At 41.0% G+C, this 70,266-nt stretch overlaps 2 protein-coding genes across 2 annotated transcripts; one reads left to right on the forward strand and one right to left on the reverse strand.

The window, feature by feature from the left end:
• Positions 1-38,868: 38,868 nt before the first annotated feature.
• On the forward strand, positions 38,869-41,941 carry LOC145802193 (uncharacterized). Its single transcript, XM_082894863.1, has 7 exons — positions 38,869-38,877; positions 40,467-40,607; positions 40,722-40,778; positions 41,037-41,108; positions 41,196-41,342; positions 41,470-41,541; positions 41,648-41,941. The coding sequence occupies exons 1-7, from the start codon at positions 38,869-38,871 to the stop codon at positions 41,939-41,941; spliced, it is 792 nt and encodes a 263-aa protein (XP_082750989.1).
• Positions 41,942-42,224: 283 nt separating this feature from the next.
• On the reverse strand, positions 42,225-42,984 carry LOC114273918 (vignain-like). Its single transcript, XM_082894864.1, has 4 exons — positions 42,943-42,984; positions 42,800-42,860; positions 42,468-42,715; positions 42,225-42,368 (listed from the first exon to the last, which is right to left on the reverse strand). Exons 1-4 carry the CDS (start codon positions 42,982-42,984, stop codon positions 42,225-42,227), a joined length of 495 nt encoding a protein of 164 aa, XP_082750990.1.
• Positions 42,985-70,266: the final 27,282 nt, after the last annotated feature.

Raw genomic sequence — 70,266 nt, forward strand, 5'->3', positions numbered from 1 at the left:
AGGATACCTTATATGAGGAGAGACCAATGAGGATCTGTAGACACCCCATTTTTGACCGACCTTAAGACTCAGACGTCATCGATTGAGCGCTTGGTGATGGTGCATGTTGTGCTCATTCTGAAGTTTCGGAATTTGGCTAAGAGCCTTACCCCCGGACCATGGGACCCTTTTGTGTTTTGTCTCGGTTTGCAAACCAGGTCTTGTTTTCTCTTCCCGAAGGGAGGGAGAGGTCTCGTAGACCATCTCTCAGTGGCCGTAGGCTACTTTTCGTGGTCGTAGGCAACTTTTCCCGTTTGGAGACCAGTTTCCGATTTTCGAAACCGTCGGCCGCACGCCTCGGTTCAAGACCGCTTAACTTTCTCCGTTTGCTCCGATTTTTGGCACACACCTTGCTTCCTCTCTCTAGAGGGACACTGTGGCCCGGGAGACCACCTTTGTGGTCGCACGCCACTTTCGATGCTTAACGGCCTGTTTTCGGGGTACCCGGCTGCGCGTTTTGACCCCCGAACCCTCGTTTTGCATCCGTCTTGATTCATTTTTGGCATGGACCTTGTTTTCATTGTTTGGAAGGTGGTACAAGGGTGGAAGACCGCCTTTTCTCCTTGGAGACCACTTTTTTACCGCCGGCCGATTTTCTTGACAGGTAACTGGTCTCCCTCATTTTTGGGCCACAATTGCTGGTCTCCCACCACACCACTAGCTTGCATTCAGTTGGGAGACCACCAAATGGGGCTGCCGACCACCTTTCATAGAGTTCGACTTTTTGAACTGGCTGGCCGACCACCTGAACTGGTCGGCCCCTTTCCGCCTGTTTTGTCTCAGTGAGTTGATTCCAGCTGTGCCAGCTGGGAGGCACAGACTGCATCCTCCATACACGTGTATGGAGGATCTTTGCCCTTGTTTTTTAGCTTCTTGGAGAAGCTTTGGTCTCTTTTGGCTATAAGAGAGGCCCTCCTCTCCCTTGGTTAGGGTTCAGAAAATTGGTCTAAGGCAAAACATATATCCCTCTCTATATCTCACCATTTTGGCTCCAAAAGTGCATAGTTCTTGACCCTTTTACACTACACCTCATAGCCCTACACTTCCACCATTGCTTTGAGGTCTTTGAAGGTCATTTTCAGAGGCTAAAGGTCTAGTTTTTGGGTCCAGAAGTTGCTGTCCTTTTGTGCTACAAGGGTAACACACCATTTCCCTCTTTTTAGCATTATTTTGATCCATCTCTTAGCCTTATTTTCAAGCATATTTTAGCTTTGGTGTAAACTAAAAAAAGTCTTATTTTGAGGCCCTTCACATGTTTGTTTAATATCATTTTTCTGTTGGGGGTCATCTACTCCCTTGCATGCTTCATTTTGCCTTGTTTTGAGCCATGCATTGAGCTTTGCTTGGCCCTTTAGCCACTGAAATCTAGAGGATTTTTAGTGGTTGGGATGTAGTTTTGAGGGCCAAAATCAGAGAGGGGTAACCATCTCTCTTATTGTTTTGTTTACTAGCATTTTTGGCCTTACATAGGAGCCTATATTTGCACACCTCCAAGCCTTGTTTCAGGCCCTTTTATGTGACTTTTAGGGCCTGCCTAGGCTCTGTTCAGAGTTGGTTTTTTCACCTTGGGTGTGTCCCTTGCATGTGTAGAATAACCCCTCTTATAGCATATCAAAGGAGCATATCATTCTTGCATGCATTGATCATGTTTCAGTGGGTTTTTGGGCTTTATTTGGCATGTCATACCTCTGACTTTTGCTGGTTTAGTGACCTCTTGAATGCTTCATATACTTGTAGTGTAAACCCTCTTCACTAGCTTGTATTGCATGTTATTTTGGTCTTTGATTCTATCACTTTTTGGCCATGCCTTAAACTTATTTTGTGCATGTTTTGGACTGTCTTAGCTCTGTTTTTATGCCTCATGGTCGAATGATGCTTGCTATGCATGGTTGTAGTGTAATACCCTTGCCTAGCCTTGAGTTTTGAAGCCTATTGCATGCTTATACTGAGGTGTTTTCATGTTTTGGGGTCATTGAGCATGTCATTTCAGAGCCTATACTTGTGCCATATTCCCTTGGTTTCCACTCTTTAAATGTGTTTGAGGGTCGTGCTTAAATACCTCATTTATGGGCTATTGCATGAGCTTCATTTCTATGCATTTCGAGCTATCATTTTAGACCATTTTCCCACTGTCTTGGACCTGTATAGGGACTGTTTGGGGCTGGTTTGGCCATTTGTGCATTGCTTTGTGTACCTCTAGTATAATGCACTTCACTAGTTTCGGTATCCGGGCCATCTAGCATGCATTGTGTGAGGTGTTTACATGATTCGAGACCATCTTGCATGTCATTTCAGAGCTGGAAAATATATGATTGTATGCCATATTTCATCACTTGCCATGCTTTGATAGAGTTGCATTTGGTGCCTTAGGTTTGGTCCCTTGCATTTGTGCATATTTGCATGTGTTTTCGTTGCCTAATTTCATCATGTTTGGCCACTGATTTGAGTGTGGCTGAGGCCCATCCATTTTAGTTTAAGTCCATCTTGCATTGTGTATGCCATATAGTCCATGTTGTTGCATGATTGACCAGTGCATTGTGTATGCCTTGATCATTTCATTGTTTGTCTCCATGTGTGCATTGCATATGCCATATAGTTTTCATGTGCATTGAGTATGCCATTGATTATTTCATAGCATTGTGTATGCTAGTAGCATGTTTGCATATCATCATTTGCATGCTTGCATCATTTTGTGGCATTATGTTTAGGTTGCACAATAGAGTTGCATTCATGCATGCCATGTGTATTACATTGTGTTTGGAGTAGGGTTTAGTCCAGACACGGGAAACGAGGGACGTTTTGTACTCCAAGTGACGAAACGTGCCTTGATTCTCGATCGCTGACACTCCGGATTACCCATGATGGAGTTTAGGCCTTGTTATGTTTATATGTGCCATCATTTTACATTGAGTCGTGCAGTCCGACTCCTCGGCCATCATGCATCGAGATACGTGATTGGTGGCACGAGGATCAAGGACTACACTCCCTAGAGCTTATGCAATGACGGGGAGAGTGGTCGTGCACACATATGTTGAAAACACTTTGCCATGCCCCTTTTTTGCTCTCTGTTGCAGCAAATCGGAAGCCAATAGCAAAAACTGGTCGGTAGTATCCCTACAGCATGGTGGAGTTTCAGCCTTCTGGAGTTTTGTTCAGTGTTCTGGGACCAGTTGCAAACAGAGGCAAATCGGGACATCGCGATGAATTTTCCGGCAAGGCGACTCCAGCATGCATGCATTCCTTGTCATTCAAGACCGAGCTGAGGCAGTCCATTTCATATGTTTTGCATGCTAGCTTATTTATTTTAGTTCATTTGTTAATTAATTAGGGTTGTGTAATAATTAACTGTAATTCGTTATTCATTCTGTGTATTATTTATTCGGACCCTCCGAGGAGGGAAATGTTGTAATAAGTGTGCGTATGTGTGATGTACGTCTTCCAACCCCACGTCTTTCTCCCTTTTAGTTACCAGTTTATGATGGTTAGTTTTAGGGCACGTTTAAATTAGCATCCTTATGCTCGTATGTTTGCATCCATTCATCTATTTTGCATGCACCAGGCTCAGCGCATCATGCTAACTGCATTGTATTTCAATTCCAAGTTGAATACATGTATCGATTGTTGCATCTCATATGCCATCTTAGAATAGCCGAGCCTATTGTAGTTGCATTTTTGCATGTGTTGCATTAGGCATTCTTAGCATAGTTAGGATTCATGCATGATTTCTAATTAGCTTATTTCTTTGGCTCGGAGTACTCGGTAAGTGTTTATGCTTTAGCATCCTTGCATGCGTGTGAGTGACTGCCATGATAGCATGCTTACCATGAGGCTATTTGCTTATATGATATAACTGCCTGAATGCCTGTGGGTGAAGGTTGGGTTGCTTGAATTGGAATAATTCGTCGAAACTCGTGTTTTAGCCTACTTGCGAGCAGCAAACTTCAATCCATTTTCAAAACAAACGGATATGCGATGCTTTGTTCCAACTTAGGCAATCTAGTCTATACTTGTATGCTGTGCGCATCACATAGTAATTCTAGGTTAATAACCGGAATAAGAACACATGTGTTTTCAAAAACAAGATATCATGTTTAGTAGTGGCCGATCTTTGATCGGGCCAGCGAGGGTGCTCATTACATGACCTTCCCTAATCGTACCCAAGTTCCCAAGCTGAGGCAACTTTGGTGATGACGGACACGTGGCCTTAGACACGAGTCAGGGTTTCCTAAATTCCCCCAAAATAAAATATTTAGGTGGCGACTCTGTATCTGGCAAAGTAGTCCATGTTTGGCACTTCTTTCTAAAATCAATTTTTCAAAAACGATTTGTCAGATTTGGACTCTTTGGTGATTCATCGATCCTACATTGCACTTTGCGAGATTAGATTCCGAACCGTGACATCGAGTCCGAACTGTAGTGAGCCCAATGAACAAAACGGGATTCCCTCCCGGGACGTTCGGGGACGTCTACTGGATCTTAGATACTCGAGACCAAGTCTTGCGAGGCAAGACAATTCCTTTGGTAAAAGTGTTATAGAAACATCACGGAGTTGAGGAAGCAACTTGGGAACGTGAGTTGGAGGTCCGTGAGAAGTATCTGGACTTATTTGTTGATGTTTGAGCATGTATTGAGATTATGTTATGTTAATGAAATATGAAGACATTGTATATGTTTGAAAATACGGAAACATTGTATATGTTTCCGAACATGTCAATTGTACTTTCAATGTTAGAACTTGTGTATCGAGTTGATGAGAATGGATGACCAGGAATGGGTTATGGTAATGGAATAAATTGATTATCATTGTTGTAAGTGGTTTAAACATGGTTTTAAAGTTTGATTTAAAATTTCGGGGATGGAATTCATTAAGGGGGGAGGTTATAGCGATCCGGGCTTAAACCCAACCCATTTATTGCTTTTGAATCTGCGAAACTATATTCGTGATGGTTGTTCTTTTCTCTTCATATTTGGTTTTGGCTTCAAGGGTCAACACTGCCCTTGTTTGGGTCGACACTACCATTTTATCTTTGTTTTGCTAAGCTCCAAGGGTCGACACCAATGTTGGAAGGGTTGACACCATCTTGCTGCTATGTTTTTGGAATAGCTACTGAAATTTAGGGTCGACTCCAGCCCTGGTGGTGTCGACCATTGTCTTTTGTTGTTGGCCTCAATAGTCGACACCAGTCTAGGAAGGGTCGACTCTTGTACACAGCAGAATCTATGTTTGGTTGCTGAAATTTAGTGTCGACTCCTCTGGTCCAAGGGTCGACACCTTGCCTGCTGCCAACATTGTCATTTCTTCCTGAAGGGTCGACACCACCTGCACAAGGGTCGACCCCTGCGAGTTGTTTTTCAAATTTTAGTTTAGTTTTGGGCCCTACTTCTTGGGGATTTTGACTTGTTCTTTTGGGTTAACTTTGGGACCTTATGCTACTTTAACCTAGCACTATAAATAAGGCTCTCACTCATTTTTTTTTCTTCTCTTTTCCCTCTCTAAATCGTGAGTCCCACTTTTCTCTCCCTGAACTCACTTTTTCGCTCAAAGATCTTCAGAGCAACTCACTTGGAAGCATCTCCCCACCTTGATCCTTTACTTGGAAGCATCTCCCCACCTTGATCCTTTTAGATTAAGTGTTGAGCTTGTCGATGGCTTCATTTTGATCGGAGCAAATCGTCATTTTGTCTCCGTTGACTTTTTGGGCTTTCTTCCTTTTTCCTCCTCTAAGTCTGAGGTAAGGATTCTCTGCACCCTCTTATGAATTTTAACTTAGCTATTTGTTATTTCTAAAACAATCTTGTGATTTTTGAAGATTTTGGACAAATCTAGGATTTTGGTTAGAAATCAAAAGTTGGGGTTTCAAATGGTTTGTTGGAAATGCTTGTAGAAAGGTGGTTATTGCTGATCTATGATGAAGTGATGGGCTTTCACCTTTGGAAATGATTTGTAAAGAAAAATGGGATTGTGCCCTAGAAATATCAAATGTTGATCTTGTAAAGATAATATAATGTATATTGTTGGGTTTTATGTAATTGAAATGATATCTTTCTCTACTCAAAAATGATTTTGAATGAAAACGTGGTTTTGCTCTAAAACCATGGGTTTGACATGTGTTGGAAAAATATTGAAGAATGATGTTGGTTTTGTAATATCACTCACGTCTTGATGATGGTGATGGAGGATATTGATGATGATGGTGGAGTTAGATATATTATATTGCTCACATCTTGGAAATGATAATAATGTATATTGTTATTGAAATTTTTTATCTATTAGAGATACCTGTTTTGAGCTATCGGTGGAGGATAGCTATGATGGTAGAGTCGGATATATTATATCACTTCACAAATTTTGCTCCTCCTCTCAAGCGACCATTCTTGCGCTCGAGCGGGATTCATCAACTCTTAGTATTTCTTTTGTAGGTCTGAAAATACTGAAGGTGTGCATTGGATGCTCGAGCGCCCACTCTCACGCTCGAGTGGCGACCTTCGTCTATAGAACTTCTGGAAGTGTGAATTCAACGCTCGAGCCTAACTTTCCATGCTCGAACGGAACTTTGTGTCTGACGCTCGAGCGTCACTTTCTATGCTCGAGCGGACTGCGTGTATAACAGTCCGAGAAGATGGTATTTTGGATCACTTTTTCATATCTCTCTCTCTCTCTCTCTCTCTCTAAAACTTTCCAAAAAGCTTGTTCAGGAGCCTCTCTCTCTACAATTCACTTCTCTCTTAGATCTCATCTAGAATCATTGGGATTTCCACCCTAGTGTCTTTGAGAAAAAAGTAGAGCTCGTCAAGATCTATATTTTGATCCAAATATAAGTGGGTTTCGGTGTTCTTGAAGTTTCTCTCTTGCGTGGCTCATCTTCTTCCTTAAGGTAGGGATATTCTACACCTTGTTATGGTTTTTAACATAGTTATTTGTTGTTATGTATACATGGTGAGGTTTGGGGGTGTTTGAAGAAAACCATAGTTATTTGTTGTTATGTATACATAGTTATTTGTTGTTATGGTTTGGGTTTATGCTTTAGAAAGAGGGGTTTCCATGTGATGTTATATAATTGACAATAGGATTTGGTTATGAGGGTATCTTGTGTTGAAATAGTTGATTTGGCCTTTGGGTCAATATTGAAAAAATGGAAAATTTTCCCTAATATATGTTGAATAATTATTTTGTGTAAATAATGGAATTGGGATAATAAATGTGAAATTGGGAGGATGTAATAAATGAATGGTATAGTTGGATTTGTTTAATCACTCACCTATGGGAATTTGATAAATTATCTGTTATAAAGATTGTATATCTGTTTAGAAATATTTGTAATGGGCTATCAGTGGAGTATAGCTATGATTGTTGTAGAAATTATATGAGGATTAGGAGAATTGAAACTAATCATTTAACTATGTCATTGAATATGACGGTGTCTTTAAATACATTGTATATGTATAGTATTTTGGGAGAAGCAATGGGATGTACTCCATGTTTTGGGAGGAGATAGGGAATTGACTCCATTGAAAATTAAGTTGGCCAAAGTGTCCGGGGTGAAAGTCCCGAAACTTTATGTGTACATGGGTGTCGATCCCGCGGATGAAATTTTCGTAAAATGGCAAGGTTGAAGTGTCCATATATTTTTTCTGTTGATTGAACTCAGTTGGGTTATTCAGAGAATTTTAAACATGGCGTATAAATCGAAATGAGATGAACTAGTTTGGAATGAATAAATGGGGATGGATCTAGATATAAATGTTGATATCATGTAACCATGTGAGGAAGATGTGTTTTGGTCATAAGTATTGAATACATATACTTGACACTTATATCTTAGTTAAACCTCATATATTGTGTTAGTCTATCTTTACTGGGCTTTGGCTCACCCTACTTGGGAAACCATTTTCAGGTACAGGTGATATGCTTCCTCCAAAGACGTAGCTTGGGAGGACTTAGGAGCTGGAGGCTCAATTTTGTTATTTTTGTATTTAAATGTTTATTCAACCCGTGGGGTTTAAATGTGTAGAGCTTGTGACTCTGTTTTGTTGTAACCAAGTCATGTCTTGGAAAGATGTAAGTCCGTAGGGCATTTATTTTGTTGTTATTAACTAGTGTTACATGATGTAGTTTCAGAATGGATATTTATGAAAGTATAATGCATGTAGTATCTTTTGTAATATAAACTCTTATATATGAAAGTGTACTAATTCTGTTATAGTCACATCTCTTATGAGTTGGATTATTTGTATTTTTTTTTTTTTTTTGGCGTGACAACTTGGTATTAGAGCGTACCGGGTTTGAATACTTTGGGTACGTGGGAAGTGGTTAGTACCACAATGTGTTTGTCTCGCTTGTTAAAGACTTAAATATGGATGATATGTGCTTATATGATAGCATGCTTATGTGATTATATGGGTATGGGATTTGGTTCCTAAGATGTTGATTGGGTCTACGAGTTTTTGGAAGTCCTATTAGAAGAGCACTTGATCACTGATGTTTCTAATTGGAACTCTAGCAACGCCGCGGGACAATCACTATCTAGGAAGGAAATTCGTATGTGTTTATGTGATTATGTGTTTATATGGAGTGAATTATTGTCGTCCACCGTATTAGAACGTGAGTGAACTAGCTTCGGCACATTTTTAAATGTGCTAATGTCTATCGTTACCTTTATTAGGATGTCAAGACGTGGACGTGGTGATGGTAGGCATGGTAGGCGTGAAATGCCTATACCGAATGAAATTTCGGCAGAAGAGGAGGGAGTTAATCAGGCCAATGTGACCGAACTGATAGGTCAACAGGCCGAGGGCACCTTAGCCCGCGAGATAGTCGGAGCTTGTGAGTATCCATGGACATTCTCAGGTCTGAGAATCAAGTCTAGGCCTAATTAACTGAAGCAAGGCCGTCTTTTCTAAGGAGAGAGTTTTTCCTGTCGAATCCAGATGAGTTTTTGGGAGATCCTAAGGAGCCACTAAAGGCAGATGAGTGGCTGGAAAAAATGGTGAAGACGTTTGAGATGCTTGGCATCGAAGACGGGGGTTTGAGAGTGACCTTGGCGTCCTTCCAACTGAAGGGAGACGCTGGTCAGTGGTGGAAGTATGCGCGAGGGCGCATTGGAGGGACTTGGGAGGCTTTTGTCGACGCTTTCTAGGACAAGTATTTACCTGCTACAGTAAAGGAGAAGTTGAGGGATCAATTCTCCAAGTTGGTGCAACTCAATACACCAGTGGCTGAGTTCGAAGCCACATTTACTAGCTTGTCTAAGTTTGCACCTGAGTTAGTGGTGACCGAGGAATGCCATTGCTTGGAGTTCGAGGAGCAATTGAGGACCGGGCTAAAGTTTAAGGTGGCCGGTTCGATGATTAGGGATTATGGACACCTTGTAGAGGCAGCGGCTCATTTGGAGACTGTAACACAGTTGGAGGAGGACAGAATGAGGGGCTCGAGGAGGAGTCAAGATAGTCAGGGGGACAGTAAGAGGCAAAGGGGTTCTAATCCCCAGCAATCCTAGGGAGCTCAATCAAGGTCCACTTTTCCAGCACCGGGTTCGAGTTCTGGAAAAGGTGGCCAGGGAGATTTTACTTGTTTTAAGTGTGGTCAGTTAGGCCACAAGTCTCCAGCCTGCCCACAGAGGGGAGGAGGGCAGCGAACAGCATCTTCTTCAACTCGTTCTCAAGGCCAGAGTCAAGGGAGAGGCCAGCCACTCACTTATTATCAATGTGGGCAAGCGTGGCATTTGAAGAGATTTTACCCACAGTTGGGTGGCACACCTGGTGCATTTGGCTCGACGCAGACACAGAGTCACCAGCTAGCATAGTCAGCACAGGCCTTGAGGGCCAATCAATGAGCCTCTTCGGTTCTGTCAGTGCAGCAATCTTACGCTCTAAGAGGTGAGCAGGTAGATCAGAGGCCAACAGGGTGCGTGTATACTCTTACCGCGCTCGATCTTGTACCTGCTCCTTCTATAGTGAGAAATACCTTCTTGTTTTGCAATTCAGTTGCTAGTGTATTGATAGATACGAGTGCATCACATTCCTTTATTTCATCTACATTTGCATCAATTTTGGGATTGGAGTTGGCACAATTAGCATCTCCTATTCGTGTAGAGTCTCCTATTGGTGGTGAGGTTATTCTGAAATAGAGGTGTCGGGGTTGTGACATAGAGATCGCCGGTCGTTGACTTCTATTTGCATTTGTTTTGCTTGATATGACTAGTTTTGATGTTATTTTGGGTATGGACTGGTTATCGTCATACCGGGCTATTATAGATTGCTACTGTCAGAGGTTTACTATATGTACCTTGAGCGGTGATTGCTTTTATTTCTTGGGGGACTGGGTGGATAGGGTCTTATCACCGTTATGTGATCCATGTGTCCACGTGGGCAGAGTGAACTTAGTTGTTTCCTTGCTAGCTTCTTGAGTAGTGAGTGTGATGAAGTTCGGGTTGAGTTGCCAAGAGTGGTTTGTGAGTACTCAGATGCCTTTCCTGAAGATCTTTCTAGTTTACCACCTCACCGAGAGATTGAGTTCTCTATTGATTTAGTGCCTGGCACAGCTCCGATTTCTATGGCGCCGTATCGGTTTGCGCCTGTTGAGTTGAGTGAATTGAAGATTCAACTCCAGAAATTATTAGATAAGGGTTTTATTCGCCCTAATACTTCACCTTGGGGTGCACCGGCTCTTTTTGCTAAAAAGAAAGATGGAGCCTTGAGACTTTGTATCGATTATCGGAAGTTAAACAAGGTAACTGTTAGGAATAAGTACCTAATACCTCGTATAGATGATCTATTTGATCAGTGGAAAGGGTCTTGTTGCTTCTCTAAGATAGACCTAAAGTCGGGTTATCACCAGTTGAGAGTGAGGGAGGATAATATCCCAAAGACGACATTCTATACATGGTATGGCCATTATAAGTTTCTAGTGATGCCTTTTAGGCTGACTAATGCCTCGGCTGTGTTTATGGATTTGATGAACCGAATCTTCCGAGAGTTCTTAGACTGTTTTGTGGTCGTCTTTGTGGGCGACATCTTGATTTACTCATCCTCTGAGGAGGAGCACAAGGAATACTTACGAGTGGTGCTTGAGTTGCTGAGAACCCATAAGTTGTATGCTAAGTTTGGGAAGTGTGAATTCTGGCTGAAAGAAGTTAAGTTCTTAGGCCATGTGGTATCTGGGGAAGGATTGACTGTAGATTCATCCAAAATAGAGGCAGTGCAAGAGTGGGCACAGCCTAAGAATGCTTTCGAGATCCGTGGTTTCTTGGGGTTGGCCGGGTATTACCGTCGGTTTGTGAAGGGTTTCTCCAAATTAGCTTCGCCTTTGACTAGATTAACAAGAAAAGGGGTCAAATTTGTATGAAGTGAGACCTGTGAAAAGTCATTCCAAGAACTTAAAGTTAGACTTACCACTGCTCCAGTTTTGATTATTCCGGAGAGGGGTTTGGGATATTCAATATGTTGTGATGCCTCACGGGAAGGCTTGGGATGTGTTTTGATGCAAGATGGAAAGGTAGTAGCCTATGGCTCGCGGCAGTTGAAAATCCACGAGAGGAACTACCCTACTCACGACTTAGAGCTAGCAGCAGTGATTTTTTCCTTAAAGATTTGGAGGAACTATTTGTATGGTGAGAGATTTGAAGTGTTTTCGGATCATAAGAGTCTGAAGTGTCTGTTTACACAGAAAGACTTCAATTTCAGACAGAGGAGGTGGATGGAGTTCATGGAGGATTACGATTTTGAGTTACATTACCATCCCGGGAAGGCCAATGTTGTGGCCGATGCCTTGAGTAGGAAATCAATTAGTTGTGTAGCTAGTATTGCCATCCGAGAATGGGGAATGTTGGGTACTCTAGGGGAGTTTGATCTACACCTGAGTGAGTCCAGTGAATCTGCAGCTTTTTTTTCAATGGTTGCACAACTTGCACTTGTAAACCGAGTGTTGGAAACGCAAAGGGGTGATCTAGAGGTAGAATCCCTCCGAGAGAAGATCTCCAGTGGGCAAGTAAAAAGAGGCTTGACTGTGTACGCCGACCAGAGTGTGAGATACCATGACCGTTTGTTTGTGCCGGAGTCTTGCCGAGAGGAAGTACTCCGAAAGTTTCATCATTCACGCCTTGCGGTGCACCCGGGAGGCACAAAGATGTATCATGACCTGAGTCACCAGTTTTGGTGGAGGGGTATGAAGAAGGATGTAGTCGTGTTTGTATCAAAATGCCTTACTTGTCAACAAGTGAAGGCCGAACATCAGAGGCCAGCGAGTTTGTTACAACCCTTACCTATAGCCGAGTGGAAATGGGAGCATGTCACGATGGACTTTGTTGTGGGCCTTCTGAGGACTCAACGGGGCTGTGATGCCATTTGGGTGGTAGTTGACCGGCTAACCAAATCTGCGCACTTCATACCTATGCACGTGAGTAATTCGGTAGACTATCTTGCCGACCTGTATATCAGGGACATAATGAGGTTGCACGGGGTCCTTGTGATGATTGTTTCAGGTAGAGATTTGCGTTTCACAGCTCGGTTGTATCAGAGCTTACAGAGTGCCTTGGGCACTCGATTGACCATCAGCACTGCGTATCATCTTCAGACTGACGGGCAGTCCGAGCGTACTATCCAGATTCTTGAGGATATTCTTCGGGGTTGTGTCCTTGATTTTAAGGGGTCGTGGGAGAGGCACTTACGCTTAGTGGAGTTTGCTTATAATAACAACTTCCAATTGAGTATTGGTATGGCACCATTTGAGGCCTTGTAGGTCTCCAGTATATTGGGCCGAGGTGGGTGCTGCACCTTTGTTGGGTTCAGAGTTGGTTCGGGAAACAACGAAGAAGGTTGCACTTATCTGTAAGAGGTTGGTTACAATCCAAAGTCGCCAAAAGAGTTATGCTGACCGTAAGAGAAGGCCTTTGTGTTTTGAAGGGGGTGATCATGTCTTCTTGAAAATATCACCTAGGCGAGTGTAGACACCCCATTTTTGACCGCCCTTAAGACTTGGGCGCTACTGATGGTTTGCTCGATGATGAAAGGTGTGCAGGGCAAAGGTTCAATTTCTTCGGCAATGAGAGGGTCAAATCCCAACTTCACACCCCATTTTGGGCCAAAGCTATTTTGAATGGTTTTTAGACCTTAAAACCCTCTCTTTCAAAAACATTTTTGAAATAAAGTTTCTACGATGTTCCGAGGCTCACATTTTGTCAAAAAGTGTGTTTTTCGATAAACCGAGCAAGGACAAAGTGGAAATGAATGAAAGAGAGATGAAATCTTTGAAAAATCTTTCAAGACACCTTGCTTAGGGGTTTAAAGTTGAAGAAAAGAGGAGAAGAGGGGAGAAGCCAAGTTGGAGAAGAAGATAGGCAAGAATTGCTAAGAGAGGGACGAGCAGTCCTCGCTAAATCAAGATTATTTGTCTATACACTTTGATTTAAGCTATGAGGCTACCACCGTTGGAAAGAAGACTTCCGGGGCTTCATTTTTCATTCAAGAATCTCTTAAATCCGAGACCGGAGGGAGGAGATATGATTGGTTGAAGTTGGGCGTCATCCCGGTTGGACCGAAACTGAGCAGCCTTCACTAAAACAAGCATAAATTTTTGCATAGTTGGAATTTTGATGCAAGGCTGGTTCCATTGGAAATCTTACTTCCGGGGCTTCAATTTTGACACAAGAATGACCTGAAAAGGAGTTCATATGAAGAAGTTATGCCTGTTTGAAGTTGGACCTGCAGAGCAGATTTTTCCTGCCGACCGACCAAATAGATGGCCGACCGGCCAGAAAAGATGGCTGACCGACCAAGTTTGCTAGCCGATGACCTTCCGGAGTATTCTACAGATTGAATGGATGCCAGCTGTGCCAGCTAGAATGCACAGACTCTGCTCCCCATGCACGTGTGTGGCTGTTTTGTACCCTTTGCACCCCTTTTGATCCTCTTTTTTTTGCACCCTTTGCTCAAAGCTTCTTGAGGAAGCTTTGACCCCTTGTCTTGGCTTCCTCAAGAAGCTTGCACCTTTGCATTAGCTTCTCTTAGAAGCTTGGTCCCTTTGACCCTTTTGTATAGCTTCTTTGAGAAGCTTTATGCCATTTCCTTGCTCTATAAAAGAAAGCCATCCTCCTCCATTGTTTTGGTTCAGCAAAATCAGACCTAATACATACATATAACATATATATCACCCTCTCTCTACAGCTAGGAGGCATCACTTCTCAAGCCAAGAAGCAACCAAGGGTTGGTCTTCAAGGGTAAACATCAATTCCCCCTTTTTTAGCTTAATTTTGCAACATTTTTCTAGCTATTTTTCTTACTGTTTTGAGCTCCGACCAAAACTGAAAGTACCCTTTATTTGCGCTCTATTTCATGATTCATTAAGGTAATTTTGTCATTTGAGGTCCCCATCTTGCACTTCCTTCTTTATCTCTCCTTTAGGCCCTAATCTTGCATGTTATTTTTGGCCTATGTGTGATCTGTTTTGGAGCATGATGTAAACTGTAGATAGGCTTATTTTGAGCCCTTATTCAACATTGAAGAAGGGCTCATCACTGTTTGGGACCTCCATGTGCCACTTGTCATTATACCCCTCTTTGGTCCCCATTTTTGCATGATTAATTAGCCTATTGTGTCTCTGTTTTTGGACCTTGGTCCGAACTGAAAGTGGCCATATTTTGACTCCCTCTTCATGATTCATTAAGGGTCCATGGCTGTTTGAGACACCCTTTGTATACTTTATGTTGTAGCTCTTTTTTGGCCTTAATCTTGCATAGCATTTTGAGCATACTTGTATACTGTTTTGGGCTTGGACATCAACTGTAAAAGGTCATATTTTGGGCCCCTCTTCAACATTGTTGAAGGGCCCTAATCTGTTTGGGGTCAGCAGCTGTGAGTTGCTTCTTTATCTCACGTTTAGGGCCATTTTTTGCATGCTAGTTTTTCCCTATGTGTGTTTGCTGTTTGGCCTTGTTTAAAACTGAAAAAATGCTTTTTTTTGGGGCTGCCTAGAATCTGTCTTCACATGTCATAATCGAATAATGCATGTTTTATATAGCTATAGGCCAATGCATGGGCCTAGTTTTGCATTTCGGTTTCATTTCATGCATCGGGTGCTATTTTGCCGTGATTAGGAGCTGTTTTATACCACATTTCAGTGCTGAAATTACATGCTTGTATGCCATATTTCATGCCTCGCCATGCCTTGTTAGAGTTTCATACTATGCCTTAGGTTTGGTCCTCGGTTTGCGTGCATGCGTGCACGCGTTTCGAGAGTCTCATTTTCATCTAATGGCCACTGATTTTGGCATGCTTGTGAGCTATCCATATTAGTTTAAGTCCATCATCGCATGTTGTTGCATGCCATGTTTGCTTACATTGCTCATTTGCATGTTCATGTTGCATACTTAGCCTCTATACCTAGGTTGCATTTCATTGAGCATGCATCCCTTGCCTCTTGATCAATCATGATAGGGGTTGGGGCCCTTTGATGTGTTTTGTGCTTGCATTTCATTTGATATCAAAGTTGCAAAACTTGGCCTCTTAGGCCATCATGCATAATTGATGGCCCGAGGGTCGAGGGTCATGCTCCCTTGAGTCCCTTACATGATAGGGAGTGTGCCCGCGCATACATGTGCTTGAAATTCTATGCCATGCACTGTCTGTCCTTGTTGCTGTCAAAAACCAGCTTCTGCAGGAAGTTTCTGCCGACCGGCACTGAAGAATGCCGACCGGCAAAGGATATGAGGCCGATGGACTTGAAAGCAGCCGATGGAAATTTCCCGTGGCCGGTGGTCATTTCACTTAGCCGGTGGTGTTATGCAGTTCTCATTGAAGATACCCTGAGACTTTGGCAATTTTCAGAGGAGCAGGGCAGCATTAACAGAGGCAGCAGTGGCATGGTATGGGTTTCCGGGCAAAATGGACCGAGCATGCATCATTCGCGCATTCCGAGGCACGGCTACGGCCACCTTCTGTCTGCATTTATTTTGTTAATTAATTAAGGGTCTGTAATAATTAATTAGCTAGGATAGTTGATTTGTTATTCGGACTGTATTATTCTTTCGGTCCCTCCGAGTGAGGGCAAATTTGTAATAAGTGTGGGTGCGTGTGTGCATGTCTTCCAACCCCACGTCTTTCTTCCCTTTTATTTACCTGCTTATGATGGTAGACTAGGGCATATTTAAATTAGCATACCTTATGCTATGCATGCGTGCATTCATACATTTGTCTTGCATGCACCAGGCTCGGTACATCATGCTAACTGCACTCGTATTTCAATTCCAAGTTGAGTATTTGTTAGTTACAGCACTTCACATGCCATGTTTAGGATAGCCGAGCCTGTTTAGATTGCATCTTTGCATGTGTTGCATTAGCCATTTCAAATATGAAATAGGATCATGCATGTGATTACTAACTGGTTTCTGTTTTGGCTTGGAGTACTAAGTGAGCTTTTATGCTTTAGCATACCGCATGCGTGTGAATGCTATCATGACAGCATGCTTACCATGTGGCTAGATGCTTACGTGATAAACTGTTTGAATGCCTGTGGATGAAGGTCGAATTGCTTAAATTGGGATAATTCATTAAAACTGTGAGTTTTAAGCCCACTAGATAGTGGCAAAACCATCTTTTCTAAAAGCCCACTCGAGGGTGGCAAAACCTACATTTTAGCCTACTTGCGAGTAGCAAACTATTTTCAAAACAAGCATGAAATGTTTTGTTCCAATTTAGGCGATTTGGTCTATACTTGTTTGCTGTGCGCACAACATAGTAATTCTAGGCTAATAACCAGAATAAGAACACATAACGTTTTCAAAAACGGATATCACGGTTAGTAGAGGCCGATCTTCGGATCGGGCGAGAGGGGGTGCTCATAGCTGACCTTCCTCGATCGTACCCAAGTTCCCGAGCCGAGGCAACTTTGGTGATGACGGACACGTGGCCTTTGGCACCGAGTCAGGGTTTCCTAAATTCCCCCATAAAAAATATTTAGGTGGCGACTCTGTATCTGGCAAAGCAGTCCATGTTTGGCACTTCTTTTCAAAAAATCTATTTCTCAAAACGATTTGCCGGATTTGGACTCTTTGGTTCAAGATTAAGAACCGCGACACAAATCGAGTCCGAACTGTAGCGAGGTCCCCCGCGGACGTGTTACAGTTTCTGGCGACTCTGCTGGGGATTTTAGAGAGCTTGACTCGAATTCATGATATCCTATTTTGATTTCATTTATGTGTCTCTTTGCATTGCATGTGCATTGGTGCGCCTAGGACACCGTGTTTGCCATCTGCTATTCCTGAACGGTTTGCCGGAGGCTTGTCTTGTCAAGGCATGACCATAAGGCTGACCGGTTATGGGCTCTGACAGTATGGGAACACAAACCCCGGTTTTACCGGGGCACCCTTTTTGACCATTCGACCTAGTGCATATTCGGAATCCATAGTGACCATTCCAAACTAGGACAGGTTGCTTACCCGATGCTAAGTTGTTTGAAACCGCTGCTTGCGTAGTGAAACCATAGCTCCTGACAAAATAGGATAGGGAAACCCTACCCCAACATAGGGGTGTTTTGGCTCTCTCTTACTTGCTATGTGCTTTTAGAGTGTATCTCTACAGGGACGCATATACCAGTTTGCAAGTCTGGGCATCAGGCCTGTGGGCATCAGCATCAGTATTTAGGGAATCAGTTTTACACGAGGGTGTCAGTTTACAGGCAGATATTTGGGAAACAGTGATCAGTATTGAGTACAGTCATCCTAGTATGCTCAAATCCGTTCCAGTGAAATTGTGCTGAGATGCTGTTTGTTTTCTCTTTTGCTAGGGTAGTCCTGGAACTATAGCTTCAGAAGACTCTGATATCCCCGGGGTACATTGGACTAGTGTTGATAGACTTTGTTAGGTCAGAAATTCAATTCAAGGGTAACCAGTGTTCTTTCGCTGAGGCAAGGCAAAGAAAGGCCAGTCAGGGCTCGCCGGTTCATCTGATCCGTCAGTCGCCAGCCACATCACCTTTGTTCAGACTCAGCAGACCATGATGGCCCAGGGTTCGGAAGAATTTGTGGCTGTGATAGCAGCGTTAAATCAGGGAACTACCATGCAAGCTGAGACCAGTATTGAAATGCAGCGTCTATCTGGGGCATCTGCCTCACATCCAGCTTTGGGACCCCAGCCAAACTTTGACCCACTTCCGCCAGTTGAAAATTTACAGTGTCCGAATCCTCGAGAAAGGTTGACTCAAGCTCAGGTGCTCAGACCCCTGGTGCAGCCTAATGAGAGGCTTTATTCCCTTGATGTTAATGAGCTCAATCCGACTGCAGTGAAGATTGCGAACCTTGAGAAGCAATTCAAAAAGGCACAGGGCCTTAACTCCATTCCCGACATTGAGGATGAGCACACCGAGGCTGCCGTACGGCTCCCAGACAGATTCAAAATGCCATATATTGACCGTTTCGACGGGTCTGGAGATCCAATGGTACATATCCGACTTTTTTTAGATGTCTTAAAGCCGATGGGACTGACTAAGCCACAAAAACTCTCTCTGTATGGAAAAACCCTGTCGGGTGTAGCAGCCACTTGGTACGCTAAGTTGGAAGATAAAGTGAAGCAAGACTGGGAAGAATTGGCTGAGGCCTTTGTTGATCAGTATTCCTACAATACCCAAGTTGAAATGACCATGCAAGAGCTTGAAGCAACCCGCCAGAACCCAACAGAGCCTTTTGTGGAATTTGTTGCGAGGTGGAGAGCAAAGGCAGCACAGATGATAGATCGCCGCCCTTCTGAGAGGGATCAAGTACAGATGATGGTGCGAACCTTCGAGCATGATATGTTACAAAAGTTGATAGTTGCTCCGCTATTCACTTTCAAAGGTTTGCATGATCTGGGGGTTCAGATCGAGAATGCGTTCAACAGTGGGATCATTCCCAGAACAAGGGAACCGACAAAGAGGGTGATTTCAGGGAGTACCAATGCTGGTAGTAGCGTCATTCCCAAACCCACCGAGATCAATGCAGTCGCCACAACCAACCCTTTTGCCAAACCAAGCCTACAAACAGTCGGCCCAGCCCGAGCTCAGGGCAGAACTTTCACTCCCCTCTATATGAGCCTGACTAGCGCACTAAAAGCCTTGATGGAAAGAGGGCATCTCAAACCCCTCGATCCTCAACCTCTGCCTGACCCACTTCCAGCCAGACATAATCCCTCCAAGTACTGTATGTACCATCAGCAGCGCGGTCATGGCACCGACCGTTGCTACCGCCTTCGTCATGAGGTCTAAAATCTCATCGACAACCGGACGATAGCTCCACCTTCAGCCCCCGATGACCAAATACCTCATCCACATCTCAATCTGATCCACACACTGGCCGTCCCTTACGACCCCAGCGTATACATCACCCCGGCCCATCTACCCAAGCCTGAGGTGTTTATCCTGGAAAGCATGGACTTATGCATGATGGGTGCATCTGAACCCCAATCATCTCAAACCCACGAACCCACTACTTCTGAGCTGATGAAAATGATTGAAGACCTTCAGAGAACTGTGGCAGATTTGGCCTTTGGGGTTTCGGGCCCATCGTCAACTACATCACATACCAGGGAGTTCATGTCTAAAGGCTCCCCAACCTCGGGACGAGTTGCATTGGAAGAAGGCCACTCCCTTGACAAAATGGTGGCAAGTGGTAAGAACAAGGTAGGGGCAGGCATTGGTCCCCATGAACACCTTCGGTGGGATATTGAGGCTTTGAAAGCTGAGGGACTGAACAAAGAGCAAGTCCTCGCAGTTATTACAAAAACTGTGGATGACACTTTCGCCACTCAGAATGAGAGCAGTCTGAATCAAGGGGCAAGCCAGGAGAAGGGCCTTTGTACGAGGAATGTTCCTTTCAGCCCTAATCCTGTGCTCAGAAACGATCAGCAAACCCAGTCAAAGCTTGCCAATCCCTTTGCTGGTGCATCCAGCAAAACTCCACAAACCTCAAAATACCCACCTCGAGGCTAGAGGGTGTTCGCACCACTGTACATGTCTCTATCAGCGGCCTTTAGGATCTTGATTAGAGAGGGGGATTTGAAACCCTTGGAGCCGTGACCACTGCCAGATAGACTTCCTCACTCCCATGATCCGACCAAGTACTGTGCCTTTCATCAGCAAGTCGGCCATGTCACTGATGGTTGTTTCCGTCTTCACCACGAAATACAAGATCTGATTGACAATAAGGTCATCGTCGCACCAACTCAACAAAGTCTATCGTCATTGGATCAGTGAACCTGGGGGATAATGCGGTGCGATCGGGGGATGAACCACCTGCAGGCGGCGCTCAGTTTACTTCAGATGTGGCGTTTGACACGCACAGTTTTGAGCAATGTGCGAACACTAGTTTTGGTACTTTCTGACTTGGGTATTGGGTCAGTTTTGTTGTTTTGTATTGAGTCAGTCTTTTCATACTGAGTCAGTCAGGTCTGTCTTGTTATGTCGAGTCAGTCCTGTTTTGTTAGAGTCGGGTGATTTCGGGGGTATTACCTCGGACATCACTTGCTTGTTTTGTGTTTGTCTTTTTTTGCTTTCTTTGGAGTCCGTTTCGGCCGAGGAGCCAGTTACACCAACAAATCTGAATGAAACAGAAGTGATTTTCGCACTCTTGTGCTTGCTTCTGCCATGTGCCAGTTATGCCAGAAATTCTAAATAAGATGGCAGTATTTGACTAGAAGCTGTGTCTTTTCTGTGCCTTGAAGTCATTGTAATGACCTAAGTTTTTCAAAACTTTTTTCGAAACATTGTGATAAAAACGAAGAGGAAGGAATTCCTCAGGTTTTGCAAAACTTGATCAATTGAGAAAAAGAGAGGCATGCTATGCCCTTAATGATTGAGATCATGCTTGTTAATGTGAGTGCTGAGAAGGACCCTGGCTTGATCCAGATTGGTTCTACACTATCTTCGGCGCGAGCGATTTGTCGCTTTCTAAAAAAATTTCAAAAAATATTTTGCGTGGTTCTGCGAAGACTTATGTGGGATCGCTCTTGAGATTGTGCAGCTTAGGATCGCTCTCAGCCTCGAGATTCGACCCCTCACTTTCAAACCTTGAACCTGAGTTCAGAATGTTCAACGGTCAACCACAACGTGAGGCCTGTGTGGCCATTTTGAAGCAGCCCTCGAACAAGAGGCACCAAAGTCAGATCAAGAAGATCATATCAAAGGAAGCTTGTAAAGCTAGATCAGAAGCCCCTCCTCAAACTAGGGGCAAAAATGTCAGATATGCTCGAAGAGCCGAAGATGGATCCTTCAGTAAATCAATACAACAGCCACTCTCCTGGATACGGATGGCTTCAAAACCCTAAAACCATTTGGCATGGACTTGTTACACTTTTACCCTTTGAGAGGCTCGCTGGGCCGAAAACCCAGAAGGGCGACCCCGGCAAAAGTTAGAGCAAGAAAAAAAGGAAAAGAACAAAAAAGAAATGAAGAAAAGAAGAACAAAAAAGAAATAAAAAGAAAGAAAAGAAAAGAAAAAAATGAAAAGAATTGAAAAGAAAAGAAGAACAGAGCTCGCAAGGTTGAAAACCCGGAAGGGCGGCCTTGGCAAAAGTTAGAGCGCAAAAGGAGAGGTTAAATACCCGAGTGTACCTTAACCCCGAACTACGTAAGGCTTGATTCTCATCTTTGGGATACGTAGGCAACTTCATTCCGAAGTTCAGCCGTAAAACACTTCAAAATCAACTGTGTCCATGTAATGGTTTTGATCATCTTTGCCTTCTCTGTATCCGAGAGTTCGGTTGTCATCGTTACTCTGAGGACTGATTGCAATGCGCTGCGATGCCATCCAAACAAGGGGCAACTTTCCGTTGCCATATAGTGTGCCGCGGTGCCATTCAAACAAGGGGCAACTTTCCGTTGCCGTGCAGCTCTTTTCAAGCAAGGGGCAATTTTCCTTCGGATCTGAAGTTGTGCATCTCAAAAGTAGGTTCCGTGCTTGTTGAGCATTGGCCATTTGCAAAAATAATTTTTGAGAATTTTTATTGAGGTTGACTGATCTCTCGAAAGTTATTCCATCTTTTCCAAAACTGGACCATTTCTTGGACCCAAAAGGGGAAAATTTTCAGTGCTCATAGCCTGACTTGCATGATTTCAAATCAAAAATCGAACAAGCATGTTAATCTAACTCTCATATTGGTCAAAATTGTTTTAGTAGAAAACCAAAACAAAAAATGGTCAAAATAATGAACTAGGGGCATAGTTGAGTCAGGCTTCCTGTCTTTTCCCTGTTGTCAATGCATTTGCCAGAAAGGGCACTCTACTTGCCAGAAAGGGCACAACTGAAGTCAGCAACAAAGGGCTAAAAGCTCTCTCATCTTCCAAGCAACGAGGTATCAAGACAAGTGCGAAGCACGAACTGGAATGGGGCGAGATATTCCACTCCCTCATCTGGACAGATCTGATCATGTCCGAACTTCCCAGCAGAGCATCATCAACTGATGTCAGCTACAGATTTGTTACATACCCAGTTGTATCGCAACCCCCCTGTGGGAGGAATTCACTGTTGTGAACAAGAAGAAGAATCTAGCGGAATGCTAGGGGCAAGACCCCGCAACTTTCTGTTTATCCACCAACCAGGGGAGGGATAAAAAATGAGAGATTGAAGAATAGATAGATGTGCACTGAGAGAAAAAGTGAGAAAATGGCTTTTTTCAGAAAAACAAAGATTGAGTGCCAGAGTGATGTGAGAATCACAAATGAGAAAATGGTGGGAAACACTACCCGAAGAAATTGGCTCCTCGCGAACTGAAAGGTCTCTTGTCTTTGTAACACGTCTTTGTGTTGTGTCTTTTGTTTTGTTTACCTCAACTTTTGTTTTGAGTCTTTTTCGAGTGTTACTCGATGTGTTTAGGTCATGTACCTTTTGTTGAGTCATAGTATGCTGTGTTCAGTTGTAGGCTCAATACCCGGTCAAGAACTCATTCTCAATTTCAAAAATGAACCGTTTTGTGCTCAGAGTGCTGTGCCATTCTCCACATTTGTGCAAAACAAGAATTTGTTCTTTCTTAAAACCGCAGGGTTCAACCTAGGTCATGCAAGAACAGTAAAAAAATGACCTATTTGAAGCTATACAGGTTCCAGACTACAAAGCAAAAGAAAAGAGGAAAAACCGAAGCATCTGAGTGTGTTTCACCTTCTTCGAACTCCGTGATTGTACTCCGGATGTACCTCTTCAGGCCTTGTCAGTGCTCCGAAGAATGAGTGTGCCTAAGAATGAGTGTGCCTCCACTCCAAGCTTAAGCCTGCTTCAAGTCAGAATGGCAAATTAAAGCAACAGCAGATGTTATCTCTCGCCAATGTAAATAGGGTGTCCCTTTTTCGAGCAGAGTTATGTTGCCAAGTCATCCGAAAGGTAAATCGGAGGCACCAGAGTACACGTTTGATGCCCTTCCATTGCATAGAATGTGCACTTTCATATACACTTCTGTGACATGCGTGCCGCGCATCGTTATGATTCATGCATAGAATAGGCTTGCTTTCGATTCTGCATAGAATTTGCTTTCAATATTGCATAGAATATGTTCCTGTTTCTTGCATAGAAAATGCTCGTATCTTTTGCATAGAAAATGCACTCTTCCATACTTGCATAGAAAATGCACCTCATTTGCATAGAACATGCATTCACTCGCACTATCTTGTGCACTTACACTTTGTATCTCACTAGCACTGTCTTGTGCATCTTGTGGTTGTATCTCACTCGCACTATTTTGTGCATTGCGTTTCAATCGCACTGTTTAGCGTATCGCACTGTTTAGTGCATTTCAAATCACTCGCGATGTTTAGCGTATCGCACTGTTTAGTGCATTTCAAATCAATCGCGCTGTTTAGCGTATCGCACTGTCTTGTGCATTTCAAAATCACTTGCGCTGTTTAGCATATCGCACTGTTTAGTGCATTTCAAATCAATCGCGCTGTTTAGCGTATCGCACTGTCTTGTGCATTTCAAAATCACTCGCGCTGTTTAGCGTATCGCACTGTTTAGTGCATTTCAAATCAATCGCGCTGTTTAGCGTATCGCACTGTCTTGTGCATTTCAAAATCAATCGCGCTGTTTAGCGTATCGCATTGTCTTGTGCATTTCAAAATCAATCGTGCTGTTTAGCGTATCGCACTGTCTTGTGCATTTCAAAATCACTCGCGCTATTTTGCGCATCGCACTGTTTTGTGCAGTTTATCATTCGCGCTATTTTGCGCATCGCACTGTTTTGTGCAGCTTACGTTCGCGCTATTTTGCGCATCGCACTGTTTTGTGCAGCTTACGTTCGTGCCATTTTGCGCATCGCACTGTTTTGTGCAATTTACATTCGCGCTACTTTACGCACCTCTATCGCACTGTCTTCTGCATTTCAAAATCACTCGCGCTGTTTAGCGTATCGCACTATCTTGTGCATTTCAAATCTTTCGCGCTTTCTTGCGCATCGCACTGTTTTGTGCATCACATTGTTTCATTTGCGCTATTTTGTGCATCGCACTATTTTGTGCAGTTTACACTCGCGCTCTCTTGCGCATCGCGCTATCTTGTGCATTTCATTACATGCTCTCTCTCATCTTGCATAGAAAATGCTTGTAGCATTTGTCAGTGCATTGCGTCGCACTGTTTTGTACACCTTACTTGCATTTTGCAGGCATCCTATCGCGCTATCTTGTGCACCTCACTTGTACTTGTTAGTACATTGCATTGTTTTGAATACAAACCGGCTTTGCGTAGCGTATAAGTCCAATTGTCAAAGTCTTCTTTCATATCGTTTGCATCCTGCCCCTGAACTACGCTGGTTTGATTCCTTGCAAAGGGATACGTAGGCAGCCTGCGGGCACAACCATTCATTCATTTGTATTTTGTTTGTTTGTCCAAGTCTTCGGCCTTGTCAAAAATAGGTCGTCTCTGGGCTTTGACATTCACTCCCGTCATTGTTATGACTTTCGAGTTCTGTCAAAGAGGGGCAACTGTAGACACCCCATTTTTGACCGCCCTTAAGACTTGGGCGCTACTGATGGTTTGCTCGATGATGAAAGGTGTGCAGGGCAAAGGTTCAATTTCTTCGGCAATGAGAGGGTCAAATCCCAACTTCACACCCCATTTTGGGCCAAAGCTATTTTGAATGGTTTTTAGACCTTAAAACCCTCTCTTTTAAAAACATTTTTGAAATAAAGTTTCTACGATGTTCCGAGGCTCACATTTTGTCAAAAAGTGTGTTTTTCGATAAACCGAGCAAGGACAAAGTGGAAATGAATGAAAGAGAGATGAAATCTTTGAAAAATCTTTCAAGACACCTTGCTTAGGGGTTTAAAGTTGAAGAAAAGAGGAGAAGAGGGGAGAAGCCAAGTTGGAGAAGAAGATAGGCAAGAATTGCTAAGAGAGGGACGAGCAGTCCTCGCTAAATCAAGATTATTTGTCTATACACTTTGATTTAAGCTATGAGGCTACCACCGTTGGAAAGAAGACTTCCGGGGCTTCATTTTTCATTCAAGAATCTCTTAAATCCGAGACCGGAGGGAGGAGATATGATTGGTTGAAGTTGGGCGTCATCCCGGTTGGACCGAAACTGAGCAGCCTTCACTAAAACAAGCATAAATTTTTGCATAGTTGGAATTTTGATGCAAGGCTGGTGCCATTGGAAATCTTACTTCCGGGGCTTCAATTTTGACACAAGAATGACCTGAAAAGGAGTTCATATGAAGAAGTTATGCCTGTTTGAAGTTGGACCTGCAGAGCAGATTTTTCCTGCCGACCGACCAAATAGATGGCCGACCGGCCAGAAAGATGGCTGACCGACCAAGTTTGCTAGCCGATGACCTTCCGGAGTATTCTACAGATTGAATGGATGCCAGCTGTGCCAGCTAGAATGCACAGACTCTGCTCCCCATGCACGTGTGTGGCTGTTTTGTACCCTTTGCACCCCTTTTGATCCTCTTTTTTTTGCACCCTTTGCTCAAAGCTTCTTGAGGAAGCTTTGACCCCTTGTCTTGGCTTCCTCAAGAAGCTTGCACCTTTGCATTAGCTTCTCTTAGAAGCTTGGTCCCTTTGACCCTTTTGTATAGCTTCTTTGAGAAGCTTTATGCCATTTCCTTGCTCTATAAAAGAAAGCCATCCTCCTCCATTGTTTTGGTTCAGCAAAATCAGACCTAATACATACATATAACATATATATCACCCTCTCTCTACAGCTAGGAGGCATCACTTCTCAAGCCAAGAAGCAACCAAGGGTTGGTCTTCAAGGGTAAACATCAATTCCCCCTTTTTTAGCTTAATTTTGCAACATTTTTCTAGCTATTTTTCTTACTGTTTTGAGCTCCGACCAAAACTGAAAGTACCCTTTATTTGCGCTCTATTTCATGATTCATTAAGGTAATTTTGTCATTTGAGGTCCCCATCTTGCACTTCCTTCTTTATCTCTCCTTTAGGCCCTAATCTTGCATGTTATTTTTGGCCTATGTGTGATCTGTTTTGGAGCATGATGTAAACTGTAGATAGGCTTATTTTGAGCCCTTATTCAACATTGAAGAAGGGCTCATCACTGTTTGGGACCTCCATGTGCCACTTGTCATTATACCCCTCTTTGGTCCCCATTTTTGCATGATTAATTAGCCTATTGTGTCTCTGTTTTTGGACCTTGGTCCGAACTGAAAGTGGCCATATTTTGACTCCCTCTTCATGATTCATTAAGGGTCCATGGCTGTTTGAGACACCCTTTGTATACTTTATGTTGTAGCTCTTTTTTGGCCTTAATCTTGCATAGCATTTTGAGCATACTTGTATACTGTTTTGGGCTTGGACATCAACTGTAAAAGGTCATATTTTGGGCCCCTCTTCAACATTGTTGAAGGGCCCTAATCTGTTTGGGGTCAGCAGCTGTGAGTTGCTTCTTTATCTCACGTTTAGGGCCATTTTTTGCATGCTAGTTTTTCCCTATGTGTGTTTGCTGTTTGGCCTTGTTTAAAACTGAAAAAATGCTTTTTTTTGGGGCTGCCTAGAATCTGTCTTCACATGTCATAATCGAATAATGCATGTTTTATATAGCTATAGGCCAATGCATGGGCCTAGTTTTGCATTTCGGTTTCATTTCATGCATCGGGTGCTATTTTGCCGTGATTAGGAGCTGTTTTATACCACATTTCAGTGCTGAAATTACATGCTTGTATGCCATATTTCATGCCTCGCCATGCCTTGTTAGAGTTTCATACTATGCCTTAGGTTTGGTCCTCGGTTTGCGTGCATGCGTGCACGCGTTTCGAGAGTCTCATTTTCATCTAATGGCCACTGATTTTGGCATGCTTGCGAGCTATCCATATTAGTTTAAGTCCATCATCGCATGTTGTTGCATGCCATGTTTGCTTACATTGCTCATTTGCATGTTCATGTTGCATACTTAGCCTCCATACCTAGGTTGCATTTCATTGAGCATGCATCCCTTGCCTCTTGATCAATCATGATAGGGGTTGGGGCCCTTTGATGTGTTTTGTGCTTGCATTTCATTTGATATCAAAGTTGCAAAACTTGGCCTCTTAGGCCATCATGCATAATTGATGGCCCGAGGGTCGAGGGTCATGCTCCCTTGAGTCCCTTGCATGATAGGGAGTGTGCCCGCGCATACATGTGCTTGAAATTCTATGCCATGCACTGTCTGTCCTTGTTGCTGTCAAAAACCAGCTTCTGCAGGAAGTTTCTGCCGACCGGCACTGAAGAATGCCGACCGGCAAAGGATATGAGGCCGATGGACTTGAAAGCAGCCGATGGAAATTTCCCATGGCCGGTGGTCATTTCACTTAGCCAGTGGTGTTATGCAGTTCTCATTGAAGATACCCTGAGACTTTGGCAATTTTCAGAGGAGCAGGGCAGCATTAACAGAGGCAGCAGTGGCATGGTATGGGTTTCCGGGCAAAATGGACCGAGCATGCATCATTCGCGCATTCCGAGGCACGGCTACGGCCACCTTCTGTCTGCATTTATTTTGTTAATTAATTATGAGTCTGTAATAATTAATTAGCTAGGATAGTTGATTTGTTATTCGGACTGTATTATTCTTTCGGTCCCTCCGAGCGAGGGCAAATTTGTAATAAGTGTGGGTGCGTGTGTGCATGTCTTCCAACCCCACGTCTTTCTTCCCTTTTATTTACCTGCTTATGATGGTAGACTAGGGCATATTTAAATTAGCATACCTTATGCTATGCATGCGTGCATTCATACATTTGTCTTGCATGCACCAGGCTCGGTACATCATGCTAACTGCACTCGTATTTCAATTCCAAGTTGAGTATTTGTTAGTTGCAGCACTTCACATGCCATGTTTAGGATAGCCGAGCCTGTTTAGATTGCATCTTTGCATGTGTTGCATTAGCCATTTCAAATATGAACTAGGATCATGCATGTGATTACTAACTGGTTTCTGTTTCGGCTTGGAGTACTAAGTGAGCTTTTATGCTTTAGCATACCGCATGCGTGTGAATGCTATCATGACAGCATGCTTACCATGTGGCTAGATGCTTACGTGATAAACTGTTTGAATGCCTGTGGACGAAGGTCGAATTGCTTAAATTGGGATAATTCATTAAAACTGTGAGTTTTAAGCCCACTAAATAGTGGCAAAACCATCTTTTCTAAAAGCCCACTCGAGGGTGGCAAAACCTACATTTTAGCCTACTTGCGAGTAGCAAACTATTTTCAAAACAAGCATGAAATGTTTTGTTCCAATTTAGGCGATTTGGTCTATACTTGTTTGTTGTGCGCACAACATAGTAATTCTAGGCTAATAACCAGAATAAGAACACATAACATTTTCAAAAACGGATATCACGGTTAGTAGAGGCCGATCTTCGGATCGGGCGAGAGGGGGTGCTCATAGCTGACCTTCCCCGATCGTACCCAAGTTCCCGAGCCGAGACAACTTTGGTGATGACGGACACGTGGCCTTTGGCACCGAGTCAGGGTTTCCTAAATTCCCCCATAAAAAATATTTAGGTGGCGACTCTGTATCTGGCAAAGCAGTCCATGTTTGGCACTTCTTTTCAAAAAATCTGTTTCTCAAAATGATTTGCCGGATTTGGACTCTTTGGTTCAAGATTAAGAACCGCGACACAAATCGAGTCTGAACTGTAGCGGGGTCCCTCGCGGACGTGTTACAGCGAGGTTTGATGAGATTTGGGAGGAGTGAAAAGTTATCTCCTCGGTTTATAGGTCCTTTTGAGATCCTTGAACGGATTGGGGAGGTTGCTTATCATTTGGCATTGTCGCCACAACTTTTCGGAGTGCATGACGTGTTTCAAATTAGTATGCTTCGGAAGTATGAGCCGGATCCCTCATATGTATTGGATTGGACCGACTTAGAGGTAGATAAAGGCGCCTCGTATGAGGAGAGACCGGTGAGAGTCTTGGATAGACGGGACCAAGTCTTGCGAGGCAAGACAATTCCTTTGGTCAAAGTATTGTGGAAACATCACGGGGTTGAGGAAGCAACTTGGGAGCATGAATTGGAAGTCCGAGAGAAATATCCGGACTTATTTGTTGATGTTTGAGCATATGTTGATATTCAAATTTTGTTCATGAAATGTAAACACATTGCATATGTGTTAAAGTATGAAAACATTATATATGTTGAATATGTTTTGAAAACACAGGTTAATATGAACATTATATATGTTATGGATAACTTGGGAACTTGGATTTATATGAGCATTACATATGTCTTGAAAATATGGAATATTATGTCTGTTGTATCATTTTTGGAAACAATGTATATGTTGTATACATTTTGGGAACTTGAGTTGATCATAAACCTTGTAAATGTTTTGGGAATACATGAATTGTAATTCACTATTGAAACTTGTGCATCGAGTTAATGATAATGGATGACCGGAGAATGGGTTATGGTGATGAAGTTGTGAGAATAATATTGTTATAAATGGTGTAAATATGTTTTTTAGCTTGATTTGTAATTTTGGGGACGAAATTCATTAAGGGGGGAGGTTATAACGATTCCGGTTTTTTTAACCCGACTATTGTGATGTTCCGAGCTCGGATTTAATGTTTTCATATCATTGTTTATCTCTTGTTTTCCCTTGTATCCCTTTAGAATTGGCTTTCGGATTGTGGTTGTGCGTTTAGGACAGGTTAGTTGCCTATTTTCCAAACTTTTTATTGCCCAGATTTTGGCTCTCCCACTTGAGCAGGCATTCTTGCGCTCAAACGGGCTACACAAATTTTTCTCCTCTGCTCAAGCGGCCATTCTTGCGCTCGAACGGGATTCGTCAACTCTCTTTTACAGGTCTGAAAATACTGAAAATGTGCATTGGACGCTCGAGCGCCCACTCTCACGCTCGAGCGGGGACCTTCGTCTACAGAACTTCTAGAAGTGTGTATTTCACGCTCGAGCGTAACTTCTCACGCTCGAGCAGAACTTTGTGTCTGACGCTCGAGCGTCACTTTCCACGCTCGAGCGGACTGAGCGTATAACAGTCTGAGAAGATGGTATTTTGGATCATTTTTTCATATCTCTTTCTCTCTCTAAAACTTTCCAAAAAGCTTGTTCTTGAGCCTCTCTCTCTACAATTCACCTTCTCTTTTAGATCTCATCTAGAATCATTGGGATTTCCAACCTAGTGCCTTTGAGAAAAACGTAGAGCTCGTCAAGATCTACATTTTGATCTGAATAGAAGTGGATTTCGGTGTTCTTGGAGTTTCTCTCTTGCATGGCTCATCTTCTTCCTTAAGGTAAGGATATTCTACACCTTATTATGATTTTTAGCATAGTTATTTGTTGTTATGTATACATGATGAGGTTTGGGGGTGCTTGGAGAAAACCTAAGGTTTGGGTTTATGCTTTAGAAAGAGGGGTTTCCATGTGATGTTATATAATTGACAATACAATTTGGTTGAGGTTATCTTGTCTTGAAATAGTTGATTTTGGCCTTTGGGTCAATATTTGAAAAAGGGAGAAATTTGCCCTAATATATGTTAAATAATTATTTTGTATAAATAATGGAATTGGGATGAGAAATGTGAAATTGGGAAGATGTATAAATGAATGGTGTAGTTGGATTTGTTTAATCACTCACCTATGGGAATTTGATAAATTATCTGTTATAAAGATTGCATATCTGTTTAAAAATATCTGTAATAGGCTATCGATGGAGGATAGCTATGATTGTTGTGGAAGTTGCATGAGAATTAGGAGAGTTGAAACTAATCATTTAACTATGTCATTGAATTTGACGGAGTTTTTAAATACATTGTATATATATAGTATTTTGGGATGAGAAATGAGATGTACTTCATGTTTTGGGAGGAGATAGGAGATGGACTCCATTAAAAATTAAATTGGTCGGAGTGTTCAGGGTGAAAGTTCTGAAACTTTATGTATACATGGGTGCTGATCCCTCGGATGAAATTTTTGTAAAATGGCAAGGTTGATGTATCCATATGTTTGTTGTGTTGATTGAAAACCACTAAGTTGTAGTCTTAGTTGGGTTATTCGAAGAATTTTAAATGTGGCCTATAAATTGAAATGAGATGAACTAGTTTGGAATGAATAAATGGGGATGGATCTAGATATAAATGTTGATATCATGTAACCATGTGAGGAAGATGTGTTTTGGTCATAAGTATTGAATACATATACTTAACACTTATATCTTAGTTAAACCTCATGTATTGTGTTAGTCTATCTCTACTGGGCTTTGGCTCACCCTACTTGGGAAACCATTTTCAGGTACATGTAATATGCTTCCTCCAAGGACGTAGCTTGGGAGGACTTAGGAGCTAGAGGCTCTATTTTGTTATTTTTGTATTTAAATGTTTATTCAAGCCAAGGGCATGAAATGTGTAGACTTTATGACTCTCTCTTTTGTTGTAACCAAGTCATGTCTTGGAAGGATGTAAGCCCGTAGGGCATTTATTTTGTTGTTATTAACTAGTGTTACATGATGTAGTTTCAGAATGGATATTTATGAAAGTATAATGCATGTAATATCTTTTGTATTATAAGCTCTTATATATGAAAGTGTAGTAATTCTGTTATATTCACATCGCTTATGAGTTGGATTATTTGTATTATTTTTTTTTGGGTGTGACAAATGGGATGTCCAAAACACTATGCTTTGCACTTTTTTCAATATTAAATATTTTTTTGTCATTTTAAATATGAACATTTGATAATAAAAAAATTTCATTAAGTTGGGGTGTCCAACCAATCTTTTGGAGTGTAAATAGAGCCACCCATATTAAATGCTCCTATATAATTTCTTTGAACCTCTACTATCCAAAAATAAAATAAAATTATATTACATTTTTACCCTATAATAAAATTCATTTTTTGTCATCATTTGTTACCTCTCAAACATAACCTTAACCCTATATCTTCACTACCTTTTGCCACCACCAAGAACTTCGACCGCTCTCTCTCTTACAACCACAACTCCGGTCGCCACCACTTAACCCCTTCCCAACCACCTTGCCCCTCTCTAACCTCCCTAGAAATTCTTCGTTGTTGCAACTTGCAACCCATCATACTAGCAACTACCAAAATCGTTTTTTTCTCTCTCTCTCTCTCTCTCATTTTCTTATTCTTCTTCTTTTTCTTCATACGATCTCTCCTATTCATTTTCTTATTCTCTCATGCACACATAATTTCAGGGTTTACATAAACAACTAGGGTTTTGTAGAAGCAATGTCGTATAAAGAAGAATGGGCTATAAGTGGAGGAGCTAAGGAGGTATGCGTGCAAAAGAGAATGAAGGGTTGAAGTGATATCGAAGATGGGCTGACGTAGATAGAGGAACTGAGGTTACCAGTAGAGGAAGCTGTGGTAAAAGGTCATCGGTGGGAACAAAAGGCATTAATAGGTAAGGGGGCTAAGATAGAAATGCACCAGTATAGGAGAGCAACTACTAAAGAGGGTCACCAATAAAAATGTGGACTAAGGCCAGGTGGTCGCTGATGGGAAAAGGTTGCTAATGAGGAGTTGCAGTGGGCAAATGGATCATCGAATGACCGAAAGATGATAACTGGAGATAGGAGTGGGTGCTGCTAAAGAATGAGAGCTATAATGGTGAAGGTTCCCACGAAAGTGAGGGTAGATTTGGGATAAGGGTTTATGCTCTTAGAAGTAAAAATAATGCTCAATTTTGATGTATGGGGACATTTGGGAAATTCTATTTGCACATCTTCAATACTCTCAGTATACATTATTACCTTTTTTTTTTTTAGATTACAATTTTACCTTTTTTTTTTTAGATTACAATTTTGTCCCATAGTAAAATTACCTTTTTGGACAAATTTCTAATCCCTAATCTCTCAATACACATCATCATCATCACCAGCCTCGCCACCTCCGGCTGCAATCCTCAACCAACAACACCACGACTCCTCTCTTCCATTACCATCACAGTCCAATCTCCACCGCCGGCCATCGCTATCACAAACAATTCCTACGACCATAAACAACATGGAGAGATCTGAAAAACGTAGATCTAGAATTTGAAGAAAACAAAAGAAGAGAAGAGATAAGGCTAGCTATGGCGGATGCGATGCGACGGTTGATGCGACTGACTTTTCACCTCTATCTGTTGTCCCCGAGCAACTACGATGACGACTTCCCTCTCTGGCCACCATCACGACCCCTGTCGCAACCTTCCAATCATGCTACCCCACCACCCATCGCCTTTCCAACTACCGCTATCACAACTCATATCGCCGTGACCCACCACTATGGAACAAGAGAGAGAGAGAGAGATCTAACGTTAGAGCGTGAGAGGCTAAACGAGGCTAATGGCAGAGATAGGAAAAGGGGCGGCAGATGGGTGATAGCTAGATGCGAGAACCTGTGACTGTGACGGTGGCGGCTGTTGCCAGTGGTGGTAGTGATTTGGATTAGGATTAGGATTAGGCTAGGGTTAAGGTTAGCATTTGGGTTTGGGTTTGTTGAAGAAGAGGGTAGTTTGGTATTATTTAAAAAATAAGGGTGTGAAGTGAGATAAAATCAAACTTTTCAATTTTAGTGTGGTGTGAACTGAGTTAATAGGAGAATATAGTGTGAACTGAGAGGTTTAGTGGTGTGAAAATAGAATTACGCAGGACATTTAGCAGCACCATTATACTTTCATGATGGAAATAAACTAAATTACACTTTTAACCCTAAAATATGAGCCTTTTTCTACATTCCTCAAAGAAAAATACTTTTTCATTTCTAACCCCAAAAATGGTTTAATTTTAAAATTTAAAAAAAAAAAAAAGTTTCTTTCGATCACAAGAGTAATGCTACGATGACATATACACCATATTAGATTTTCCATATCATTTTTCATAATTGCATTTATTGAATAGGTCTCACCACTTGTATTTGTTAATATTGTAATGACACGTCACATAGTATACCAAATAAATATAGTCATTATTGAGCATTATTTGCAATCACAATTTGTTAAATCAAATGCTATTTCACAATACTTGAACCTTCATTTACCTATTTCCTCCCTTCTTTTATGCATGTTTTCAACCCTTGCCACAGTCAAGCACCTCTCTTTCTTCATCACACCACCACAACTAATCGCCTCTCTCCTTCTAAACCCTCACCACTTGATTTCCTTTGCTAGTCAATTTACAACCTTTTTATTTTTCGAATGACACATATTTATTGTAAATTAATTGTTCATTTTTGTGAATTTGATATAAAGTTTATTTTTAAGATTAAACACAGTTGGTGATAAGGATGGCTTTTGAAATTAGGTAGAGTTTAGATTTATGGACTAAAGTGGAAAAACTTATCCTTTTTAAGGATCAAAGTGGGAAAATTTATTTTTTAAGCACCAAAGTGAGAAATTTAATTTTTAAAATCTTATTAATTGTGACAGATTGTGATAATTGGACACCGACAAATAACTTAGAAACTATAGTAAAAAGTTTTTTTGATATGACCTAAGTCTAATTTAACTAAGAGATTTAGCCTAGTGGTTGTGTAATACCTTTTATGGTGTGAGGTTTCGGATTCAATTCTTATAGATAAGAGTTTGATACCATTTGTGGTGGTTAATTATTTCTCCGCTATTATGGGATTGTGATGATGATTTATTTGGTTGTTGGGCTTGGGCTTGGTGGACTAGTATATTGATTGTATTAAGCTTTATTGACTTTCTAGTTATTGTAAGTTAATAGTCTATTTGACGATGTAAATATTCTCATACGTATAATTACTCTCTTATCATTTAACAAAAAGAAAAAAGAGCAATATAACAAAAACAGGTAAAATATAGTAATAAAAAATTTATTGTTGATTTCATAATTTTGATGATATATTTCAATGCCTTTTTCTTTTTTATTTTATTTTATTTTACAATAACATTAATTTTAACGGTATTGTTGGAGCTAATGAATTGTTATTTGAATTAATTACTCAATAGCTAGAAGCAACCAACTATATTTTTATTAAAACTAATTTTTGGTATTTTGAAATACTTAATTATAAACTACATTGCCAACTTAAACTTTCATTACAGACTATGCATCTATAAAAAATAAAAATAAAAAACTTTACAGACAATATATATCCATAAAAAAAATAATAATAATAAACCTTGTATACTCATTGAAATCTCAAGCAGTTTTACTTGTGCTGTCTATATATATCACGCAAATATCTATATTGTTTATGTAATCTAAAAATGACACTTAAGGAGCTACTACATAATCTGCTAGAAGGAACACCTGAGGAACTACTACATAATCTGCTATTTCCTAATTGAACAATATTCAATCATCTGTTCTTCGGTACACAAAAAAGATTCTACATTTTCCGGATAGGACAATCTAGATAGAAGGGGGATTCTTCCATCGGGAAGACTTGAACTACGGATAACTTTAGCATACCCATTCATGCCCCAACCCGTCCCCCAAGAATTTTGAATTAACCAGTAGTTCTTGTTTGTATCCTTATCCGTCCCACATCCAACCAGAAATATGGCATGAAGGTCTGGATTTACACCTCCAGTATCAAGTGCTTCATATATGCCCTACAAAACAAACAATAATAGCCAATTTTTTTTATTAGCCAAAGAAAAAAAAAATTATTAACCATAAGCAAAGCATGAAACTTACCGAGAGTGGGAACAAACTCTGCATAACCGTAAAACAAATTAAAGAATAAATGTATAAAAATTTCAATAATTTAATAATTATATATTTTAGTATTGCAAATTAAATAATCTAATTTAAGGATAATATTTTAATATAAAGTTTAAAGAAATGCTATTCACCACTATTTTTTTCACCAATTTATTTCACTTCTTAAATATATTGATACAATAAAAGTCATTTATATATGTAAGATCCATATAATTTAACAGGCTAAATAGAAAATCATATAAGAAGTGAATAGTTCCAATGTAATGTTTTGGTGATATATAATAGTGCTCTAATATTTATAGCTATAAAAGTTACAACAAAATTAGCAATATTAACTTTTTAACAATAATGAAATGTAAAAAATACAACACTTTTTAACCTTTTAACAATTTAACAAATTAAACATAACAAAATTAGAATATATAATTTGAGATACTATACAGTAGTAATCAAACAAAAAATGACACTCCTAAATTAAACATTGTTATGCGAACTTAATTAGTCTACATATACCACATTCAAGCTCTCCAATGAAACTAGAACAAAGTTGAGAAACACAATAAAACCCTATGCTTGCCAATCATGCATGATCCCACAACAAACTAGAAAAACCAGAGTTGGAAACAAACCAGAAAAATAAAAACAAAGAAAATAGAGCAAAAGCTCAAGCCCCAGCACCATGCCTACACTGCTACAAATTGAAAACCAAATCATTGACTGAGACTGACTCCTTTGCTAATGCAGCCTTCATCCATAATGCTATCCTTACTTTAATCAACTCCCATAAATTATCAATTTTCGGTTGAGCTCCATTGAAAGCACAAAAGGAATAACCTTCCAAATCCTTTTCTCTAGCTTTTTAAATAGAAATAAATCCTTTTTGTACTATGAGAATATATTGTATATATTCTATATTAGGCTTGTTTTGGGAATGATTGTAATTACATTATATTAGGAATGTTTGTGATTATGTAATTTTGTATTTCCTTTTTGGTTTAGTAGTTAGGGCTATACAAACTAAGGTCTTGATGTAATCGAATACAATTGAATACACTATAATATTCAAAAAACTTACATGGTATCAGAGCCAAGTTTGAAACCCTAGCCTCGTTCGTAAAATCTCTTCTGGTTCATTGTCTACTTCAGCCGTTTGGTTTGTTAGCTGCTTCAATCATCTGGTTCGTCCCACCTCCTAGTTCAATTGGCTCATTTGGATCAGTCTCTCGAAGTCTTTGATATTTCTGGTTCTCTGAAGTCACTCGTCAACTTGCGATCTAGTTTGCTTCACAAGTTCGACCATGAATCTAAAAGTCAAAGTCGACTTGGATTTATGCTCGCTGTGCTCTCTTTGGCTTGTCGTCACTAACTCCTACATTTCTTCTTAGTTAGCGTTCCATTTAATCCTTTCGTCTTAGTGCTTTGAATCCTCGTGGTTCATTTCCTCTCCAGCAACTTCTCGACTTCTAATTGTTAGGTGGTCTGGTTCTCTTCCTCTCACTGTTATTTGACCATCTGGTACTATTCTATTTAATTTATTACAATTTGGCCTTTCAGCTCTTTCAGTTATTATACTTTTGATCCATTTATTCTATAAACTTTCTTTTATTACAATGTCGGACACAAAAAACCAAGCCATCAAATGCAAAATTATCGATGCCAGTTAGACTTATTGGGCCAATGTTATGAAGAATTTTTTTTCTTGGTCAGAAAAAATGGGGCTATGTTTCTGGTTCTGTTCCTCATTCATCGAACTCGAAGGAGAAATGATATCTGACATCCTATGATACTTGAGATTGTGATAATGCCCAAATTCTGACCTAGTTTCATAATTCTATGATGACCGTATTGGAATGATGTTTCCGAAATACAGTACTGCCAAAGAGGTGTGAGATTATTTGCTGGGTATATATCAACAATCCAACTTTGCCAAGCGATATGAGTTGGAAACAACTATTCAGGGTGCTCTTCAGCAGGATCAATCTATTCAGGACTTCTACATTGAAATGACAGGTCTTTCGAATTAGTTGGCTCTCATGGAACCATTTGACCTCAAGATACTAGATGCTTATGTTGAGTTTTGGGAGTATGGTCGTTTAATGCAGTTCTTAATGACTTTCTCCCCTTAGTATGAGGCTATCCGTGGTGGCATCCTTTATCGGTCTCCTCTTCCCTCTGTTGATGTTATTCTTCATGAGCTCTTGTCTAAGGAAACCCGTCTTTAGATAGTCAATCAAACTCTATCTCTATATTTATTTCTAGCTCCTGCTCAACCTCTATTGCTATCAACCCCACCTCCTCATCAACTTCAAGCTACTACGAAGCCCAAGAAGGGCCCCTAGCTTCAAATGAGTTTGTTTTCTACCATCAAAAGGTCATTAGAAGTACAAATGTCCCAAGAAGGGTTGTTCGTCTTCTTGACAATCTTAGTCTCAATTCCGTGCTCCTACTCAAAGTACCTTCTAGCCTACCATCACTTATACTGCATCTACTCCGACTCCAGATAGGATTTCGCTTCCTTCAATGGTTAGATTGCTCAGTTTTAGGATATACTGTCTAGCTCCCAACCATCCTTGTCTACCTCCGCTCTTACCTCTCTTCATTCAGGTTTGTTTGGGTCCTCTTCATGTATCTCTTCTTCTGACTAGCTTTTTGACATTGGTACCTCTCATCATATGACTCTTCATTTTTCTTTACTTCAGAATTGTACCCCCTCCCTTTCCTATTACTGTTAATGCTGCTAATGGGTCTGGTATGTATATTTTATCTATTAGGTCTGTCCTCCCATCTAACATGTCTGTTATTACTATATTGTTTGTCATTTATGTTCCTCAGTTATCTATCAACTTACTATCTATTAGTTAGCTTGATGCTTCCAATTTTGATGTTGTCTTTTTTTCTTGTCTGTTATGTGCAAGATTGACTGCCCAAGAAACAGACTGGAACCAGCTATAGAGTTGAAGACCTCTATGTGGTGGAAAACTTACATCTTCCTCTATCCATCTTTTCAATTGCTCTTTCATCTTTTCAGCCAAATTCACAGTCGAGTCAATTTTATTTATGGCATTTTAGATTAGATCATTTGTCTATTAACCTCTTATGGTCTCTAGCTTAGTCAGGATTATTAGGTAAAGTTTATCCTAATCAAATTACCGAATGTCGACGGTGTAAACTTGCAAAAATGACATTACTCTCTTTTCTCTTATACATATTGATGTCTAGAGACATTCTCATGTTCTCATTAAAGGGGATTATGTATACTATATGTCTTTTGTTGATGATTGCATCCACTATACTTGAGTTTATCTTATGACACATAAATCTAACTTCTACCAGATATACCATACATTTCAGTCTATGATCACTATACAATTTAGGTCTACTATTAAAGTATTATGGTCTGTCTTAGGTGGGGAATATTTTAAGAAAAAAATTTGTGAGTATTTGGAAATTTTAGGTACCATTCATCAAATTTCATGTTCTGATACACTCGTCCAAAATAATCAAGCTGAGTGTAAACACTGCCATCTCCTTGAGATAGCTCGATTTTTTCTTCTTTCTGCCTCTGTTCCAGCTTCGTTTTAGGGTGAGGCCATTCTTACTACTGTTTTTCTTCTCAATCATATGCCTACTCTCATTCTCTCTGGTTAGTCTCCTTATAAGGCTTTGTTTTCTCAACTTCTCAATTACTCCCTAGGTCTGCTTATTTTGTCATTCTTCTCCGAAAAGATAAGACCAAATTTAGTGCTTAGTCTGTCCTATGTGTCTTTTTAGACTACAGTCTTACTCAGAAAGACTATCGTTGTTATGACCCTATTTCTCGTCACCTGTATGTCTCCCACTATATTGCCTTTCTCGAATGCCTACTTTACTTTCAGTTTCTTGCAATCACTACCCCGATTTCCAAAGAGGATTTTATTCATATTGATTAATTTCTCCTAAGGTCCCTCCTAATAAGTACATCTTTGCTATTCTCCATGAGCTTGTTCCCCCTTCTTCTCCAATCACCCCTCTTGTTGAGTCCCTCTCCACTATCCCTCATGACTCTATTCCCCATTCAAATCCTCCTCTCATTCCCTGTCCTGCTTCTTCTCCTCCATTGTTAGTCTATTCTCGTCACAAGGTCCCCCCCACCAGTCTGATCCTCCTAGTTTTGAGGACTCGAATCTTACCAACCATAAGTATCCACTTCACAATCGTAAACTAATAGTCAAACTTAGTTTTGTTCAAACATGTTTTTCTTCTTCATACTGCACCTTTTTGTCTACTATTCACTCTTTTGTAGAACCCCAGTCTTACAAGGAAGCCTGTTAGGATCCTAATTGGATTTGAACTCTGCAGGATGAGTTGTCTGCATTGTGGAAGACTATTACTTGGGAACCGGTTCCTTTGCCTACTGGCAAAAATCTAGTTGATTACAAATGGGTCTATAAAGTCAAGACTCATTATGATGGTTCTCTCAAGCACTGCAAAGCTCGTTTGGTTGCCAAAGGTTTCTCACAATAGTATGGTATTGATTATGAGGAGACATTTGCCCATGTTACTAAGATGACTCATGTTCATATTTTGATCTTTGTCGTTGTTGTTCGTCATTAGCCGCTTTGTCAGATGGATGTTAAGAATGCTTTTCTTAATGGTCATCTCACTAAGGAGGTTTACATGCATCCTCCCGTTGGCCTTTACCATTCTTCTGAATAGGTTTGTCGTCTTTAGCATGCTTTGTATGGTTTGAAGCAATCTCTTCGTGCTTGGCATGATCATTTTTAGACAACTGTTACTAAGTTTAGGTTTTATCCTTATGCCCAAGGCTCTGCTTTGTTTCTCATCCACACCTTTGTTAGTTTTGTTGCCTTATTATTGTATGTGGATGATATGATCATCACTGGCTTTGACTCTTCTGCTATCTCTAAGATCAAGCAGCATCTCTTCCGCACCTTCGAAATGAAGGATCTAGTCACATTGCGGTATTTTCTTAGTATTAAGGTAGCTTCTTCTCCCAATGGCTACTTTCTAGCTTAGGCTAAGTATGCCAATGAGTTTATTCAATGTGCTACTCTTACTAACACTAAGATTTCTGATACCGCCATTGAGCTTAATGTGAAGCTCAATACTACTGATCGTGTCCATCTGGATGATTCTACTTTATATTTAGAGCTTGTGGGTTACTTAGTCTATCTGACAGTTACTTGCCATGATCTTGCCTATGCTGTTTATGAGGTTAGTCAATTCGTTTCTGCTTCTCACTCTACACATTGGGCTACTTTGCGTTGGATTCTTCCCTATTTTCGCAGTACTATCTTTCAAGGCTTGCTTTTGTTTTCTACTTTTTCTTTGGACTTGGTAGCCTATGTCGATGCTAATTAGGCTAGTGATGTTAATGATCGTAAGTCCACTTCTAGTTTATGTATGTTTCATGGTAATTTTTTGATTTCTTGGAAAGTAAGAAACAAACTGTTGTTACTCGTTCTACTGCCAAAATTAAGTATCGTACTATGACTCATGCTACTATTAAAATTTTCTAGCTTTGTTGTCTATTATCTTACTTGGGCATCCCTCAGTCCTCTCCGACCTCTCGCTACTGTGACAATCGAAGTGCTATTCAGATAGGCCATGACACTATCTTTCGTGAACGAACGAAATACATTGAGATTGATTGTCTCTTCGTCCAACAATATTTGCAATTTGACTCTATTTCGATTTCTTTGGTCCCTTCGACTCTACAACTTGTTAACTTATTTACCAAGATTCACACCACTGCTCGGTTTCGGTTTCAGTTTCAGTTTCGATTTTTTCTTGACAAACTCTCAGCACCTTAAGTTTGAATGGGGATATGAAAATATAATATATATATATATATATATATATTCCATGTTTTGTATTCTTCTAGTTGTATATATATTAGGTTTGTTTTAGGAATGATTGTAATTACATTATATTATGAATATTTGTGATTATGTAATCGTGTATTTCCTTTTTGGTTTAAGAGTTAGGATTATATAAATTAAGGTTTTGATGTAATCAAATACAATTGAATATACTGAATATTCAGAAAGCTTGCATGTAGATCTACAGTAATTAAATTATATAATACATAATCATTTAGCTTTGTTGTACCGCTTTGTAGTTTTTCAACTTTTCAGTGACCACAATTCCTGCACCAATAGGTTGTTGCTTTAAGACTTCAATTATCCCAGCCTCGTCTTCTTTGTCTATGTTCTTGAAGCTCTTAATCCTCAAAGCACGCTTTTTATAACAAAATAATAATAATTAAATATTCAAATCAATTAAGCAAAAAAGTAATTCTTTTTAATAAAACAAAAAATAAAAATTTTATAAACTTGCCATGTGTTTCTCTTTACTGAGACAATGTTGCTTTTGCGCTTTGAAGGGGCAATCCAACTCTCGTCTTATGCCATATTGTCTGGCATACCTAAAGCCTTCATTGATTGAAGACCTATAACACACTTTGGCTTCTTTCTTCACACAGTTAATAAGCTCCTGGGGGGCTAATTGGAATAACTCCTTACATTGATACTTAATGTTATATAATGCCTCAACAGCGGCACAAGCAACTATTGCCCAGCAACATTCTAGCAAAATAAATAAATATATATGTAAAAGAAAAATTATAGGATGAGATTAATAGAAAAAGTACTGAGATTTAATAAACTCACCACATCCACCTTGATCTCGAACTTCGTTAACTAAACCTTGTTCCTTCCAATTAATATATGGCTACATAAATATAAAAAAAAAAAAAAAAAAAAAATTAAATCAATTAAATAATTGACACAATCAATCTGAATACGACTTTAACATATAAGTACTTTAGACAATATTCAAACTTAATAGAATCCATTACCAATATGCTTATGCCCAATTTTTGTAATTCATCATTCTATAGTAACTTTATCCAAACTAGGCCTAAAGCATAGATTAATATTATATACTCTATCAATTATGTAATTTGCGTACATTATTAATTTTAACATATATGTTTAATTTCAAATTTTTAATGGCTATGATAGATACATGTGACATTAATTTTTATTATTTTGTAACTTGAGCTATTTCAAACTTACATCAAAATATAAGTTATTAGGTATGAACAGCATATTGTAAAATAAATATTTTCATTATTGATGTTAGTGTTAATTTTAATTTTTTATTTTTTTTATCAGCAAAGAAAATCTTTATTGAATACTAAACCATACAATACATATGGGAATGCATCAATAAGGATGAGAAAGAAAAAAAAGGGAAAACAAAACATAGCGTTGGTGAGAAACCAACACTAGCAGACAGGACTACAAACAAAATAGCAGATCAGAAGCCTCCATACAGATCAGTAGCCTCCATAACCAGCATAGCACTAACAGCAGATCAGTAACCTCCAAGCAAATCAGCAGCCTCCACAAACTACAACCAAAGCTGGAACAAAATCTGACCAAGACAACCTAGCAGACAGATCAAAACATGACAGAGGCAACACAAAACTCTGTAACTGGAGCCAAAAAATCCCTTGAACCAGGCCTCCTCCACTGCTTCACACAGATATGCATAGCAGGTGAACACAAGAAATCTTAAACCTTACATCTAAACAACCTAGTGAAACTTAAATATATATGTATATATATACATGTAAACAACATTTCTTGAGTTAGATTGGGTGACGTACATAATAAAGACAAATCAACTTAAATTGATTTTGAGAGGGTAATTTGTATCAACAAATTGGGCCGAACTAGGTCAAATTATCTTGGAAGTTTGAGCTGCGTTATGGACCAAGATAAGAATATGGACATCACGGTCTTGGGCTGAACAAGTTATGGGCCGCCCAGATATGGGCTTATGGGGCCCGAACCTAGCTGCTTCCGAGCAGTCTATGGTTGACCGACGTTGTGGGCAAGTTGAAGGAATAAGGCCGAGATAACCATAGCTCGGTAATGCGCCATGAGCGGTTAGGATTTGCATAGCTCGGTAATGCGCCATGAACGGTTAGGATTTGCATAGCTCGACCAGAGGAAGAACTAGACCAAGTAGCTCAGTCAGGCGTTGACCGCCGAGCAGAGTGTTGGCCATCTCACTTGGCTTGCAGTGAGAAGGGTGTTGAAAGATAAATATTATCCTTTAAGAATGCGATTCCTAAGAGGACTCTGCTAAGGAGAGTCAAAGTCCTACTATGATTGCGCCACGCGAAATCTATTAAAGCTCATGTCAACCCGCAATCTCAGATATTGCAATTCTTACTCTCGAGTACACAAAAACTTTTTATCTATTGTCTACTTGCTGACTTTGGTATCGGAGAGGTTTTCAGCACACACCCACCGGTTAGCTCATGTTTATATTTTCAGATGATAAGACGATGACATTTGAAGGAGTGTTAACTTAATCAATAGAATTATACGAGAATGATTATTTATTGTTCGTATAGATTTTTTAATTTTCTCAAGAACCAAACCAACTTGCTCAATAATCAAAGCATATTTGGTTGGGAAGTGGGTTGGTTTTTTGATTTTTTAGCTTTTTAACTATTTTAGCTTAGGGTTAAAAAGTTCATTTGGGTTGGGTTTTTGACTTTTTTGACTTTTGAGAGAGAAAAAATAAAATGATTATGTGACATTTTATTTTATTAACTTTTTAATCTATTTTATCTTTTTATAATTAAATTAATCCCTAATCTAAAAAAAGTCGCATGCCAAACGAGAGCAAATGTTTGGGTTGGTCAGGTTTATGGTTTAACATGGACCAAATTACCAAATTGCTTGCACCACTGTTGAGATAAATCTAAGGGGAAAAAAAAAGTTACAATCTGCTTTGGGGAGAAATCTTAAATAAATAAACAAAAATGGAAAAATGTAAGACAGATTTACTAAAGTTTGCTAATAGAATTGCTCAAATGTTTTTTTTTTTTTTTAATTTTTGTTGCATGTGTTTGTCTCCAATTTGGCACGGCCAATAGGATGCTACCATGTGGCATTATGTTCCAGCTGAGACAGAAGGTGTAAGGCTCAAGCCATGGGGTTCAATGCATGAGTCGTTGGGTGCAACAAGTGAAATAACCTTGCTCCCATGTGACAAAATATTCCATTCCAGGTAGATAAGTCTTAAATCCTAGGAAAGTGCTAAGCGGGGAAGTAAGTGGGTTGATGGCATCGTGGAGGGAGTTAAAAGGATTTAGAATAATATTAGGGGTCATAAAAAAAATATTATAAAATGTTTTATAAAAATTTTTTATTTTTTAATTAGTATATGGTGTTTTTTTATATGTATAATCTAACGGTAAAAAATATTTCATAATTAATTTTATAATTTTTTTTCATAATGCGTAGCATTAGTCAAGAATTTAATACAAAAACTAGAAAAAATCTCGACCAAATATGCAGCAAGTGTGCAGCTATTAAGTGGTAGAACATTGGACACGTGGTAGATTTTCATAATGACACAACAAACCATGTAGGGACAAATTAAATGACAACACAAGCCACTATATGATACCAGAAATGAGGGCATGGCAAGTAGTCCATCACCACAACAATGATTTCTACATTCAAGTTATTCATTTTGGCTCAGTGCCATTATCCTAGCTTAGCTTTAGCAGCTTACTTGCTTGATACTGTTTTTGATTAGAATATTTGAAAAGAAATTTAAAAATAAAAATAAATAAAATATATTTATATTTTATTTAATTTTATATATTTTTTTTCTTTTCATTTCTAAATATCTCTTCAAATTCTCTATCCAAATGCAACATAAGTTTAGCTATAGCTAGGGCTGTCAATGGATCGGATTTAATCCGAATCCGATCCGATAATCCGAATCTGTTTACAAAAAAACCGACCCGATAATCCGAATCCGTTTAATCCGTTTATTAAACGGATTGAATATGCAAAAATCCGATCCGACCCGATAATCTGATAATCCGATCCGACTATTCTCAATTTGAATGAAAAAACATAAAATGAAAAAAAAAATCAAATTATATAAAATTGTAGCTCAGTAAATAAATAAATAGATCGGATCGGATTATCGGATCGGATATCCGAAATCATCGGATTCGTATTCGGATATCTATAATCGGATATATACTAAACGGATTCGGATCGGATTCGGGTTTGCCTTAATCGGATTCGGGTTCGGATTTTGATAGATCCGATCCAAATCCAATCCATTTACAGGCCTAGCTATAGCCGTGTAGTTTCCAACACCTTTCAAATCTGTAATCTTTACTATTTCAACAATAGTAAAGTTTACTTCGCTTATTTCATTTTAGCATCTTTATCTTTTAATTTCTATTTATCCATGATTTAGTGCCTCTATCTAATATTTTAAAAATCAGACTGGTGAGCAAACCGAAAAAAAAATTGGATGGACTGGTTCAACCGTCGAGTTGAACCGGAATCGAACCATAATATTATAATTATTTTATAAATATTTTTATGATTTAAAAATAATAAAATACATTCATTTAAAATATTTTTATAATTTAATATATATATTCATCAAACATATATGTTTATATATATTTTTATATTAATATTATTTGTAAAAATATTAATTATACATGTTGTGGGGACATAATTTTTGAATGACAACATGTTGCCGAGGTGGTACCGAAGTGCCAGCCGAGGTTCCACGTGTCCTAGACATGACGCCGAGATAATCTCGGCTAGGCCGAGGTTATCTGCGAGGATACCGGAAACTGAGATAAGCGGATAAGGGACAAGAGTCCTAGAATGAGAAAGTTCAGTTTGGATAAAAATAAGACTCTAGAGAGTTTATCCCAATCTAACTGGGAGTCCAGGATTAGCATTGAGCCAGAGTCCATTGAAGCTAGGCTTCTGTTGAGATTAGGTCAATGTTGGCTATAAAAGTAAGGCACCCTCATGGGTCTAAGGTACGCTTTTTGTATTCTGAATAGTGAGTTAAGCACTTTTGCTATCTGTGAGAGATAACGGACTTGATCGTCGGAGTGTTCCTGGGTAGACGAACCACCACTGTAGTCCTTTTCTTTCTGTGACAGGTCGTTCGGGCGTGATTTATTCTGTCGGTGTTCTCCAGCTAAGTTCCTGTTTGGCAGTGTGGTTAGAAAACAGCACACGCAATTTGGCGCCGTCTGTGGGAAAGAACGGAGAATAGATGGCCAACGACGGACAGAAAGAAAAGATTGGGGACGACATCCCTACTGGAAGTGGTAAGCACATTGACCCTAACGTGGAGGAGGATGACTGCAACGAAGAATTCCGGGATAAGAATCCCGGAGAGAAAGACGTTGGCCAGGAGGGCGATGTACCAAAGAAGTCAGACAGAGACGGGTATTATAACGAGAACGACCTCCAGGTATGGAAAGGCAGATGCCTGCGAAGGGACGAAGAGATAAAGGGAATGGCGAATAAACTGGCGGACCTGCAATCGGTCATCAATTTCATGATGCAGAACAACGTCATGCAGCCACTATTTTCATTACAAGATACGCCGATTCTAGCGGCCAAGAAAGACGCCCAGAAATGGGGGCATAAAACAGTCCCTGTGGTCCCTCAGCACGATAGGACCAAGGAACATTCTTACCAGCCTTCATGGGAGGTCGGGCATGGAGAATCAATGAGAGGAGAGTCCCAGAAGACACGTCGAACCAAAGAAACCTGTACTAAAGAACATCGGCATGTTCAAGGGAAGGAGCTCTGTTTCGACCCAACCAATGGGGGGAGGTCCAAGAGGACTCACAATGACACCAGAAGCAGCGCGCCGAAGAGGCTAAAATCCGTTGATAGCCGAGCTCCTGGACGGACCAAGGAGGATCTAAGGGATTACCTCCAGAGGAAGCGGCAAGATGCCGAGGTGACCTCTCCGGTCAAGCCGAGAACGGCAAAATTGGACAAATTTGAAGCCCCAAGAGGTTTCACATATCGAGATTTCAGATATACGATGGTAAATCGGACCCTAACTTCCACGTCGACGTGTACCTGAACTCAATGGCACTATACACCGGGAACGAGCCGTTGCTCTGCAAGGTGTTCCCCTCGTCCTTTGGAAAAATTGCATCAGACTGGTTTCACAAGTTACCGAAAGGAACTGTGAAGAGCTAAAAAGGCCTGGCCGAGATGTTCGTGGCCAGGTTTGTGACAAACAAACTACAGCCATTAAGGGTGAACTCCCTGATGGCTTTGAGAATCAGTGAGGTTGAAAGCCTTAGGGCCTATGCCAAAAGGTATTATAAGGTGTTCAACTGAATACCCGGGTGCAACCAAGAGGTGGTGGTCGTGTCTTTCAAAAACGGCCTGAAAGATGATTGTTTGCTTCGAAAGTCACTGGCAAAGACGCTACCCAAAAGCATAGAGGAACTCATGGCCAAGATCGAGAAGTATGCCAGGGCCGAGGAGGATATGCCGGGGACAGAGGCGTCAAAACAAGAGAAGAGAAACGGCTCGCCGAAGCGAGGCCGAGGTAATGGTGGATTCAATAAGAAGGAGACAGGGTTAATGGCTACACAGGCAGTCACAACCGTATTTCGAATTCCGATTTACAAAGTTTTGGAAAAAAATCAGGAATCAACCCTATTACAGGGCACCAGCAAGAGTTCCTAGCGAATTTATGGGAAGAAGCCTTGGCAAGCACTGTGCTTACCACAACGAAGATGGGCATCTGACTCAAGGGTGCAGAGCCCTAAAGGCACACCTAAAAGACCTGGTAAGACAAGGTCATTTAAGGGACCTGGTATATGAGGCCAGGACAACAGAAGAACAAGCAAGACTGCCTCAGGCACCAGCAGCACCACCCCCACCAGCACCACAACCGCAGGCAGGCGGACCTCGAGTGATCAATGTGATTCACTCGAAGATCAATGAGAATGAAATATGTGGGGAGACTCAGAAGGTAAAGCACTTGCAGCATGTGTACCAGGTCCGGCAGAAAAGACCTAGGGCAAACGAATATCAGGAACCAGTGGTGTCCTTTACTGAAGATGACCTAGAGATGGTACAGTATCCACACAACGATGCCTTGGTAATATCCCTCCAGATTGGAGAGTGCCAAGTAAAGCGCATCTTAATTTACCAAGGCAGCTCTTGTGACACCATGTATGTCAGGTGTTACAAGGAGCTTGGCCTTCACCAAGATGATTTGGAACAATCCAATGGACCAATGGTTCGGTTCAATGGAACACCAACGTACCCCCTGGGAGCAGTAAGTTTAGAGGTATAGGCTGGCACTAAAAAGGTAAAAACTGAGTTCACAATAATTGATACCCCCTCCCCTTACAATTCTATCTTGGGAAGGCCATGGTTGCATGCAATAGGGGTTGTTCCCTCAACATTACTCTAGTTGTTGCGGTTCCCAACAAAACATGGAATTGAGGAGGTTAGAGAGGATCAGGTGCAGGCAAAGAATTGCTCCATGGCAGCAATGAAATCCACCTGCAATGTACGAAAAGCAGAAACAACAGAGGTTGAAGATGAGGACATGGAGGTCCTTGAGGACATCAGCAAAGAACCAGCTGAGAAAAATGAGGAAGCTCTGAAGAAAATCTTAGTCCAGCAAGGGGATAAAGAGCATTTCTTCCTTCTCGGCCCAAGTTGGACCGAGGATGAGAAAAAGGAGTTAGAGACGTTCTTGAGAGAAAACATTGAGGTGTTTTCCTGGACACCATACGAGATGCTTGGCATTGACCTTGAGGTCACTTGTCATAGAGTGAATGTGGACAGGTCAGCCAAACCTGTCATCCAGCGAGCAAGGAGGCCGACATTGATGCATGTTGAGGCAATAGAAGAGGAAGTAGATCAACTCCTAGAGGCCAGAGCCATTCGAGAGGTAAACTACCCGACATGGTTATCAAACACGGTTGTTGTGAAGAAAAAGAAAGGGAAGTGGAGAGTCTGTGTAGACTTTACCAACCTGAACAAGGCTTGTCCCAAAGACAGTTTCCCACTGCCTAAGATTGACCAATTGGTGGATGTCACTTCAGGGCATGGAAGGATGAGCTTCCTAGATGCTTACAGGGGGTACCATCAGATAACCATGTACCCCCCTGATGAGGAGAAGACTGCATTTATCACCCCAAAAGGGCTATATTGCTATAGAGTAATGCTTTTTGGGTTGAAAAATGCAGGAGCAACCTAACAGAGATTGGTAACAAAGATGTTCAGACATCTAATAGGCAAAATAGTGGAGGTATACATTGATGACATGGTCGTGAAGACCAAGGAACCTGAGGATCATCTAGAAGACTTAAAGGCAGTTTTTGACATCCTTAGAACATACCGGCTCCGACTCAATGCATCGAAATGCGCATTTAGAGTTGGGTTTGGTAAGTTCTTAGGATACTTGGTTACCATAAGGGGCATTAAGGTAAGCCCGGATCAGATCAAGGCCATCCTAGAATTAAAGAGCCCAACATCGGCAAAGCAAATGTAGATGTTGACTGGAAGGGCTGCAGCCTTGAATAGATTCATAAGCAGAAGCTCTGACAAGTGTAAACCTTTCTTCAACCTAGTAAAGAAAGCCACAGACTTCTTATAGACAGAAGAGTACGAAGTCGCCTTGGCCGACTTGAAGAAGTATTTGACCACAGCTCCAGTTCTCTCAAATCCAGTACTTGGAGAGGAGCTGTTCTTATACTTGGTAGTTTCAGAACATATAGTGAGTGCAGTAGTAATCAGAGAAGAGAAGGGAGAGCAAAGGGCAGTTTACTACGTGAGTAAAACCCTAGCAGATATAGAGACCAGATACCTACCCTTAGAGAAGTTAACACTGGCTTTAGTAATGGCTTCTAAGAAGCTGAATCATTACTTTCAAGCCCACAAAATTGTTGTGTTAACTGAGCATCCTTTGAAGTCCCTGTTACAGCAGGGAGATCTGACAGGCAGAATAGCCAGATGGGCAGTAGCCTTGGGCCAATATGACTTGGAATTCAGACCCAAAACGGCAATCAATGGCCAAGTTTTGGCCAACTTCGTAGCCGAGTTCACACCAGGCGCCATCATACATCGGGCTCCGTTGAGCCGAGGTATAATATGTCCAAGTGAACAAAGATAAACCCAGCTGGGAATAATAGAACAAAGGAAGGAAGAGAAACTCAGGCCATGCAGTATTTACATCGGTGACTCCTTCTGACTGTTTGTTGATGGGAGTTCAAACCGACAAAGAGCGGGGGTAGGAGTAGTGCTAGTATCTCCAGATGGGCAGATACTAGAATAATCCATTTGTTTGGGGTTTAAGGCCTCAAACAATGAAGCAGAGTATCAAGCACTGATCGTAGGATTAAAACTGGCAATTCAATGAAGCAGAGTATGAAGCACTGATCGTAGGATTAAAGCTGCAGTTGCAATGGAAGCTGACGAGGTGATAGTCTTCTGTGACTCCCAGCTTATCGTCAACCAGGCAACAGGTGAATACGCAGCCCGAGATGAAAGGATGTCGGCCTATGTAAAGGAGGTGGGCAGACTGGTAGCCTTATTCCAGAATTACCGACTAAAGCAGGTTAGCTGAGATGACAACAGCCATGTTGATGCTCTAGCCAACCTGGCTAGTGCAATGAAACCTGGAGAGGCAAGGACGATAATAGTCGACTACCTGTCAGGTCCAAGCATAGAACCACTTAACACAGAGCATGAATCAGTGTGCGTGGATGTCACGACCCAAACCCGGCCCTATGGGTTTCGCACCGTAACCGGCCAGTAATCCGAGATTACCGAAGGCCTGCAGAACAGTAGAACAGTAAAACAGAGTATAGGGCCTGGTGGAAGCCAAAACAGTAAATAAACAATGTCCAATGAGCTGTGACAGTCTGTATGCAAGAAGACTTTCGTACATATATACATTCAGAATAGGGACTCAACCCTTCTGTAGACACCCCATTTTTGACCGACCTTAAGACTCAGACGTCACCGATTGAGCGCTTGGTGATGTTGCATAATGTGCTCGTTCAGAAGTTTCAGAGTCTTGGCTGCGAGCCCTGCCTCCGGACTTCCGAACCCTCTTCTATGCCTTGCCTCGGTTTGCGAACCAGACTCGGTTTTCTCTGTTTCTTTTCCTGAGGGGAGGGAGAGGTCCCGTAGACCATCTCTCAGTGGCCGTGGGCTACATTTTGTGGCCACAGGCCATTTTGCCCATTTCGGAGTCCGGTTTCCGGTTTTTCGGGACCGTTGGCCGTATGCCTCGGTTTGGGACCGCTTAACCATCTCCATTTGCTCTGATTTTTGGCATACATCTTATTTTCTCCCTTTTGAGGGACGCTGGGTTCTGAGAAACCCACTTCGTGGCCGAATGCCACTTTCGGTGCTTAGCAGCCCATTTTCGGGACCCCGAACTGCGTGTTTTGGCCCCCGAGCATTTGTTTTGCATCGGTTTTTGTTCATTTTTGGAAGGAACCTCTGTTTTATCACCAGGAAGACCGTAGAAGGGTGGGAGGCTAGCAATTGTCTCAACAACCAGTTTTTACTTCTCCGACGCCCTCCGATGCCTGTTTTTCACACTTCCGGGCTAATGTTGAACACCTTGGAGCCATTTTCTTCAAACCCAAACCACATATTTGTGATGTACACACATGGGAGGACCCTAAAAGTTTATGGCCGGCCATTAATTCCATTTGAACCTTTTGAACCCCTCCTAAAAATGGCTTGTTCTCTCTCCTGTTTTAGAGTTTCCAAATTCGAACCACAGGGTTGTGAAGAGGAGACCTGGGAGGCCACCAATATGTGGTGGCCGGCCACTAAAGCCACTTGGCCTTTTTGACCCTTGGCCGGCCGGCTAGGGGAGGTGGCCGGCCGGCCACCTGCAGCAAAAGTAATGGGCCGGCCATGTTCCTCTCTCCTTCCACTTTACAGCTGTGCAGCTGTTTCCCCCAGAAAATATCTATATCCGGGGGATATTTTGTGGGGGAACAAAAGGCTTCATTTTGGCTCCACTTTGGCTAGACTCTTCTCTCTCTCTCTCTTGGATATTGCTGGCCTTCGAACTCAAGAAAAGGGGTTACAAGAGTTGCTTGGAGGAGATACATGCATAGCACCCCATTTCCTTCAAGTTTTGGGCTCCATTTCTTCATCATCTTCAAGCTCTACCATCACCCCTCCATTCCAGCAGCAAGGGGAAGAATTCCAGCAGCTTAGAGTCACCAAATCTGGTCCAAGAAGCAACAAAAGTGCTGGTCTTCAAAGGTAAGTCCAATTGCCCTCCTTTCTAGCTCATTTTTGCACCATCTCTAAGCCATACATGCTTGCTGATTTGAGCTCCGACCAAAACTGAAAGTGGCCTTCTTTTAAGCTCATTTTCTTGTTTCATTAAGGGCTCAACCCTGTTTGAGGCCCCCATATTGCACTTGCTTCAATATCCCTCTTTTGGTCCCCATTCTTGCATGCCTTGGCAGCCCATTATGCTTCCATTTTTGGACGATTTACAGGCCTAGAGATGGCCTTATTTTGACCTTCTTAACATGTTTTATTAAGGGTCTTTGCTTGTTTGATGAATATTTTGCATACTTTGTGTTATAGCCTCTTTTGGGCCTCATTTTGCATTGCATTTCTAGCATGTTTGTATACTGTTTTTGGGTTTTTACAGTTCTGTAAATATGCTTATTTTTGGTCCCTCTTCAATGTTGTAGAAGGGAATTTTTCAGTTTGGGCATTGCATATATCACTTGCCTCTTTGGCTACCTTTTGGCCCTTTTTCTTGCATAAGAGCTTAGCCATATCTCTGTTTGTTTTTAGGGTTTTTATAGTTCTGTAAATGTGTATATTTTGGGCTCCTCTTCAATGTTGTTGAAGGGCCTTAACCTGTTTGGAGTTAGCAGCTGTGAGTTGCTTCATAACCTCATGTTTAGGGCCATTTTTGCATGCCACTGTTGCCCTACCTTTGCTTGCTGTTTGGCCATGATTTGTACTAGGAAAATGCTTATTTTGGGGCTGTCTTGCTTCTGTATTTTCATTCCATGTACCAATTATGCTTGCTTTGTATAGCTGTAAGCCATTTCATGTGCCTAAATTTGCATTTCGGGAGAGATTCCATGCATCGGGTGTACTTTCGCCTCATTTCGGGACTGTTTTCCCCCACATTTCGGTTCTGAAATTCCATTACCATGTTTGCATATCATTTCCCATGCCATAGTTCGCATTTTTGCATTGCCTCGGTTTGCGTGCCCGTGTGCACGCATTTCGAGGCACTTCATTTTCATCCATCGGCATCCTATGTGAGTGTGGCTGAGGCTCTCTCATGTTGGTATAAGCGCATATAATTTTCATGTCATTTGCATTGTGTATGCCATCGCCTCGGTTTGCGAGCCCGTGTGCACGTATTTCGAGGCACTTCATTTTCGTCCATCGGCATCCTATGTGAGTGTGGCTGAGGCTCTCTCATGTTGGTATAAGCCCATATCATGTTTTCATGTCATTTGCATTGCGTATGCCATCGCCTCGGTTTGCGTGCCCGTGTGTACGCATTTCGAGGCACTTCATTTTCATCCATCGGCATCCTATGTGAGTGTGGCTGAGGCTCTCTCATGTTGGTATAAGCCCATATCATGTTTTCATGTCATTTGCATTGCGTATGCCATCGCCTCGGTTTGCGTGCCCGTGTGCACACATTTCGAGGCACTTCATTTTCATCCATCGGCCTCTTACGTGAGTGTGGCTAAGGCTCTCTCATGTTAGTGTAAGCCCATATCGCATTTCATATCATTTGCATTGTGTATGTCATTTTCTCGGTTTGCGTGCCTGTGTGCACGCATTTCGAGGCATCTCATTTCATAACATTGGGTATGTTAGAATTGTATCTTAGTTGCATTTCATGCATGTCATGCATATTGCATCGTGTTCGGGATAGGAGTTAGCCCGGGCACGGGAAACGAGGTGCGTTTCGTACTCCGAGTGACGGAACGTGTCTCAATTCCAAGTCACCGACACTCCGAATTACCCATGATGGAGTTAGGTTCTTGTTGTGTTTACACGTGCATTCATCCCATATTAAATTGCACATTTCGACTCTTCTGCCATCATGCCTCGATATGCGTGATTGGTGGCACGAGGATCGAGGTATGCATATATTTGTGAAAATACATTGCTATGCCCCTTTCCTGCTCTCTGTTGCAGCAAAAATGAAGAATCAGCAACTTTTCGGAGTCTGGCACGCTTTCCAAGAATAACTGCTAAACAGAGGCTAATTGGGGCATCCCAGTGGATTTCCGCGCAAGACAACCCGGACATGCATCATCCATCAGAAGCAAGGCAGTCCCTGGCTTGCATGCCAGTTTTATTTATTTTCTTGGTTAATTTGGTTAATTAATTAGGAATTTGTATATTATTTGGACTGTAATATTTGGACTGTAATATTCTTTTATTTGGGACTGTATTATTTATTCGGACCCTCTGCGCGAGGGCATAATTGTAAAAAGTGTGCGTGTGTGTGTTGTATGTCTTCCAACCCCACGTCTTTCTCCCTTTTATTTATCCGCTTATGATTGTTAGATTAGGGCATATTTCAATTAGCATACAGTATGATAGCATGTTTGCATCATTCATTTGTTTTGCGTGCACCGGGCTCGGCGCATCATACTAACTGCATTTGTATTTCAATTCCAAGTTGAATACATGTTAGTTGTAGCATTCCATACGCCATGTTTAGAATAGCCGAGCCTGCTATAGTTTGCATTCTTGCATGTGTTGCATTAGGCATTTCTGTATACTTAGGATTCATGCATGATTTCTAATGTAAATTCTGTTTTGGCTTAGAGTACTCGGTGAGTTTTATGCTTTAGCATCTTTGCATGCGTGTGAGTGCTGCCATGAATAACATGCTTACCATAAGGCTATATGCTTATGTGATATAACTGCCTGAATGCCTGTGGGTGAAGGTTGGGTTACTTGGATTGGAATAAATCATCAACTGTTTGTTTTAAGCCCACTAGATAGTGGCAAAACCATCTTTTCTAAGCCCACCTGAGGGTGGCAAAATCTGCATTTTAAGCCTACCTGCGGGTAGCACCATCAAACCATTTTCAAATAAACAAGCATGAAATGTTTTGTTCCAATTCGGGCGACCCAGTCTATACTTGTATGCTGTGCGCATCACATAGTAACCTAGGCTAATAAACCGGAATAAGAACACACAAAGTTTTCAAAAATAGATATCATGGTTAGTAGAGGCCAATCTTTGATCGGGCGAGCGGGGGTGCTCACGAAGTGACCTTCCCCAATCGTACCCAAGTTCCCGAGCCGAGGCAACTTTGGTGATGACGGACACGTGGCCTTTTGGCATCGAGTCAGGGTTTCCTAAATTTTCCATTAAAAAACATTTAGGTGGCGACTCTGTATTTGGCAAAGCAGTCCATGTTTGGCACTTCTTTCAAAATCTGTTTTCTCAAAACGATTTGCCGGATTTGGACTCTTTGGTTCAGACTTAGAACCGTGACAAATTTGAGAGTCCTGAGCTGTAGTGACCCTAAAATGAACAGAACGGGAGCTCGTTCCTCCCGGAGCGTTCGGGGACGTCTACACCTTCACATCACAGTACAATAAGCATTCGGTCTACAGTACAGAAGGGGGAATTGTAAAACACCCCTAAGCCTTAACATGATAGGCTCGGAACCTCGCAGTGAGGCACAGTAGTTGGCTTGACAAAACTGGAGTAACCCGGATGCTCCTAGCCGCGGTCTGGTGCCTGAACACCTACATATATATATGAGCAGTGAGCTAAAGCCCAGTGAATAACATAATGCGTAAAGAGGTTAAGAAGAATGTCCTTACAGTAATGAAAACAGTCCATTTAAACAGTATTTCAGTCGTTCAATCAGTACAGTCATATGTGGCACACCCATTAGCATAACAGTAGGTCTTAAAAGACCGAACGGTAATGATGGCCATCAGTCAATAAACAGTAGTGGTTCCAACAAGGGAGCCGACAGAGATTTCTGTCACAGTAACAGTAAACAGTAGGTGCTAAGGATGCCACAATACAGTTCAGAATAGAGGACATACATTCATTCAGTTAACAGTAATCAGTTCAGAAAACAGTACAGTTCGGTTGTTCAGAAGATAATCATTTGCGAACATATCTTTACACAAACATTACTCACAGAGTTCTGGGCTACAGTATGCTAGAGCGTGTCTCCCCAGTCGCCAACCCTACACAGTTAACAGATTGAACACACTAAGCTACACAGCTGGGAAAGATAATAACTTAATCCCTAATTTGCCTCGGTGTGTTCTACATCTATGCCCTCATGAAGATGTCTTAAACTAGGCCTAAAAGTGCCTAGAATGGGATGAGGATGCAAAGATGCACGTTTAAAAGCAGTTTCAGAAGTTTCAGAAAAACAGAGTCCCGCTCGAGCGCAGTTTTACCCGCTCGAGCGGACATGCAACAAGGTACACGCTCGAGCGTCAACTTTCCCGCTCGAGCGTACTGTAAAAGTACTGGTTGGGTGAAATCTCCGCTCGACGGACGCTCGACGCCCGCTCGATCGTGAGACACATGCCTCCGCTCGAGCGGACTGTAAAACAGTGCAGAGAAAATACTGGATGCTCGGATTCCACGCTCGAGCGTCACTAGTCCCGCTCGAGCGGAAGTGCAAAATCTGGAAAACCCAGATTGCACCTCCAAGCCAAAAACCAAGTTTTAACAACTCAAAACTCGACCTCTTGGGCTGAATTTCCAGAAAACATTTGTAAACACATAGTTAAACATGATTCAAAACTCAACTTTGAGAAATCAAAGCCCAAGGGTGTTTAATTCAAACCCAATTTCAAACCATTTTCAAGAACAGGATGAACATGCAAACATGCATGAATTCAAATCAATTCAAAGCTTCAATTTCATGCTCTAGAGAGCCAAATCTTTCAAAAACATGATGAGTTCATGGTCTCTTGTAAAAATATGAGCATGCATGTACAATTTATGGAAGACAACTTCAAAACTTCAAATAAAGGCATGCATGCATGAGCTAGGCTCCAATTCGACATATATGGACCAATTCAAGGCTCAAATCACTAGAGGCTCAAGAACTAAGCATGAACAAGTTCAAATACATCAATAGAAGGTGAAATTCTCTTACCTATGTCTTGGATTCTAGGCAAGGAAGCTCAATTAGCAATCTACACTTCAATTACTAAGCAATCTTCAAGTCAATGCGCAAAATCAAGTTGGATCACTCTCCTAGTTCACTCTCTCTCGCTCTAGTTCGGTGTTTCTTGAGGAATTGAGCTGATGAAATATGTTTGTGTGCAAGTGCAATGAGCTCAAAAGTGACTAGATAGTGGCCACTCTCATGGCAAGGGTGTAATTAAGGCAACTATGCTCTTTATCAATATTTAATCTAGTTAAATCATACCTAATCAGTTTTCAGATAAATATACCATAAGTTCACATTAATTCTACTGATCGTAAAACACTTAACCAATTCCCGGTTCGGCCGCCGATAAGGCCTTCAATTAGCAGTTTAAACATAAAACGTGAACAGATCAAGGAAACAATCAAACAGATAGAATACAGATTAAACACACATACGCAGTCAATTCAATTCCAGTTTTCAGTCAGTCAGTTCAGTACTTTAATCAGTTCACTTATCAGTCATGATCAGTTCAGTTTAACGGTAATCAATATTTATCGGTAAGCAGTGGTGAGGGTTCTTATAGTGGAGATAGGACCAAGTTGGATGGATGCGATAATAGTATTTCTTAGAGATGGAAAACTGCCAAATGATCATAAAAAAGCACACAAGACCAGACTGAAGTCAGCAAGATTCAGACTGACAGCAGAAGGACATCTCTACAGAAGATCTTTTACTGGTCCCCTTTTGAGGTGTGTGCATCCTTCACAAGTTGAAGACTTCTTGTATGAGATACATGAAGGAGTATGTGGAAGCCACACTGGGGCAGGTCACTTGCTCATAAGGCCATTACCCAGGGGTACTGGTGGCCCTATATGCAGAAAGATGTTGAAGCCTATGTCAGAAAGTGTGAAAAGTATCAGAGGTTTGCGCCTTTGATACACCAACCAGCAGCAGATTTGAACCCAATGTCCAGCCCTTGGCCATTTGCCTAATGGGGCACAGATCTTGTTGGACAACTGCCTCAAGCAACTAGACAAAGGAAATTCCTGCTGGTAACAACAGATTACTTCACCATATGGGTGAAAGCTGAACCCTTTGCAAAGATTCGAGATGTTGATGTGAAGAGCTTCATATGGAAGAACATCATCACCAGGTTTGGGATCCCAAGGGCAATAATAGCAGACAATGGTACACAATTTGACAGTAAGTTAATCAAGAGCTTCTGTGCAAAGTACAAGATCAAGAATTACTATTCCACTCCAAGTTTTCCTCAAAGCCATGGACAAGCAGAAGCATCCGACAAAGTTATCTTGGATGGGATCAAGAAGAGACTGGAAGCAGCAAAGGGAAAGTGGGTGGATGAGTTGCCTAGTGTACTCTGGGCATGTCGAACTACGCCGAGAAGATCAACTGGAGAATCTCCATTTGCCATGGCTTATGGCACAGAGGCAGTAATTCCACTGGAGGTCGGCATCCCAGGGATCAGAACCCAGGGAGTAGAGAACGGGACTAATGATGCATTTTAAGCCCGAGATCTGGACTTATTGGAAGAAAGAAGTGAGAAAGCAGCAATTCAGCTGGGGGTATACCAGCAGTAGCTTGTTAAGTCTTACAATAAGAAGGTTAACCCACGAGAGTTTCAAGTTGGTGACCTAGTCCTGAGAAAGGTCGTCGGCAACAAGAAAGATCCTAGAGAGGGCAAGCTTAGTCCAAACTGCGAGGGTCCTTACAAAATTATCTCGGTCCTGGGAAATAGGGCATATCGGCTTGAAGACAGTGAAAGCAAAGAGTTGCCAAGACCCTGGAATACTTGCAACCTGAAGTTTTTCTATCATTAGATTTTTTATTTTTCTCTGTTATTAGCCGAAGTAATTAATAAAATTTTAGCTCAATTTTTTATTTCAAACTTAGGTAATACGGTTGACCAGCTCCTTGGTGATGCTTCTGACTGAAACATGACGAATAACTTAGACTTATTCTATGGCAGAGTTGAATTATACTTGCATATAATAGAGTTGAACTAAGTTGGCGATGTTTCTGATTGAAACATGACGAATAACTTAGACTTATTATATGGCAGAGTTGAATTATACTAGCATATAATAGAGTTGAACTAAGTTGGCGATGTTTCTGATTGAAACATAACGAATAACTTAGACTTATTATATGGCAGAGTTGAATTACACTTGCATATAATAGAGTTGAACTAAGTTGAATTAACCTAGATTTGCTGTGTTGACAGAATGAGAACTTTAAATGACATTAAGTACATTAGCAGAGAGACCGAGATTGATAACCTCGGCCAGTCTCTGTTTGAATCTGATCTCGGCGACAAGATCATAGGTACATACTTAATGTGAACTTATGTTCACATTAGGGGACAGAGAGTTGGAGAATAATGCTTGGAAGTTGGAATTTACAAGCTAAAGTTGGTTTAACACTTGTTGAAATTTTAAGAAAAATTTACAAGTTAAAGTTAAGCCGAGGTCATGTTGAAAGAAAATTGGTTTAAGACTTGTTGAAATTTTGAGAACAATTTACAAGTTGAAGTTAAACCAAAGTTGTTTTAAAGAAATATCTGCGCATTTGACGAGATTACCAAATTACTAAGATTTGGAAAATAATGGAAGACAGAAGTCTTGATAAACTGAAAGTGAAGTGGCAAGTTTTAAACACACACTTGTGAAAATATTTTCAAGCCTTAAGCCAAGGCCGAGATAAATATCCGGTGGGTATATCCAAGGTACTTTACCCCGAGGAGATTGCACAGTTAAGGTGTACTTCGGAGACATGCAAAATATTCTAAGCATCGAATCATACAAGACAGCAAAAACAAAAAAGGCATACATCCAAGCACTCAGAAGAAACACAAAAAGAAAGTTATACTTGCATTCGGATAAGGAAGTTCAAATACAAAGACACACTTCGGCCGGATATTGGAGATTACTTGTTCAGAGTCGAAAAAGGCACATCAGCCAAATAAAAGCTAAAAACATTGTTCAAAATAAGAAAGTACAAGGTACAAGAAATAAAGAAAAGCTTCAAAACTAGACTACATCGTCGACTGTGGCAGGTTGTGTCTCGGCCCCAGATGACACCTGGGAACTCTTCTCAGTCGCCTTCTCGGCCACGATCTCGGCATCAATCTCTTTAAGAGTCTGATCGATGCTCCTCTCGGCGATTGGCACCTCGGAGGTTGTCTTCTAGGAGGAGGCACCCTTTGAGACTTCATCTTCCTCATCCTGAGTCAAGTCCAAGACTTGTTTATTCAAAGTTGGGGACTTGGCCTCAGCAGTTTCTTCCGTCTTCTCAGCCTCAGCTTCCTCCTCGGACTCAGCCTCGTCCTCGGATTGGATTGGAGTAGGGGGGAATGGCGGGACGAGACGGCTTTCGTCTTTAAGCAGAGAGAGTCCTCGGGGACAGCCAGTTCTTTCAAAGAAGCCATTCAACCAAGGGTGAAACCCTTGTTGCATGCCTATTTTATTTGCTTCTTGTAGTCTTTTTTGACATCGGCTGCCCCCTCGGCGTACGCCTTCTCGTCCGCCGCTTTGATCTCGGCCTCTTTTGTGGCCAAGGCGTCTTGGAGTTCTTTTTGGGCCTCGATCATCTTTGCTTCGGCCTCTTTCTTCTCAGCTTCAAAGACCTTAGCAATGGCCTCAACAGCGCCTGCCTTCTCATCGGCCTCGTCTTGAGCTTTTTTGGCTGCATTGGCCTGATCCATCAAGGCCTGATCAATCAAAGCCTTCATCTTGCCCTCGGCTCTGTTGAGGGACTTAAGCGAATTAGCAGCCTCCTTGGTCTTTTGGACCAACTCATTTTTGATGGCGAAGGCCTGCATCCCGAAGGAGTGGGCATGCTGGATCGCCTAGAAGAAATGGAAAAAATGAGTTAGTAAAACTCTTTAAGTATGAAATAGCAGAGAATGAAAAATACCAAGTGTCGGGGGCTTACTTGTACGGAGTGTTGCAACATCATAGCAAAATTTTCATACTCGCTGAATTCGGCGTTGTGATCGAGATCTTTGGGGAGGAGCAAGGCAGTAGAGAGGGCAACGCCGACTTCAATGTCATCGACACTGTCACCAACTCTGACTGGCTTGTCCTCAATTGTGATTGAGGGGGCCCAGGGGGAATCGAATTTGAGGGACCCTGAGGTGGCCGCAGAGGCCGACCTCGGCCTCTTTGACTTGGTGGATTTGAATGGTTCGGCCTCGGCAGGCCTCTTCTCGGCGGCGAGGGAGGTCTTCTCACCTTCGGCCAATTTTGAAATCGGCAAGGTGTCCTTAGTATCAATCTAAGTCACCGTTGCCTTGGGCCTTCTTCAGCCTCTTTGGCTTTGGCTTTGGCTGAGATTGTGATAGTGAAGATTGTACAGAGACAATGTTGGGGATGTCGGCCAGAAGATCATCAGCAACTGCCTTCTTGCGATCCATCTCGTCGGCTGTGGTGGCGATGGTGACCTTAGTGACGAAATGGATCGCTGGAAGTGCAATTGGGGGGTTGGCTGGATCGTAAGAAGATGCCTCGGCACTTCGATGTCTTCAGCTTCGAGTCCTGCCTGCTGGAGCTTGCAGTGGAGCTCGACGTCGGCGTTGGCGTTGAGAAGGTGGAATCAGCTACGGAGCTGAGGTTGATGGCTGTTCCACAGGACCAGGTGTTGATCCTTGGTCAGGTCTTGATGATTCGGCTTGAGGAGTTATTGCTGATGGAGGAGACTTGCTTTTCCTTTTTCGTGGGACGTCGGGGAGTACAGATTTGTACATCGGGATAAAGTTGAGCAACAAAAGAGCCTTGCGCTGATTAACAGGCAAGTCCAGCAACTTCTTAAAGTCTTTACTGGGAAAGAAGTTTTTTCGGAAGTCCTTTGGGGGCTGAGGAAGAACTGAAAAATAAAACCAAACAGACGTTATGACATACAAAAATATCCAAGTATTAAAGACTTGAAAGCAAGTAAAGGTGACGCTAGGATCTTCCTATCTCCCTCTTTGAAAATTGTTCGGCTTAGGGGATAGAGGTGAAGGTCATCATCTGGTTGGAACTCCTAGTTGCCCGAGACGATGAAGTAATCGTCTCTAGCACCCTTGTTGGAGTCTGGGAGGTCGGCGACAAGTTTGTATTCCGTGGATCTCGGCTTAAGATAGTAGATATAGCCTTTTTCCGACTTCAGGCCGCACATTGTGTAACGATATTGGATGTCGGCAAGGGTAACCCTAGCATTCTCTTTTTTGGCTAAGGGAATTATACCATTGATAACTTGGTAGGAGTTAATGGCGAGTTGCATTGGGTTCATTTTGTAGCAGTGTAGGACTTCTCGGAAAAGGGTGTCAAGAGGTAGCCTAAGTCCACACTCAATAAAGGCTACAACGGGAAAAGGCATATAATCCTTCCCCGGCATAAGGGAATCATTTTCCCCAGCCAGCCTAAGATAAACGTCAGCCAGGATGGAAAACTCCTGCCTAAAGTATTCTAACTTAGTTGGGGTGTCTACCCTATACCTCCACATACCCATGATGTCGGCTTGAGGGAAAGGTGTTGGATTTCAGAAAGAAGTGTTTTGTGAAGGTTTGAGGGACCTCAGCTAAAAACTGCAAGTGTTCTGGGGCAAATTTTTTCTAAAAAATCTAAAGGGTTTTAGGTTCAGTTTTCCTAAAGGATCAAGGTTCTACAACAAATCCCAAAACCTAAGTCTATGCGAACAAGAATTGAAGGCAAGAATGTGGGAAAAGACATAGAAAACAAAAACAAGAACAATGATTCAAAATCAAGAATAGTGATGAACTATCAAGAACACTGTGACAAAGTGTGTACAAGGGTGCGAGGCCAAACATAGTGGCAATTTATAAAAAAAAACCAAGTGTATGAATAGATTGTGTAGACGTGTGTATACCCAGAAACAAATTGCAGGCAAGGAGAAATTCACAACATAAATAAAGATTCAAGAACATGAATGAAGTCACAGTAGCGGTATACGAACGTAACAGTTTAAAGTAAAACAAGAAGTTAAATCGAAGGGAAGCAGTGACTTACCGAAAAAAATAAAGCCGGTGTTGAGTACGCCGGAGTCAAATGATGGCAGCAATCGGAAAAGATTAGCAAAAGCTTCGCCGGATGAGAAGAATGGAAGTGGTTACAGAGCTTGAGAGCTTGAAACAATGGCGGATTTGGGAGAGTAGAGAGAGAGAGCTTGAACGAAAACGAAGATGTAAAAGTGACAAGACGAAGAGAGAGAGAGAGAAAGAGAGAGATGATTTTGATCAAACACGCAGAGTGGCGGCAAAATGGCAATTAGTGTGCCTAGGACGACGTGTTTGTCAGACGGCGCACGCAAGTGCGATGCGACTTAATGGCGCGTGTCAGGTACGATTCAATGGGGAAGAGATGCGTGGCAGAAACGGTTGAAATAATGTGCGTGACAACTCATACACATGTTGAAACTCTTGGAGTTCTTGATTTAATGGAGCAGAACCTCGGCTAGGGGGACGATCTCGGCTAAGAAACTTGAACAAACTTGGTTATTGGTTCTAAAGCATTGGTGAAACAAATTACAGGTCTTGGTCATGTGAAGCTAACAAGTGATGACCTCGGTAATTAAGGATAGAGCCAGCTTAGCCAACATGCTATATGGTTTGATGATATAGGTTCCATCACCTCAGGATGCCGAGGTAATAGAACCTAGGAGGTAGTTGTGGGGACATAATTTTTGAATGACAACACGTGGCCGAGGTGGTATCGAAGTGCCAACCGAGGTTCCACGTGTCCTGGACATGACGCCGAGATAATCTCGGCTAGGCCGAGGTTATCTGCGAGGATACTGGAATCCGGGATAAGCGGATAAAGGACAAGAGTCCTAGAATGAGAAAGTTCAGTTTGAATAAAGATAAGACTCTTAGAGAGTTTATCCCAAATCTAACTAGGAGTCCAAGATTAGCATTGAGCCAGAGTTCATTGAAGCTAGGCTTCTATTGGGATTAGGTCAGTGTTGGCTATAAAAGTAAGGCACCCTCGTGGGTCTAAGGTACGCTTTTTGTATTCTGAATAGTGAGTTAAGCACTTTTGCTATCTGTGAGAGATAACTGACTTGATCGTCAGAATGCCCCTGGGTGGACGAACCACCGCCGGAGTCTTTTTCTTTTTGTGACAGGTCGTTCGGGCATGATCTATTCTACCGATGTTCTCCAGCTGAATTCCTGTTTGGCAGTGTGGTCAGAAAACAACACACACACATGTGTTTGAGGAAAATTAGTTTGAATACAATTAATATTTTATATTTCATGCATATTAATAAGGAATCATGGTGGCAGAGTGGAAATTCATACTTTTTGGAGCTTGAGGTGTTGGGTTCAAGTCCTTTTACCATCAACTTTTTCAATATTTGACCAAATATTGCAAATCGGACCAGGTCGATCGGTTTAGTGGTTTAACTGCGGTTTCTACTGATTTTGCTTAAAAAGACTAATTTTCAAGAGTGATTAGGTTAAAGAGTATATCCAACCATAGACCATTCGATGATTCAACTGGCCGGTCAAGCCAGCCGATCCAGCCTAGTTTTCAAAGCATTGCCTCTATCTTTACATTTCCTAGTTTTGGTAGCTTAAAATGCCTTAGTTTCCTTATTTTAGTTGTAGTTTTTCGCATTATCCAAATCTGTCAACTGTTACTGTTCATCAATAATAAAGTTTGATTTGTTCATCCATCTCTATCACTTGAGAAAATTGTGAAGTCCACTTTGTTGAGGTTAAAAAAAAAAAAAAAAATCAGTGGTTGTCCGATCAACCATACACAGTCCACTTAATTAGAAGTTAGATTCGAGCACATTACTCCCAATCACATTTGGATCACACTAGATCCTTGCACGCCCGCGCAACCAATCATCATCATCACCAAATTGGTGTTTTCTTTTTCAAAGGGACATAATTTGGCACGCCTAGTGGGACTCTCAAGTGATGTGCTTTTGTTCGTTATGTCGAGTTATTTATCATGCCAATTTAAATTCAGCAATGTAATGAAGAAATGTATATTGGCACTATGGCAAGATCTACATGCTTGAATATGAAATTTATCATCTTGATAGAAAGAAGTGCCAACTTATGCATTCATCTCCATCATCTTTCACAATGGATTTCGAATGGTGGCAAGAAGAAAAAAGCTGTCTGATTAATGCAATTCAATTGCTTGATAATGAAGTTGATTGGTTGGATGTGGAACTCAAATAATTCCATTGTGATATGAAGTATCTCAATGAGGAAAGCTATATAGAGTTTCAAGCCTAACGTATTCAATCCTATAAAGAGAAGACTTCACCTCAACACAAGCGGGGTTTTTTACCTTGAAATAAGCCCTTAAACCTAGTCTAAAATCAATCCTTCGTCTCCAACTATTCCACAGTTTGGTACAATAAGGGTTTTCTCACAATGCAATCCTCGACTTCACTGGCTTTGGAATTTTAGTGATTTTTTGACTTTTTATACAAAATAATAAATTAATGTGTTTGGGAAATTGAATGAAAAACATGAATGATTTGACCTTTTTAATATTTTTTTGACTTTTTGACATTCTTTTAATAATTTTTTGGCTTTTAAGCCTTTCTTAGCCAACTAGCCAAGTTCTCAAATGAGATCTAAACCGCCAATGGGTGGACATCATGTTCCTTAAGGGTTTTTTCAGGCTTCATCATTCAACAAGCCTGAACTCGGGAGAGGAGAGGGGCACAAAGATGACCAAAGGGGATAGTTTCCTTACCCCAAGGTTAGGTCTAAACTCAACTTTGAAATTGATCTTGAAACCGGAGCTGAGATCGAGCAGGAGAACAAATCAACTCTAAATTTGAGCCCGAGGTCACACCTGAATTCAACTAAGAGATCAAAAAATGAAATCAAGTCTAAGATCAAGGAAGAAATTGAGCCTATGGTTGAATATGAAACCGAGTATGAGATCAACTCGGAAAGTAAGACCGAACTCAACCTTGACACTGAGTTTAAGATTAGGACTAAATTCAACCCTAAGAAAAGGTCAAATCGAATGTCTCTGTTGCAATCAACACATTGAAGTCATAACTCTTCCAAAAAAAAAAGGCAATTGACATGTGGCACCTAGACATGCTTAGCACACCACCGAGTTGGTGAGAAATTGTTGTGTGGACAACCCTAGAAAAACTCAGTCACACTAAGATAGTTGACGGATTCGAATATGGAGCAGAAGAACCATACAAATCTAAGAGAAGGAAACAATCACAAACTAACAAGATATCAAGATTTACGTGGTTCGACCTAAACCTACATCCACGGATAATCACAAAGAGAAGGATTCCACTAATCAAAGAGAACAATGCTCCGAAGAATTACAATGGTGACAAAATAATCTCTCATAAATAACTAAGTTCACCAAGCCCAAAATACAAGTTCTCTCGCCAAACCCAAATCCTCTATACAAAAGTCTTGCAAATCTAAAGTTTCAATCAAGAGACACCAATGTATTTATTTAAACATAACCATAGATCTCAAACAATACCCCCGTAGAGGCCAATGGCCTCTCTCCAAAAAGAGACCCCAAAGAACTTCTAATAGGTTGACCAAAGGAATTGAAAATTTGTGCCAATGAAACTAAAAGTTCAACCGAATTAACAAGAGTCTCCACTTATTTATAGCCAAAGAATGCTTCCTAAAACAAAATAGGTTTCCTTTCAATCCAATCTAAAACCAACTACGAAACACTAAATTCAAAACTTTAGGAAGTCCAAACTAAGCCAAATAGGTATCTCATAAATCCAAACCAATATACGAATCAAAACCAAGTCAATGTTTGACTATCCACAAATCCTATTCCAATTAGCAAATAGAATACCAAATCCAAATCATATTGGGAATGAACATTGAGCTAATAATCCAACAGAAACCAACCACCAGCAGATAGAACAAAAACAAGACAAACAAACACAACAGAATAGCATCACAACAGAATGCACTAGTAGCAGCCTCCAAAAGAAAACCAACCCATTTGGAAGTCATCATACCAAATGCACAGAGCTACTAGCAATTAAAACAGCAAAGCAGCAATGTGAACAACAGTAGCAGCAACTAAATGTTATCCCCAAAGCATTTCAATGTCACCTGCCCCTTATACACCAAGAAACAGCCTTCAAAGTATAGAACAAAACCAGTAGCAGCTAAGAAAACAACAGCAGCAACAGCCAAGAGTTGTCCCATTAGCTTTCCAAACTCTCCTTCCACATTTGCACTATGCCAGCTGACAGAGCACCCAGATCAGAACAGAGAAACTCTAATATACTGCAGGAAACACTTGGACCCCTTCTTCACAGAAGAACTCTCACCTCAAAGGCAGCACTACACTGATAGACAACCTCTCTCAAATACAATGTCTAATACTCTGAAACTTAAATAAAAAATCACTGAAGTAATCCTTCAAGTGCTTATTGGATCTTACCCAAACGGCCACATTATAAATAATTTTTTCCTGTACCTTAATCAGGTTGACCATTATTGAATACTCCCTCATTCCTAGCATTCTTCCCAGAAAATTGCCAAAGGTAGAACTTTCCATGTTACTTTTTCTTTCTTTCTCAATCCTCCAAAATTTTAAGACTAATCACTTTCTAGAAACTATGTTTCACAATCACATTTTAACATAATTTTCGAATGAAATTGAAAAATGTCCTACTTGTTTTTTGTTTTTTTTGAAACAGCCAAAAAAGGAAGGAAAAAAAAAACTACTATTGATGAAAGCAAAGTACATGCATACTAAATCAAACATCAATAAAGGGAGGAGGAAGGTGCATAGAGCATCAAAGCAAGCAGACCCAATACCAACTAGGCTGGTACCGAGGAGCAAGTACAATCATTTGCTAGCACCACCTCGAACGTTGGTGAGAAACCAACAATAGCAAGCCGCAAGGAAGACAGGAAAAACAAAACAGAGAACCAGCCCAGCACAACCTACTGAAGTCAGCTACACCTAAAGACAACACAACACCAATGAACAATCAAAACCAAACCCACCCAGCACCAAGTTAGCCACCATTCCCTGTACAAGTTCTCACCTGCCTAATGCAGAACAGGAAGTCATCAACAGAGTGAGACACTTCAGGAAATGTAGACCTTACCCAAAGCACGACTCTGATTTTAATGAGTTCAGCAAGCTCATCCAGATTGGGGGGTGATCGAGGAAATGTCCTACTTTTGTTACTATTTCTATAATATATGTAAAATGGCCTCTTAAACTTTCAAAAATTTAATCTTTTATTGCTCCTACATATTCCTACAGTAGATATAGAATGACTCAAACAATTTTACATATTATATAATAGTATCGATTTTGTTGATTTTTATTTATTTACTTTTGCTTAGCAAAGAAAAGTTTTATTGAGAAAAAAAAAAAAAAAAAAAAAGGATACAGAAGATCAATTTAACAGTTATACATGAACTCCTCCACTGAAAAAAGGCCCTCCTCAGTCTTTGCTTTCACCCCAAACGCCGTTGTGATCATGATTTTTTCGCTAATCTCTACTTTCTTACAACACGTCCTTTGAAAATCACATCATTCCTTGAAATTCATAATGTCCACATGATTGCAAAAAAATGGATAATATTTGATTTTGTAACTGATAATATTATGGTTACACTTACTCTTGGTAAGTATTTTTTTTTTTGCCTTCGCCGCTATGTGTGGGTAGCATGTTACCCTTCAATGATATGCTTATTCATGTAATCATTCTTGTTGTTCTAATAAAATGTTTTACTTTTTCTAACAAAAAAAAAATAATAATCTCATAGATGACTAGCAAAACAACAAAGATTGAGTTTGGGACCTAACCTGTGATGCCTGTGATATCAGCTCCTTGCCTTTATCCTTACAAGTCTTGTTCTCTGCTTCCATCTTGCAAATTTAAGAAAACATAATTATATCATTTAAATCTTGACATAAAAAAGTCGAACTTGGAATTTCTTTTCCTATCGTAGGGATTTTACAAACAATAATACAAAAAGAAGATAAACATGTGCATGTAAAGTTTGAAATGTTGTTTCAAGACGAAGTAAAACACTAATGTAGCATAATGAGGAGACAAAGTGAGCGGTATAAAATGCAAAGTGAAAAA

The sequence above is a fragment of the Camellia sinensis genome, chromosome 11 (genome assembly GCF_055761805.1).
Source record: "Camellia sinensis isolate YWXY chromosome 11, ASM5576180v1, whole genome shotgun sequence".
NCBI classification, from domain to species: Eukaryota; Viridiplantae; Streptophyta; class Magnoliopsida; order Ericales; family Theaceae; genus Camellia; species Camellia sinensis.

Excerpts from the sequence above, each read along its gene's own strand:
- LOC145802193 (XM_082894863.1), top strand. Across the intron at positions 41,343-41,469 it reads TTGCCTATGCTGTTTATGAG|CCTATGTCGATGCTAATTAG; the intron begins GTTAGTCAATTC and ends TGGACTTGGTAG. Across the intron at positions 41,542-41,647 it reads TAGTTTATGTATGTTTCATG|CTTTGTTGTCTATTATCTTA; the intron begins GTAATTTTTTGA and ends AAAATTTTCTAG.
- LOC114273918 (XM_082894864.1), bottom strand. The coding sequence starts at position 42,984 with ATGGATTCTATTAAGTTTGAATATTGTCTAAAGTACTTATAT. Across the intron at positions 42,716-42,799 it reads TCGAGATCAAGGTGGATGTG|AATGTTGCTGGGCAATAGTT; the intron begins GTGAGTTTATTA and ends TTATTTTGCTAG. Across the intron at positions 42,369-42,467 it reads TCAGTAAAGAGAAACACATG|CGTGCTTTGAGGATTAAGAG; the intron begins GCAAGTTTATAA and ends TGTTATAAAAAG.